General features: G+C 37.6%; 3 protein-coding genes across 10 annotated transcripts; 2 read left to right on the forward strand and 1 right to left on the reverse strand.

Moving 5' to 3' along the window:
- Positions 1 to 16,236: 16,236 nt before the first annotated feature.
- Positions 16,237 to 19,929, forward strand: LOC136208454 (uncharacterized protein At3g52155, chloroplastic). 2 transcript variants are annotated; one of them, XM_065999345.1, is made up of 6 exons: positions 16,237 to 16,619; positions 16,848 to 16,947; positions 17,085 to 17,264; positions 17,629 to 17,746; positions 19,591 to 19,685; positions 19,790 to 19,929. In XM_065999345.1, exons 1-5 carry the CDS (start codon positions 16,367 to 16,369, stop codon positions 19,657 to 19,659), a joined length of 720 nt encoding a protein of 239 aa, XP_065855417.1. In that variant the 5' UTR covers positions 16,237 to 16,366; the 3' UTR covers positions 19,660 to 19,685; positions 19,790 to 19,929. The 2 variants fall into 2 exon arrangements, with proteins under 2 accessions (XP_065855417.1, XP_065855416.1); XM_065999344.1 differs by having other exon boundaries at positions 16,238 to 16,619; positions 19,591 to 19,929.
- Positions 19,704 to 31,287, forward strand: LOC136208452 (uncharacterized). 5 transcript variants are annotated; one of them, XM_065999340.1, is made up of 16 exons: positions 19,704 to 20,090; positions 21,980 to 23,438; positions 23,642 to 23,699; positions 23,832 to 24,176; positions 24,268 to 24,349; positions 24,478 to 24,581; positions 24,800 to 24,926; positions 25,005 to 25,099; positions 25,349 to 25,472; positions 27,014 to 27,094; positions 27,879 to 27,977; positions 28,064 to 28,225; positions 28,924 to 29,046; positions 29,146 to 29,202; positions 30,573 to 30,710; positions 30,958 to 31,287. In XM_065999340.1, the coding sequence occupies exons 4-16, from the start codon at positions 24,136 to 24,138 to the stop codon at positions 31,168 to 31,170; spliced, it is 1,446 nt and encodes a 481-aa protein (XP_065855412.1). In that variant the 5' UTR covers positions 19,704 to 20,090; positions 21,980 to 23,438; positions 23,642 to 23,699; positions 23,832 to 24,135; the 3' UTR covers positions 31,171 to 31,287. The 5 variants fall into 5 exon arrangements, with proteins under 5 accessions (XP_065855412.1, XP_065855408.1, XP_065855409.1 ...); XM_065999336.1 differs by having other exon boundaries at positions 19,709 to 20,090; positions 21,980 to 23,474; positions 28,064 to 28,246; XM_065999337.1 differs by having other exon boundaries at positions 19,709 to 20,090; positions 23,642 to 23,703; positions 28,064 to 28,246.
- A 133-nt stretch (positions 31,288 to 31,420) lies between these two features.
- Positions 31,421 to 39,265, reverse strand: LOC136208453 (myb family transcription factor PHL7). Of its 3 annotated transcripts, none has more exons than XM_065999341.1 (7): positions 38,916 to 39,262; positions 36,845 to 37,075; positions 33,810 to 33,886; positions 33,623 to 33,665; positions 33,442 to 33,499; positions 33,145 to 33,214; positions 31,421 to 32,440 (listed from the first exon to the last, which is right to left on the reverse strand). In XM_065999341.1, exons 2-7 carry the CDS (start codon positions 37,062 to 37,064, stop codon positions 31,898 to 31,900), a joined length of 1,011 nt encoding a protein of 336 aa, XP_065855413.1. In that variant the 5' UTR covers positions 37,065 to 37,075; positions 38,916 to 39,262; the 3' UTR covers positions 31,421 to 31,897. The 3 variants fall into 3 exon arrangements, with proteins under 3 accessions (XP_065855413.1, XP_065855414.1, XP_065855415.1); XM_065999342.1 differs by having other exon boundaries at positions 33,442 to 33,490; positions 38,916 to 39,261; XM_065999343.1 differs by lacking the exon at positions 36,845 to 37,075 and having other exon boundaries at positions 38,916 to 39,265.
- Between the last annotated feature and the right edge of the window lie 22,176 nt (positions 39,266 to 61,441).

Genomic DNA, 61,441 nt, shown 5'->3' on the forward strand with positions numbered 1-61,441 from the left:
AACCTCTTTGCCACAAGTGGAATAGCACCCTTTCGGATGCACATGAGTTGCTCCTGATCGCTCAAGGTGACCTGACATGAAGCATACTTGAACCTCCGCCTTCTTGCGTAATCCATAAATGCTTCTTCGGGAAATTGCTTGATCCTTTCTAAATCTTCCAACAACCCCATCCACGGAATGTACATCTCATACCTTTGCACAAAGGCCTCCATGAGGGACCCCCAGTCCCCTTTTGTCTTTGCCGAGAGCATTCGGTGCCACATCAAAGCTTCTCCTATGAGTGTCTTTGGAAAATGCTGACCCAACTCACTTCGATAGAGTCCCGCGTCAAACATGTAGGCACGGAAACGGTTTATATGACCGATGGGGTTCTCATCTCCCTTATACTTAGCCATGGTTAATACTGCCTCAGGTGTCTCCTCATCGAGTGACTCAAGCATTTCCTCTGGATATCCCTATGCGGTGCATTTCTTGATGAATCTCTTAGTCATTTCAGCCCAGTTCACCTTAACATTCATCGGAAGAGACATATACCACACCAGCGATTCTCCTGCCAATGAGTTGCAAAACAAACTCGTGATTTCCTCCCCTTTGAAGCCCAACGGCCCCATCACTGACAAGTAGAAGTGCAAATGCTCCATAGGGTCTTTGTTGCCGTTATACTTACTAACTGCTGGCAACGGGCGCTCAATGGGCCCAACCTGCATTACGCTACTTTCTGCCGCTCTCTCTTTAGCCTTCTTATACTTTTCCAAGAATAAACTTGCCAATTATGACCAATCACCCTTGATGGAATCAGGCAAGGATCGGAACCACTCCAAAGGCTCGCCTATCCACGAAGGGTGGAACCACTGAGCGATCTCATTAATCCCAAACGGTTCAACAAACATAGCACACATATACTCATACAAGTGGACCTCAGGGTCCTCCACCCCACTGAATATCTTTAACTCAAGAATAATTCTCCGAGATGACCCCTGCCCGGTCTCTTCGGTGTCATCTTCGTCATATGGCGCTCCATCGCCCAATTCCTCATCTATCATCTCGCCCGTTGTTTCCTCTCCCAGAAAAGACACATACAATCCGCTTTCTATCGTCATTTTCTCATCGGAGTCCAACAGCTCCTCTTCATCCTCCTCAAAGGATTCTACCACCGTACTCTCCTCGAGCCCGGATTCGATCATACTTACCCTATGATTAGGAAATGGGTGCGCCTAGTGGAAGGGTTTGCTGATGATGGATCAGCTATCTTTTTCTCCTCAATCAAATTTTGAATCTCATGCTTCAACCTCTCACAGTTCTCAATAGTGTGCCCGTAGTTGCTATGGAACTCACAGTACCCCCTAGCTTGCATCTGAGGAGTAGACGGTGCTTTGCCATTAGGAGTGAGGGCTTTCAACAATCCCCTTTTCTACAATCGTTCGAAAACTTTTGCATAGCTTTGATCAAACTTGGCGAACTGCCTCTTCTCGATAGCGTTAAGTTCAAGCACTTTCACTGCGACTGATTCTGTACTCACACTTGGCCCTCCGACACTATATCCAGACTTCGTCCACTTAGTGTAAGCTTTCTTCGGCTCTCCATCCCCCTCAACTGTCAAGGCACAACTATACATCTGATTGAAATCGGTAAAAGGCATATACCGCAGCTCATTCTTAATATACGGCAACGTGTTACCAACTACCATTCGGATCTGATCCTGCTCAAGCGGCTTCTGCTTCATGATTGCCGCCTTGGCTCTCCACCTCCTCACAAAATCGGAAAAAGACTCACCAGTTTGTTGCTTAGTACTCTCCAGCTCCTTTAGAGTAACCTCAATCATAGTGTTGAAACTATATTGGGCGATGAATGACTTTGCCAACTCCTTCCAATCTCTCTTCGTCACCAGCGGCAACGCATGAAACCATACGGGGGTCGCTCCCTCTAGATAGGTATTGAATAGTCCCAGGACTTGATCCTCAGTTAGAATCGTGTGCTTCATTACTACGACATACTGATTCATGTGAGCCGTGGGATCCCCGGTTCCATCGAACTTCTTCATGTCCGGGAGCCAGAATTTCAAGGGCAAAGCCATTGCCGACAAGCAGTTCTTCAAATTATAAAAGTCTTGACTCCCGAAACTTCCCCCACGTAGATCCTGCACTTCCTGAGTGATGTGCTGCTTCCACTCCTCTTCCTTAGCCTTCTCTTTCTCAACCTGTTTCTGGATATAATCCTGATAGTCATCCTCGTTCCCGAAGCGGGGACCGGTGTTCACTTCATTCTCAGTGCGTTTGCTACCACTCTTGTTATGCTTCAATGCTAGCTCAGCGAGCTGGGCCAAAATTGCGGCCAACTGATCATTAATGTTGTTCACAGAGTTTTCCAATTCGGCCACCTTTTCGTCGGTCGTAGACATACCGGCAGAAGACAGAGTATACTCGGACGAAGATGATTCAGAAGCCACAACTGCCGATTCGGAATTGTCAATTTGTAGCTGATCAAACTGCCTGACTAGCCGGTTACTCTCGCGAAACCACAACCGCTTAATGATGAAGTCTGCACGAACGGTATCCATTAGTATGTATGCATGATTTTATATGTATGATTCGTGGTGTGTGCGTTTATTATTTACGGATATATAAGATAAGAAGAACAAACGTTAGTCTAATTACACGTATCACAACATCTCTCTTCCACCCTTATTCCTCCACACACTCGTTGGTCCAAGTCTCTTTCCTAGGACTTTGGTTTGGGGCCCACATTGCGATCCAGGGGACGCGTGATGCCGTCGATTATTGCGGAAAAGTAAATCATTCATCAGACAATACAGTTCGTTTTGACATATCAACGTTTAGTGAATAAGATATCGACCAAGTTGGATTGTCCTTTCAGAATAACTTGTCTTTTATCATTTTGCGAGACGCATTAGTTTGGGTTTTGACTCCCTTTGAGCGCATCTCGGATTTTAGACGTGGTACAAGTTATTCTTCTGGTTCAATCATTCGTTATTGACAATGACTCGTTCCCTTTTATTCGCGTGGGTTCGTGTCTCGATTTTTGGATTACGACGGGATCTTTTGGATCTATCGAGAGACGCAACCACGTGTTTGTTTAGTGATGAAATCACTTTTCGGATTTTTTCCTTAGGGAACGGACTCATCGCGTAACGCGTTTGTTTTTAGCGTCAAGGATCCGCTCGCTCGTTTTGGCTACGTGAAAAAGACGGCGAGTCTTATTCGAGCGCACGATAATCCTTCGGCTATTAACAACTCTTTATTTCTTCCAATTTACGGGATATACTATCCTAGCATGGTTATAGAAAATCAACGTTTCGTTGAATCGCATGCTTATTCGAAGCAGGGATATTACCGCTCTCCTCATTTAGACACGAATTGAGCAAACACACCAATCGGGCCATATTTCTTGTGGTTTTGGTAACGGTCGAAATGATCGAGCCATTAGTCAAACCCACAGTCTCGTCCATATGGTGCGATAATGCGGTTTTTTAGCTTAATTCGGCTTCGTGATTTTAAACGGCGTATATACCAGCTTGAGGCACGTATTTAACGACATTGGTTCATTTTCTTTAACTACTCTCAGGATTGATATACATCGTAGATACGGAATGATTTTGGTCGTTTGTTTATTTTGCTTTTATTTTCTTAGTCACCTTCGCGGATACACCCATTTCTCTTAAGAACAATACAAGGCGTAACGTAAGAGTTCATTTTTTATTCAGAAGGGACGGGCCACGTTTATGAAACTCTTTACGTTACAACGGGGTCATTCGAAACAAAAATGTTCTTTGTTTTTGTTTTGTCATAATTTCGTTTTATCCCAACGTATCTAAAGAATGTAAATAACGGCTATCGTTAATATAGTCTTTTGAATCGAGATATAACTATCCTTAATACCAAAACCGATTCGTATTAATACGTGCTTACGTCACAACGTATTTCCTGAACATGTGCCTTCTTCGGGACACGGAAAGGGACCAGGCGGGTCGCACAAGTTCATTCATACGAGATGACTAAGTCGTCTTTAATTCGACTCGTTTCGATGTTTTGGGGTAGTTTGTATATCGGTTTAAGAGTATATATTAACGTATCGTTTTATTTTCTTTATATATTTTAGGATTTAGACACGTATCATGGCAATTTGAAAACACAAACTGATTCATTCATCACACCAAAAATAGTAACGGGTAATCCTATGACAACTTCTAAGGCTACTATATGCTGACACGGCTGATCGCGGGACCTCACAGGACCGCACAAATTCGCCCCTAACGAATGGATGGGGACCCTTTGGCGCCTTACTGTAAGGGGGAACTTACATTAGCCTCTTTCGAACGACGAATGGACTCTCGCTAGAGGTTTCGCAGAAATTACCCAAAAGGTTTGCAATAATGCTTATGAATGCATACGAAAAGAAATAATACGATCTGTCCTCGTTAAGGGCTTAATACACGCCTTCCGGAATCAAATTTCTCACTTCCCCAGCAGAGTCGCCACTTGTTAGACAAGGTGCCGAACGGCCTCGCCCGGGCGGACACCTCATGGCGACGTAAGCGGTGATTGGCGCCGAAAGCAACCAATCGTGGAATCAAGCTGCTCGGCAGGACCGGAGCTCGGAGTATGGAAGAGTCGCCACCCACGAATGGGAAAAATGAACACCGATCCCTTGCGGGAGACCGGTGAGGGTTCAGGAAACTTAGGTACGAGCCGAGAAGGCTAGCTCCTTTCCGGAGAAAGGCTACTAGGCACCCCGACATCGCCCGGTTATGAACCACCGGCCTCCTACTCAGCGTGTTAGGCGATAACAGACTAATCGCATATTTCTTTAAGTTTAAAATTCATTTGAAACCTTTTCTTTCTCGCTTTGAAAACCGTTTTGAGCATGTCATTAAAAGCCATCTTAGTAAAGAATCACCCATTTTGCATAAATTTAAAGTACATAGGAGAGAGAGGGGGAGAAGAAAGAATTGATTTATTCACAGTGTGATTTATACTTCATATCATACACTAACTCTAAGATAAGCTCATTCCACAAAACGAGTTTATTTACATGGTTCGTACCTTAATCGCCGTTGGAACGATTTAGGTACGTTTCAAAACCCCGTTAATTTACATGATATCGACTCGAATCGCCGTTGGAACGATTAGAGTGTTTGAAAGTGTGAGATAAAAAGCTTTAACAAGAAAACGTGGTTAAGCGTACAAGTCCATTTATTTTTATACAAAACCATTTGGATAAGAAAACGATTCAAAACTCCATTATGTACAATTTAAGAAACGGTTTTAATTACAAGGTTCACTTAATCCGTCGTTGGAACGAATTAAGGTTTTAAAACGTGATGTTTTAGGAAATCGTTTGAAATGATGAAAAACCTTTTATTTACACTTTAAGAATATCTAGAAAAACTTTAGTTTGAATAACCAAATTGAAATCTCTTTTTGTGGTTTATTTTCCCCTTTTTTCACTCAATTGAATCTTTACCTATCATAATCACAACAAATTAAATCACAATTACCAAACAAAACCCATTTAAAATATACATATAAATGTCTAAAGAATAAAAAAGGAATATATACATATATATACCTTTTTAGTAAAAGATGGTGATTACACCTATAGATTAAAAATGAGGTAAAAACATAATATGTACTATAGTTATTGATATATGCTAATAAAAAGGAAAATAACACTAAGTATAGTATACTTTTTATCCTAATTCAAAATATGTAAAAATAATGAATAAAGTTCATGAATGAGAAAATAACATTTAACCCCAAATTAGTTTTTACACAATAGCTATATGGAAATTAACCCACCTAAAAGTACATCCCAATATCAATACCTAAAATAATATCTAATAACCCAAAAGCATTTATAAATCATCCCAAATGGGCCAAGCAAATGATCCACAAAAATAATAATTAGATATAGCTTAAATGGGCTTAAAGAAAACCTATATATACATATATATTTTTACAAAGTTAGATTAATATAAATAATACCCAAACACAAAATGAGTAAATATATAATAGATAATTATTAGTTATATACTCCAAAATGATTTTAATAAAATAATTACATAATTTTATATACATATATTAGGGACCGAATATCAACAAGTTAAGAAAAAAGGGTTAAAAAGGCATTTTTTCCGAATTTCAGCAGCTTTACCGACGGAAAATCCGTCGGTAAACCGCCTTTACCGACAGAAAAAGTGAAATTACAGAAACAACTCTTAACAGTTTCCAGATTTATTCAAAAGGTTTAGATCTAATTTATTCTATCATTTTTGGCCTCCGAACTACCCAAATCGGGTCATAGTCTATAACAGAAACTCCCAAAACGATGTTTTATTTTAAAACGTTAATTAAAACATTTTGTAAATCTAGATCTACAACGTTTTAGTCCCGAACTACCCCTAAATGGGGTCACGATTCGTATTGGGACATAAAACGAGGTTTTTATTTTAGATCCAAACTCAAGTGTTTGTAGAATGAAAGAAGAAAATTAATTTGACAAGTTTAAGCAATAAAAGTGCAAATAAAAGAGTAAAGGAGTAGATCTAAACAATAAAAACGTAATAAAGAATGAAATGAAAGAGTAAACGGGTCTAGTTCCTCGGATTATTACCTCTCAATCGGTAATGGAGATGCCAAATCAAGTCGATTGATAGTGTTTTGAGTCGGTTTTTTGGGTTTTTGGGCGAATTCGGATCTCGTCGAATTTCTCCAGGGGTTCGGGTTTTTTCTCCTTCTTTAATGCATTGGGACTCCATCCTATCTATAGGCATATGGATCCCTAAACATAATTTATTTTTGGCTCCAAGCCAAAGGTAAGCTAGATGGCTTTATTGTTATGATTATTATTATTATCATTATCATTATTATTTGTTATTTCATTTTTTTTTATTTTTTTATTATTATTATTATTAATTTTTTTTTTAAATAAAAGCTAACAAATGCACTTGGCATTCGGCCAAGTGCATTTGCTGCACTTGGCCGAATGCCAAGTGCAGGGAGGGCTGGGCCTGGGCGGCCCAGCCCTCGTCACGGGCCGTCCAACGGCCCGTGACGTAAATACCGGCCCCGACGGGGCCGCGTTTATATATACTAAAAAAAATAAATAAATTTAACTAAATAAAATACATCTAAAAACAACCAAAATCAATAACGATTAATTTTCGTCAAAACCGATTTTATTAGCTTTTATAAAATTGATCCTTTTACAAAACCATATATATATATATATTCTTTGGATTGCTCGAATACCAAAATAAAACCCTCTATCATCCCGAGATTTTATTAATAATAAAATTAGTAAGAAAAGGGTGTGAAATACCCCGAACTCGGCGAGATGATTTAAGATTTCACTCGCGGAACCGATTCGCCCGTCATCTCGATTCGATTTCCGAATTCGATCAAACCGGTCTCCACGGTTCCTTCGAACAACGTTTTTATTATTATTATTATTATTGACTCATCATTTATTTCAATCGACTGATTTGGATCCCTTTTTATAATTTTTCTTCATTGGTCCTCCGACCCCGGTGTCTACAACCGTGTTAGGTGAACCAACGGCTTTGACATTTCCTTAGATTTCAATGATAGCCTTGGAGTTTAGTATGTATTTAATTAGTTTGGGATAATTGGGATAATTATTTGAAACTTTATTAGTTAATTTTAACTTTAGAATTTAACGACCGAGCTATAAGTTTTGATTAGTTTAATGAGACCCATTTATGTGGTTTGATGAGTAATAAAGGCCTTGTAAGAACCGGGTGTTACACATTGCTTTCAATGCAACTTTAAAAGGGTTTTCTAAAGATACTAGATACAAAGAAAATAACTTGCTTGTTAGAGTCAAGGGGACAATTTTCCATATATAGGTATATATATAAAGAAGAGAATTTTCTTAAAAAGGAAACTAAAGATATGAAATGAAAAGAATGATTTGGTTACCGTATCCAAACTTTTAAAATTAAACAGACTTTGGTAATAAAAATTTATCAACCTTTATTCGTTTCTTTTCGGATTTGATATTCAAAATTGGTCAATAGATTTTGAAGTGATTCCTTAGGGATACAGAATCATATTGAGCTAAACTCTACAATGAAAACCTTGGAACTATATTTAAGTACGATCTTGAGATGGAAAAATAAGAGTTCCACATTCTGGAATAACTCAGATGAGAGGTAAGTATAATTGCTTGTATTTATCTATCAAAAATGTGTATGTATGTAGAGTTATTTATATGAATACCAATTGCTTGAATTGAGTGGTTTGAACTGTTGAGTATATATATGTGTCCATTGTGAAATATTTGGATAGCATGGATGAGATTATTATGCTGTTGAGATTATTGTCATGTGACAGACCGAACTAGTATGAAGTTGGTGTGATTTGATTTTATGATGAGATCAAGATGATTATAAATTATGAATTATGTCAGTAAAGTTCAATTTAATTGTCAAATCATGATTGTCGCAACCAGGATTTTTCCGGGCGCATGCGTCGAAAATTTTAAATTAATTAATAGTTTTTTTCATTTTTTTAAACTATTTTTAGAGTCACCACCAATCATAATTAAGACGTGATTGGACACCGAAATGGGGTAAAATCTTAATGGATAAGTGGTATGCGAAAAATAGAAATTTTAGGTTCGTTTGTCGATTACGTATAGGGAAGAAAATCTTGAATAATCACCCTACCCCGCCCAAAATTGGTACTAAAAGATGTGATTTCATATTTAGGCTTATTTGATTTATCTCCTTTTATATGTATTTTTTATAACAAAAGTGTATAATACTGGACCATTTAATTTGACTGATTTGATACCCCTATAACATAGGCGTATAAATTAGGTCATTTTATTTCGATTAGCTTTGTTTTGACCGTCTTTCATACCTCTATAGCATAGGCACATGACTTAAGTCGTTTGATTTTGATTAATTTTATTTTGACCGACTTTCACGCCCCTATAGCATAGGCACATGAATTAGGTCGTTTGATTTCGATTTATTTTATTTTTGACCGACTTTCACGCCCCTATAGCATAGGCACATGAATAAGTCGTTTGATTTCGATTTATTTTATTTTTGACCAACTTTCATATCCTATAATATATAAACGTACAAAATAAATTATTAATTTTATGAACTTAAGAGCCTAATCTATATTTTCCTGGGACATAAGCACCATAAATACCCTTAAAGTTCTAGTTATGAATTAATTTGTTTGCCTTCATTATTATCTTTATATATGCATATAATTATTAAACTTTATTTGGGAAGACAACATCTAAAGAAAACACAGACATCCATATTGAAATAAATATGAAAACTATGTATCTAGTTAGCACCTAAACTATACACAACTAAGTGTTTTAACCCTTCCCATAAAACAAAAATGTTTCAACTCTTATTAGGTGGGCTAGGGAAGAAAGAAAAGTAAAAGTAAAAAGGGAGAAACAAGATGGGTTGGGTTCCAACGAAATCAGAATGTTGATTTTTCCATAACCCATTAACCTTAAGGCTCCTCCCTTCATTTATATACTACCCAACAAACCCTAAGCATCTTACTTTCCCAAATTAAACAGACATTCTTTGGCACCTACATCTCACGCCTCTCTTTCTCCTAAAATGGCAGATTATGTCCTACCTAAAGCTTCTCCGACGTTGTCCTTTGGCTCCGACGACCATCCTGAACGCCGCTATTCTCAACTGTGGTGGAGATTCTAACGACCCTCTCTCTCTCCCTCTCTTTGCCGTGAGACTGGTTATCTTCCTAAGGAGCAAGGTTATCATCTATGGGTTTTCAGAGGTGTGGACTCTTGCATATTTAGGTTCTAGCATTTTTTCCATTTTTCACCTCTCATTTATTCTTTACTCTTACTTAGATTAATTTGAAGAAAAACAAAGACACCAGTTGAGGATAGCCAACGAGGAAAGAATTTCGTTTAATCGAAGCTCAAAGCACAGGGATGCCTTGATTCAACTACTTGTTGCAAAGCAACCCAAGAAAGCGTTTTTGTTCAGTTTGGAGGAGTTTCTTTATTTGGGTCTTTCATATAATTAGTCCTTAGTGAGTCCTACTTTATTTTACATATGATATTTCTTCTGAGAGTCTAATAAGGAAAACACTAGTTAAAGGTTCCATTCATATTGAGTAGAGATGAATCTGTAAAGTTATTACATGTGCTTTGAATGCACAGTTGGGAAGCCTTTAAATGATACGGAAATAATGTAGCACATCCTTCCCTCTCATTTAAAGGCCTCCAACAGATAAGAGTCAGATTGTCCCTATAGCATAGGCACCCCCCAACAATTCTCTGGAATGTGCTTCCATAAGCTTCAATGATAAATTTAGATCAGCTGTATATGGATTTCACCTGAGAAAAATGGTGTTTTCTTGTCTGCAATCTTTACGTCCTTGTCCTCTCCCCCTTCTGTTGGTTAGTGTCTTGCTATTTAAGGGTCTTCTTGTGGATGTAATTAGTCTGGGTTAAAAAGGGTTTGTTGAAACATCTTTCCACATGATTTTGATTTGACAAGATTATTTAAGTTAATCCCATGATTAAAACAATTTAAGTGCTTTGATTTAATTGTAGTAATATGTTTGTTCAATGTTGAGTAAGTAAACTGACCAGAACAGGAACTAAGTATTCATGAAAGAAAAACAGAACAAAGTCAGCATAAGCAAATCACATAGCCGCTGTCGCTGAGTAGAATGTAACTCAGCCTCGCTAAAAGAAAAGTCTTCTTCAGAATAACGCTTGAAGGCGAAGCTGACCGAAGAAGCTGAGTAAAATGTGACTCAGCCTGGATAAAGTAAAAGATTAAAGGCAAAGCCGATCAAATCAAGATGTGTAGTCGTCAGGACAACGCCAATGATCCATTGACTAGAAGAAAAAGTCCGACACAGGTCTGTAATGATTCAAAAGCCTCGAAAATCCGCCTAGAGATCTTTTCGAGACGCATGGATCATCTGGCATTTGGCAAGAAGACAAAACTGGCACTAGAAGACGAACCTGACGAAAGAAGACGAAACTGGCAAGCCTGACGCCTGCTAAAATCAGACGACAGGATTGGCCTACGATTCTGGAAGCTGACCAATGAATGATGATAGAAGACCGTTACTCCCAACAAATATGTCGGAATTCAAATGATTTGAAGCTTCAAAATTCACTATAAAAGGACAAGTTCATCACTTGGATCCTTACGACACATACAAGCAAATACAGACAAAAACAAATCTTCACAAAAGTGAAAATCCAAAATAGAAGCTGTCTGAAAAGAAAGCAAGTTCTTACACCCAATTTCCAATCATTGTGTAAAAGTCTAGAGTGAATCTGTATTCATCTAAAGTGTTCTTCGTTTAGTGAGAACAATCTTGTATCAATTGTAAAGGTTAGAAGAGTGAAGCTGAGTACTCGGTTTTAGTACTCAGTGGTAGAGAAAATCTGAGTGTTCGGTTATAGCGCTCAGTGGTTGATAGGATTGAGTAGACGAATAGAGGACGGTACTCTTGCATACTTAGTTGCTATTGTAAACGGGTTGAGCTCAGTAGTGGATTGAAAAAGCCCAGAGGGACTCTGGGGACTAGACGTAGGCGGTGAGGCCGAACTAGGATAAGACTGCTGAGTAATCTCTAACCCTTTCTCTTGATATATATGTATGTGTTGCTTGCTTAAACTACTCAGTATATAATTTGTATAAGCCGACGCTGAGTAATCAGAGTGCTGAGTTGGAAGCTGACCTAAAGTGTTATTTCCCAACTCATAATTGAAACAGCTCTAGTCAGTGTCTGATTAAAGCTGTCTCACACCTCACTCATCCTTGCTGACCTAAAGCTGAGTTAAATTATCAAACATTTAATTAAGTCAACATTATTAAGCGAAAAAGTTATATTAGTTCCTAACCCCCCCTTGGAACTAATCATATTAAGTTACACGGGACCAACAGGGTTTGTCACTGCTTTGTAATTATTCTGGCTGTAATTAAAGAGGTACTGTCACCTCTGTTTTTTTTACTTTTACAGTTCCTCCCCACTTTGTTGTTCCCTATATTTGGCTGAAGTTTATGGAATTGACTTTTGTCTATACAAATTGTTTTTTCCTTTCTATTTTTTCTATGATTTGGCTTGGTTTAAATTAATTAACCATTGTGTGTTTTTTGTTTAGTTAAAAACAGAATATCTGTACACCCAAACAATGAATGCTAGTTTTAGTTTGTGACAAAATGGATTTATATCAATTAATTCAACTAATTTGAAGTGTTGTTTTAATAATATTAGTCTGTATCAACTAAAATATAATTAATTCAAAATAATAATATCAGTATCCGTTAGCCTTTGTAAACTAAGTTTCGTCGATCAAGTCGTCAATCTTAAAATCGATTATCCTAACATTGAAAAAGGTAATAGATAAAAAGTAATAATGAAACGATTAAAATTGAAGACCTAAAAAGAGTTGATCAAATATTATAAGCGAGATGAAACAAAAATAAGTAAAAAAAGAAATTCTTGAAGCATTTAATATGTATTTGTGAAATGTTTGAGAAATGGGTAAATTACTCCGGATAAAATGAGTATCTACAATGATTAAAAAAATTGTTACATAAAACTAATGTGGCTAAATCAAACTATGTCTAGAAAGTGGGGACTTCGAAGCTGAATCAAACCATGTCTAGAAATAAACCCATCTCTCCCACCCTTGAAGGTGAAGGACGTCGTGCCCATCGACAGGCACAACAAGCTAAAAGTAGATATCGCAGTCCATCACCATCTCCACCTCCACGGGAAGAGATTTTCCTAAGATGAAAATGATGTTTACATACCACAATAGGACTATAGGAGGAGAAAATTTACTACCATTTCCTCACCATCAAAGACAAAGTAAGTAAATTTTTTGTTTTTTTATATAATACTTTAATTTTGTTTGTCTGGTCCTTATCTACCATTGTTTGTTTTGAAATAATGTAGGTTATTGTCATCACCATGCAGCTATTAATTGCCTGGAAATCCGATTAAGGCAAGTATATGGATCTCAAATTCGTATACCACGGTTGTCAGTGCAACATTGCATTGACTCTAAGGATGATCCCTATTCGGTTCTTTCCTGGCTCAAAATGCATGGGGTTACCACAGAAGCAAACATTTCGTACTCTGGACTAAAAAACAATGTCAATCAATTTGTAAGAATCTTATCATTGTATTTTCATTATATGAATATATGTATATTTCTTGAAAAATATTTTTTTCTTTTATTTACTTATTATAGGTTGATGGAACAGAAGTTTACAAGGTGGGTGAGTTTGAACAAAGTGAAAAGATGTACATGAATTCCAAAAACAGCTCAGGAATAATTAAGGACATAAAAGAGTATTTGCATAATCAAGGTCCAATGGTAGCTTCCATTATACTTACCAATGATTATTCATTTGATGGGGATTTCAATTATAGACATACAAACACTGCTAGTTATGAATTTGACCAACGTCATAATGTTGCGTTGCTTGGCTACGGAGTACCAGTAGGTGAATCTACATAACATTGGATTTACTTAAACAGTTATGACACCGGGTTTGGTTATGATGGACTTGGAATCGGCTTGATGGCCATGAACTGCATCCGTCAAACTCAGTGGCGGAACTAGGACCCCAGATGATCCGGGGCTCAAACATATCAGTAAAAAAAAAAATCAAAACGTCAAAAAAAAAATTCAAAATTAACCATGTGGTTGATGGTAAATTTTCAAAGTCCAGTCCGTTAGGGTTGGGTAAAATTTTTTTTAGCCTCCAACGCGTTAAAACTGTAAAAATGTTATTATTTTTTTTTTAGAAATTATCATTGAACTAATAGAAAATTAAATATGTTTACTTTTTTTTTAATGATAAAGACATAATAAAAATGAATATTAAATATGTTTACTTTTTTTAATGGTAAAAACATATTAAAAATGAATTCAAAAGTGCTATCAAAATAAAAATAAAGAGTCCATTTAAATTAATTAAGGTAAGTTAACCTCAAATTAATTAAGGTAACATGTTTTTATAATTATTGAAAAATATAATTAAAATAAATAAAAACTTTTTAAAAGAAAATGAGATTGGAGGGAGTTGAACATAGGACCTCTCCAATAGAAGCAAACATCTTTAACTATCTCATCTACCTTTAAATACTAAAATAATACTACAAATAGTCAATATAATTCTCTCCAAAATATTACTAGACATCATTACTATTTTTTTGTTTCAATTCTCTAGCGGCTTGCTGGGGGCTCGAGCCCACCCAACCCCCCCTTGGTTCCGCCCCTGGTCAAACTTTTAAGATTCAAGTTCCAAATATAATTTAAATGATAAACTTTTGTTTCATCCAATTTATATTTCTTAATTGATTTATGTAGTTTGTACCATTGGCTTATGACATTTGACAATGTACCAATTTAATGACATTTGAAAATGCTTTTTTAAAAAACATACTTTCATATGTTGTACCCAAAAGCAGTTTAGAGCAACTTTAGTGGTAGAAATTTAGGACTGATCTACATTTTGAATTCTTAATATACAGTATCCAACCATTAATTCTTGCAAATTTTAAGTATCCATATTTAGACAGTGTTGATATTTGGATACTGATAAAAAAAATTGACCTCAGTTTTCATTTTTAGATGCTGAAAGGAGGAATTGAGAAACGCGCAAATGTGTTGATCAATGATAAGTGCGTAGTATTCACTATGAGAAGTTGGCGCGTCCAACAAAACAAAGGCAGAAAACTGATACTCATTGTGGACCCAGCTACACACAATGTTAAAATGAAATTCATAAAATCAATTTTAAAATCAAATAATAACATGATATTGTACATAATGTTAAAATCAAACATACCATTATAAATATTTACTTTAGCAATTGGTAATTTTGTGAACTCGTACTTTATTTTTTTGGTAAATACTCGTAATTTAGTGTAGCAACTGGTTTTCAAATGGTAAAAAAAATTAATAAATATTTATTATTTTTTAGTATTGGTAGAAAATTAATATATAATAATAATAATAAATATTTTTTTTGGTAGGGATAAATATTTTTTTAAGTAATACTAACATTTAATTTTATTTAATAACAATATTATAAATATTAATAATAAAAAAATAAAATATTATAATATGTGAGACCTATTAAATTAAGATAAGAGTATTTAACTATTAGAGACGAATTTTTAAGAAGAGTGTTTTATTATGGAGAGTGTTTTGTAATAGTATAAAATGGTGAACCATTAGAGATGCTCTTACCATTTTTTTTAATGGGTGGAACATTAGAATATGCCCTTCAAAATAAGTTTTTATGATAAAAACTCTCAATGATTTAAGTCTCATTCGATTTTTCTTCAAAAAAAGTCTTTTAATTTCTTTAAAAAAAAAAAATCCTTAGGTGTTGTTTGATAACACATTTAATCATCTAAATTAAAATATTAATCACTTATTTAATTTAAGTAAGTGTGATAACGGTTGTTTCTCCATCCCTGAAATTAGTTAATTAAATTAAAAATCACTTATTTTGATATGTCAAAATATTTACCTTAATATTTTAAGTTAAACATTATCAATTAATATTTTTATAAAAGCTAGGGTTAAGATGCAAAAATACTCCTAACGTTTTGGGCCATGAGCAATTTTACACATAACGTCTAAAATTGTGCAATTTTACCCCGAACATCAGAAGCCAAGTGTAAACTTTACCCCCTAATGTTGATAAATTAGTTCAATTTGAGAAATAATTCATCAAACTGTCTTCTCGGTTATGAATTTTGTCATCTACACATCACACGTGTGTCATTTTATCGGTAACAAATCACAAACATATATCGGGATGTGAAAAAAATTAAAAAAGAATATACTGTCTTTTGTATGTATTAGACAAAAAAATTCAAAAAGTTCACTGAATTTATTAATCTATAATTTTATTATTAAATTATAAAAAAACATGAAAGCCTTTTTTTAGAACGAATTGTTATTTAATTGATGCAAAATAAGGAACAAAAATATCTGTATTTTATAATAGTATCTGAAATTGACTCAATTTATTAACGTAGTAAAAGTTGGTATTGACTTTCAACATTAAAAGTAAAATTACACAATTTTAAATGTTAAAAGGTAAAATTACTTATGAACCAAAATGTTACTAACATTTTTACACCTTAACTTTTAAATTTAGCCCTTATTAATTTTCAGTTTTATTTACTCAAATTCCAAAATTCATCCATCTCAAATTCAATTCTTCGTTCTTCAACCGATTGGTGTGGTGATGATCTTATAATACATTTATGAACTTTTTGAAAGAGAGTCTAGCGCTAATGCAACACTGGCAGTGAAGATGGCCAACATAAATACAAATTCTACCAATCTGATGATGTTCCTGTCAATTCCGTCTCCTTCTTCACTTGGTTGCAGTTCAAGGTGTAACCCTAGAGCTCCCCGTCGATTGTCCACTACCTGTGCTTCTTTGGTTACAGAGGTAATATCTGCTACCGCGGCAGAAGCTCAACAAGCTGCCTCCAAATTGGTCACCCGCCGCCTTGTTCTCCTCCGTCACGCTAAGAGTTCTTGGGATAACGCTTCATTGCGAGGTAAGAACTCGTTGTGTTCACTCAATTTTTTTTGTTGCTCTATACCGTCGTCTATTTTATTGTTATTGTTCTGCAAATTCTCTGACATTTTAGTTAATTTTTACTGAATTTGCTTCTTCGTCTTCTATATTTCCGTACAGATAGAATCCTCAATCCCGTCGCGTCCCTCTCTGTTATTTTCGTTTTTCCTGCAATGTCTTACTTTGTGCGTTTCGTGTCTCCTCATAGATCACGATCGACCTCTGAGCAAAGCAGGAAGGCTCGATGCTGCCAAGGTTTCTCTAAAACTCCAACAGCTTGGTTGGATTCCTCAGCTTATTCTTTCTAGGTTTGGATGTTCTCTGTTCTTCCATATAGCGCGTTTTGAACACTATCCAGTTAAAAATCAAATTCTGCTGCTAGATGACTTGTCCATCACTGGTTGATTTTCAAATTAACTCCTTAGTTAGTGTGTGATTGATACAGTGATGCTACACGAACTCGAGAAACACTTCAAATAATGCAGGAGCAAGTGCCAGGATTTCTGGATGCAGAGGTTTATTTCCTTTCTAGCTTCTATTCTATTGCAGCAATGGATGGACAGACTGCTGAGCATCTCCAGCAAGCTATCTGCAGATATTCACGGGATGAGATCCTTACTATCATGTGAGTTGAAGTTGATTATTTTTATGCAATAACAATTACATTTCTGACTTATTTCACTAAGCATCAGTTAGTTCATATGGACCTAGCCCAAACTGCAATAGTTAAATCGTTTTGTTTCTCAATTTTCTTATTCCTTCTATGCCTGTCCAAGTTCTTATCAATTTCAAGAAAAGGACACCAAAGGAATTTAAAAAAAAAAAAACAAAGAAGAAAGTAAAAAGGCCTATTTGATAAATATGGTTTTTTGGCTTTTGGATTTTATGCCTTTAAGATCTCTGGACTCATTCATATCATTTATGTAAGGAACAAGATGAGGCAATATGAAGTTAAAGAAAACTTAAATGAATTTCAGCTAATTATACAGGTGCATGGGTCATAATAGGGGGTGGGAGGAGGCCGCTTCAATGTTCACTGGTGCTTCTGTAGAGCTGAAGACGTGCAACGCTGCTTTGCTTGAAGCTGCTGGGAAGACCTGGGAGGAGGTTAGACTGTTATTCCTTCTTGAGTGACATCTGATTGATTTGCGCAGTTACTTATCATGCTTTATTCTTATAAATATGCTTATGCTTTTGTTCTTTATAAGTTTGTTTTAACTGATAAAATAGTTTTTAGTTTCTAGCATATGACACTTCACTTGCTCTTGCATCATGCATTGACAGAGCAATTGGATTTACTTTTCTTCAAATTTTCTCAGGAAAAATAAAACAGTTTCAGGGGGTAAAAGGTGACTAGAATATTTTTGCTCACTTCCTCTCCAATTTGGGAAGAAAATAGCTTGAAGGCTCAATGTTACTTTCACTCTCTCTTTTTTCCTTGCCTTTTATTCCCCCCCATGCCAACATTCTCCTCTATTTTTCCCTTCACTTTCCTTTCCAATTTTCTACTCGTTCAAATTTGGTCTCAGACCTAATTTTGAGGATACTTAAACTCCAGGACTCCAACTTGGTTATGAAGTATTGCTGTCCTTTGCTACAATACTTTTTTTGACATTATGAGGTCCTTCCATGAATAAATGTAGCTACGACTAGGCTGATATGGATTCTGGACAAGCTGAGCGAGTGAGAGATGTGCAGTGAAGGGGGAAACACACAAAAACAAAAAAAAATATCATATTTTCTTTTTCCTTTTTTGCTCTTCAAATATTGTCTTTGACCTGAATCTAAGTGGAATACGTGGTTATGAATTATGTTGTCCTTTTCTGGAATTACCGACAATATGAGTTTGTACATAAAAAAAGGGTAAATAATTTATTAGTCCCCACCTTTTTACATAACACATTGTTTAGTCCCCTTATTTTGAAAAACACATTATAAGGTCCCTATCTTTTGTCAATATTAACCCTTCGGTCCTTTTGTAAAAAAATTTAAAAAATTTAACCAAATAAGTTATTTACCCTAAAAAAATTGGAGTTATGGCCAGGCTGATATATATTCTGGAGAAGCTTATGTGGAAGGGTAGAGCAAAAGTAGAATAAAGATAAAACTGGTTCTGCAATAGCAAAGAATGTTTTGGTATTGTAGAATGGAAAAAAGTATAGCTATTAAAAATGTTTAGACAATGTGGATAAGGAGTTAAAACATTTAGATGTAATGTAACGAAGAGATATAAAAAGAAAAATTAATCTGAATCATGAAAAGAAACCAGTATAAAACTGCAGCAGAGATGATGAAAATCCGCATACTGGTTGGTTTATGATTTCATGGTAATCTAGCAATCAGGAAGTCGAGTGTTTTAATCGGCATAACTTGTTATAAGCAAATAGTTAGCCAAACCAAACTATTAAGATTGGGTCTTGTACTTGCTATAATCTATTTGTCTTTGAGATACAACTGCTGAAAAGGGGAAGCCTAGCACCCTAGTAAATTTCATCTCATAGAGTCTACTATGATGCCTATATAAGATACCACTAATGTGTTAATCAAAGTAGCATGGGCTCTGATCCTTGAACTAACGGTTTCAAATTTGAGTCCTGCTGGAATGATTTTTCTACGTGTAAGGCTTAATCGAGTTGTAGAAATTAGTTGTGACAGGTAATGGGTGCAATGCATTCAGTTATAAAATAAATAAATCAAAAGAAGCAACTAGGTGACATAGGCTTTAGTAAGTATACGCTTGAGACGGAAAGAAATATTTTGGGATGGAAAGAGATGGTGCTGAATCAGAAACATTTTGGGTGAAGAAGGTGTTTTGAATCAGACTTTTTAGATATTGTTGTATGATTCTGATGGAGGGTAGAACTTGAGAATAATTTGTTCTTATTGTTCTGGTTACATTTGATATATTTAATGATCTGATCTCTATCTTACCAAGTGCATTACACTCTCAGGCATTTGCGTTGGCTGGGCTCGGTGGGTGGAAACTTGAGGGCATTGTAAAACCAAGCAATAGCCTGTAGCAGTAGCACCTTGAATACCATTTAAAGTTAGCAGCCCTTCCCCCTAAAAAAAAGATAGAAAAGAGGTGTGATTCTACCTTGCACATGTTAGTGGCTGAATCAATTTGTCCTTTTTGTTTATATATATTAGGCATTTGATTTGGTCCGAGGAAACATCAAAACAAGATCATCCACCTGGTCAAAAAAAATGTTGGTTTTGGAGATCTATTCACTTTGCAACCAAATGCGTATGGATACGGATGTAAAAAGTTTTTGTTGGTTTTGGAGATCTATTCACTTTGCAACCAAATGCGTATGGATGCGGATGTGATAAACAATTTGACATTACAGCCTACAAAATTTCAGGAACATATCTTTTTGGCCCAATACGTATACAATTCCTTCAAGATGAGCATAAAAGCTGATTGTCTCCTGAACTTTGAGAATAATAGGTAACTTCTTAAACTGGTTTAAAGTGATTCCTCTAAACTGATCTATTGACTTGTACAAATCTCCTCTTGCTTTGCTACGAAAGATTTAGATGGTTATGTTACTTCAAGTAACTTAGAGGTTAATCCATCATTTTCAAAGTTGGAAGGGTCATTAAATTTCATTGGTAAGTTTGGGGCTGGGGGTAGGGGTGCCAACGAGCCTGTGTGGTTCGCAAACAGTTCGAGTTCGGCTCGGCCAAAGCTCGGTCAAAGCTCGGCCCTATTAGGCTCGGCTCGAGGATTAACGAGTCAAAACACGAGCTTTCTTAGGTTCGACTCGAAAGCTCGCGAGCAAGCTTGATTATTTTTTAATATATTATTTTACCAATTCTTGATTATATAGAAATATATATATATACATATTTCAAATGTTGTAATTTGACTGTGTTAAATTTGAATTGTTTTGACATTTTATTTTGTTTATCGAATGACTTTTTATTTTTATTTTATTCTGAAAATTATTTGTTAAGTTGGATAATAATACTATTAAATTTGAACTATAAACTCGAGCCGAATCACGAGCTTTTTTCGAACCGAGCCCATTACAAGCTCGAAAATGTAAAAACCAAACGAGCTCGAGCTGGCTCGAAAAGAATCGAGCTCGAGCCGAACTTGTGTCGAGCTCGAGCCGAGCTTAGAAAATCCAAGCCCGATGAGCTTCGAGCTCGAGCCGAACCTTTTTCATTCTCGAGCTGAGCCGAGCCGAGCCAAGTCATGTTCGGTATCGGTTCGGCTCGTTGGCACCCCTAGCTGGGGGTATATTATCATTGTAGTAGTTCTTAGTTCTAATTGTACTTACATTTTTCCATTTGCTCTAGTTTGACTGAACTACATGGGCAAAAACAAATTAGGATAAATAATTTATTAGTTTTATGTTTTTACATATTACTAGTTAATTTCTGCTTTTTTTTTTAATAATCATAGTCTTTACATTTTATTTCCATTAACTCTTTAATCTTGTTTTTAGACTCAATGGTCAAATTAAATAATGATAAAATTACTCTGCACTTTATTTATAATGATAAAACATTTGCTTTTCTTTTTCTCTTTCCTTCTTCTTTTTCATATAATTTTAATTTTTACAATATGTAGTATTTGATTTATTAATTTTTTATATAACTATAGAATTTTAGTTTAGTGGTGTAGATTTTGTTTTATAAAAAATGGATGAAAAATATCTTAAAAATTACAAAATTATGAGTAGAGCTATATAAAATTGTAAATGTGATTTTTTTTTTATTTCTAATAAAATTCACAAAAATATGATTTTGATTTTTTTATCTAGATTCATGATACTACTATTTAATATTGGTTTAAAGATGTTATATTAAATTATAAATAAAATTAGAATAAAATTTTAAGAAAATAAATAATATAATTTTTTTTATATATTAATATGTATTTAAGTGTAGAATCGTTAGTGTGTATATACTAAATTTTATTACAAATATATTGAATAATTTGAAAAGAAAAAGACTAAAAGCTTTTCATTTATAAAACTAAGAATTATTTTGTATTTTCATATAAAAAAAAATAAGAAGGATTAAATAGTTGATTAAGTACTGAATTTACAAGAATTAATTAATTTTTTTGGTTACTACAAGAATTAATTAATTGTTTACCAAACAAGTATCACTCACTTGGATCAAATTTTAGAGGCTCCAATTAATCATTGCGTATAATTTTGATAAATATTATAGTAAGTGGGATCAAATTTGAATATCTCCAATTAACCATTGCGTATAATTTTGATAAATATTATAGTAAGTGGGATCAAATTTGAATATAATGTTTGTTAACGATATTTTGTAAATATGCCAATTTTAATTTTGTTGCTTATGGTTTTGTAGGTGGGTATGTCAGAAAAATTTAATTCTGAAATGAGGTGGATGGTTAAGTTTATGGATTTGCGTGTCAGAAAAATTTAACTCTCAAAGATTGGAAAAGCCATTCTTAGATCTCTACGGCCGTTATAAAAAACTTTGTTAGATAATTAATTTATTTAAACTATTGCGGATAAGCAAAAGATGAGTAAATAAAAGTAAATAAGAATACGAGATTGACATAGAATTAGGAAAAAATGAGTATTTATTGATGTAATTAAAGGTCTGAATATATGTGCATAAGATAAAATAATTACAATTGAAATCTCTAATAATCATTTAGCTTAACAATTACAAATTAAAGCATAAACAATTCAATAACATGTACAGAAATCGAATTGTTAAAATTACAATAAAAGAAATGGAATGAAATATTAAAATGACAAACTTGGAGCCATAATTGGCAATCTCGGTTAGGTGTTGAATTGACGTCGGTTTTGGATTCTTGAACACTATGAGCGATTGGCAAAGAACAGAGCTGACTTTGTTTATGAATTTCTGATTCGAGTGGTATTTGAGTGGATTGAAAATGGAACGAGTAACTAAAGTGTGAGGCAGGTTTGGACTGAACTTTGGACAACTCATACGAGAGCTTTCAGATATGGATTTGAGCAAAACAAAGTGCTAAATTGAAATTCAGAATGTTAGGAGCGAATGCTTATGAGAAGTCGAGAGCAAAATTGGACTTTAAACAGTCTAAAAAGGAGTTGGAAAAATGTTGGACAAAAACTATAAACTAGACAGAAAATGATTTCAACAAGCTTTAATCTATGGAATTGATAACTTTTTGGACTCGGGACTTGACAATTGAACATAAATGAATTAAAAATGGGTTGCTAGAGGATTGGATTGAAGTTAAAATTACCTTAAAAAAGCTAAATTAAAGTTAGGAATTATGGAGAAAGAAACCTAAAGTTCTAAAAAGAATTCGACATTGTGTAGGTATGTTTATGGTTTTTTTGATTGAGGTTTGGAATGAAGGTTTTATGGTCTATTTATAATTTTTTGAAATGATTCGTTGGCTTGATGACTTGCTCACTTCCCTTAAATTTCTCTCATCTTCTTCGTATAATTTCAATTCATCCCTCACCTCCTATTTTTTGCTCCACTTTTTTACCATTTCATCCCACTCTTCCTAGATTTCGATAACAGAATGTAATACATAATTTATATTAATATGTTAAATTCTATTTTATATGTGGAGTCTAAATTTATACTTCTCCATAAACCATAAGTCTAATTTGGTACCTTATTCTTTTTATTTATTAGTAAAATAAATAAAAGCGAAAAAAAAAGAAATAATAATAATTATAATAATAATAGAAAAGAAAAGAAAAGAAAAGAAAGTAGTATCGCAGCTGTTGCCTCTCTGTCCGTGCTTGCTCCGCGTCTGTCTCTCTCTTCCCAGTTTCCGACGATTAGTCAAGTAAGTGAAGAAGTAGCTCTAAACTACTTTTTTCCGGTACTCTATCTCTCTCCCGTTGACTACTTTAATTCTTTTTAGCTATTGATTTTTTCTCCCCTTGTTGTTCTTCTAAATCTGCATTGCTGTTGCCAGTAAAGTTGTTAGCTTTTTAGGTCTTAAAGATACCCATCTTGTTAAACTTACTTTTCCCTTTTCTCATTCAGTTTATGCCTTTGGTTATGAGTCTTGAAGCTACGCATTGAGCTTTCCTTCATTATCTATGTAGGTATTTTAAGAATTTTGAGCTTTGAGATCTGAAATGTTGTTGCATTTCTTTTCATGCTTAGCTTTATTTAAAGCCCCCATAAATTGGGAACAGTAATTAGTAATGCTATTTTCTTTGGTGGTGATTAGATAGGAAAGGCGGAGCAGAAGAAGTAAGGCTGGCTGACACTGTTGAATTTAGCTTTTAGAAACCCTCATTCACTTTCTTGGAGGAAAACTGCTCTTTGCCTGACATTTTTTGGCCTACACTAGTGTGTATACAAGGAACATCCAGATTCATATTCATATCCTGTTGTCATTATGGAGAGGAAGAGTTACAAATGGTAGAGGAGACAAGTGAATGGTGGTTTAGTTTGCTCAGTGACTCCGTTTCTCCACATGTTTGGTTTCAATTAACACGGAGATCTTTCAGATGCCCTACCAGAACTAGGATATGATCGAGCAATTCATCAATTTTGTCATCCGTCCTCCCAGGTTTCATTTCTTATGCCTTTATGAATACATCTTTATAACCGATAAAACAGCGGCTGATGTTATGTAACTTGTTGTTGCTCTGTAAATACAGAGCGGATTATAACCCTGATCAGTATTTATGGGAGAAGGAATTCACTCTTGCTGGTAGATCATACAAGAGACGAGACTTGGAGGCAAGTATGGACATCAATTGATTGACACTATGCACTTTTGAATGCTGCCTTCCTCATTTGCAGTAACATATGCAGATCCTTGTGCTCATTTTGAAGCCTACTGTTTCATTTACTCCCATTATTTGCAGCTTACCAATACTAGGGGTCATGCTTTACGATGTAGCCACTATGTACCTTCACCTTTCCCTGAAGACTCTCCTCTTCCTTGTGTTATCTACTGCCATGGGAACAGGTAGGCAATTGTCACCAAGAAAATTCCACTAGTTGTGGCACTTCTTTTTAGTCTACTGCTATAGTGAACACATGTAGATAGACACTACTGAATTGGTAGAAAGACATGCAACTTGTGGAATGTTTTAAGCATTTTCGTAGAACTTTTTATTGTTATCAACTTTTCTTCTTCAAATAGAGGTTGAGCTCTACTCTATTTTCATCATGCACAATATGCAGTGGATGCAGAGCAGATGCAAATGAGGCTGCAGTAATTCTACTTCCATCAAATATTACCGTATTTACTCTTGATTTTTCTGGTTCGGGCTTATCTGATGGTGATTATGTCAGCCTTGGTTGGCATGAGGTATTCTCTCTCTTTTTTCAGTTTCTTATGACTCAAAATTCTTAAGTTTCTCAGTTCTTTTGCTTGGTCTTGTGACAGAGAGATGACCTCAAGGTTGTGGTTTCATATCTGAGAAGTGACAAACAAATTTCACGCATAGGCCTTTGGGGAAGATCAATGGGCGCAGTTACTTGGTATTTTGCCATTTCTCTTCTTGCTTATTTCCATGTCATCTTCTCTTGAAGTTCAGTGAGGTTTTTTTACTTAGTGTTCTGAAAGGCTTTGTTAAGTTTTTATGCACTTGTCAGCTTGGGATGTGGAATGGTTTTCATATTTTCGTTTCTTCGAAAGTATGACATACTAGATTATTTACTAGTTATTTATTTTATTCCCCTTTAACTCCTGATACAGCTCATATACAATTTTTCTATAAAATGATGCAGCCTTCTTTATGGAGCAGCAGACCCATCCATTGCTGGAATGGTCTTGGATAGTGCCTTTTCAAATTTGTTTGATCTAATGATGGAACTTGTAGATGTGTACAAAATTCGGCTTCCAAAATTTACTGTATTTCTCTCTCTCCTTTAAACTATTGAAAGCATTATAGGCATGTGTTCTTAAATGTTGGGAGTTGAAGAGCTATTTTTTCTTGTAGTCAGATATAATTTGGATGGTAAATAACAATACTTCTGACATACCGTTTCTTTATTTACTTCCACTCTTTGCATGGATTGATGGCTGACCTATGAGAAGCTTTTGCAATTCATTAATGCCTTCTCTTGTGATCTCTGTCTCCATCTCTGTTACATAATTACAAGAATTTTGAATAAACAATCTCTACTATGAAGTCATAAAACTGTCTCGATAAAATTGTAATTTCAATAACAGAATAACTATGTATCGCCTTAGTTTCTTGCTTTGAAAGTTTCCACTTCTTTTCCTCGATTGTCTGTTTTAAATTTCATACCAATGTACGCTAAAAACAAATCATGTGGGTGTCTTTTAACTATTTCTATATCATGCCTTTGTGCCCTTTTCAGCAAACAAATTAAGAATATGCAGCTAGTTACTTTTGCATGCCACTAGTTACATCAGGGTTAAGTATATGCAGCTAATTTGAAAATGAAATGTGGGTTAGTGTTAGGAACTGTATTTTTAACTTTACAAGAAAATAAGAATCTATCAACAAAAAAAGCAAAAAAATAAAAATAAACTCAAGATCTTGTGCTTAAACATTCACTACCAAAAACCCGAAAACATCTAAACCACCCTATTCTAGTTAGATTGACCCACGTCATTTACATTTCAGGTAAAAAGGAATCTGGAAGTGCCTAAAAAACAAAATTCTTAAATAACCAATTAAATTGTTAACCTGCAAAGAAATTGAAGAAACAAAAAGGAAAAATCTCCTGAACTGTATACATATGCAATGAAAGAATACCTTATTTTTCTCAATTTTCTTGATGGCAAAGCAATCTCCATTGACCTAGCATGGTGACATAGTTTATCCAAATTGATCATGCCCCAAAAAAATCCTAAGAAACTCTTTTTTTTTTCCCCGAGTTTCTTTTGTCACAAGATCCAAGTAAAAAAGGTAGTCTCTATTTCTTTTGTATTTTCAATTCAGCTATTTAACTTGGATGAAATTCACTGAAAATGACCTCAAATTATTGTAGATTTCTGATGATCTTACAATGAACAGAAATGAATCGAAAAGAAGAATTCATTATAGGGACCTTAACTAGTAGGGACTAAGGCTTGGTTGTTTTTAAGTGAGCTATTTAACTCGGGTAAAATAGGGGTGTGCATCGGTACAGAACCGAACCGAATACCGAAATGATCAAAATAATTCACACCGACACCGAACCGAATAATAGGTAAAACCGAATTAAAACCGAACCCAAATTGGAGAAAAAAGAAATTTACAAAAAGAAAGGGATGCTTTGAGAAATCATTAAGAACGCTGATAATAGGAAGAGGCTTTAAATCAAATCTGTGTCCACGCATCAATTATTAACTTGGAATTTTCCATGGCCAGTCTTGTATATATAGTACGTTTTGATGCCTTGTTTGCATAAGTGTAACTTTCCCCTTCAATATGTGATCAGGTTAAGATGGCAGTGCAGTATATGCGGCGGGTAATTCAGAAGAAGGCAAAATTTGACATTATGGATCTTAACTGCCAAAAGGTTTGTATTTGATCTTTTAGGCTGAAAACAGACTGCTCTTTCTTCAAGAACAACTATTTCGTTTTTGTTTTGGAGAGGCCATTTCCACAGCCCTGTTTCATGTTACAAATTTTATTTTGGTAAACTACCCTCAAAATGAATGATTTCCCCCTCCAAAGCTGGCCTCAGAATTAACATTTGATGTTTACATTTACCATTATCAGTTAAGATCACCCTACTGATCTATATTCTCATTTGATGACAAGGATTTACATAAATTTTTAGTATTCTCGCTCAATCTACCAACCAACTACCCATATTTCATCCAACCCATTGATTTTAATGCTGAATAACAAATTTCTGTGCTGCCTGCAAATATATGCATTTGGCCCAAAACTTTCCTTTGGTTTTGATGCTTGAATTTGAGTCTCTACATTTTAAGAGAAGGAGCTGGTGAGGATCAGTCTTATTTATTGCACATCGAAAGTTTAAAGGTGGAAAATCGAAAACCAACAGCCTCTGAGCTGGTCTACAGTTTTATATAATTAATGAATGTAGAATTAGAATTTTTATAATTAAGTAAAACAAAGGAGAGTGATTGATTTGGGTGAATGATGAATGTGAGAGTTGATTGGGTGGACAACTAGGCAGTGGCGACAGCATCACCCATTACTTTTGTGCTACAGAATTGAACATGACCACCTTCTTCCTCTTCTCTCTATCTTCCTCTCTCACTCTCTCTCTTTACCTTAATATATTAATTCACTAGCTTAATTAATTTTAGCATGCTCAATGATGCTTGCAGGTTGCACCCAAAACATTTATTCCTGTATTATTTGGACACGCTAGTGAAGACAGATTCATTCAGTCTCACCACTCTGACCTCATTTTTAAGTCCTATGCAGTAACGTATCATTCCAAGTGCCTTCAATTTCCTCTGAAGTATTGACTCATTACTGTAGCATTTACTAAGTACATGGCTCTGTGCAGGGGGACAAAAATATGATAAAGTTCGATGGTGATCACAACTCCTCTCGGCCACAGTTTTATTATGACTCAGTTTCCATTTTCTTCTTCAATGTTCTTCACCCTCCTCAAAGTTCTGGTTCTTCCAGTAATCTTGAGAAGTACTACAATCTAGGAGATTTGAAGGTTGGTTCTGGCATAGATGAGGTGATTTCCAATTTCACATAGAGCTTTTTGAGAATGATTAGAAGAGATCTGCTCTGTTTAATGCTGGCCTTAGGTAGACAACGAAATCCTGCGGATCCATATCAAATATGTGAGGCAATGCATTGTTGCATGATACCCAGAATAGGGTGACAATCAAATAATTTAAGAAGGGTTTTTTGACATCAGTCAATTGTGTATTACATAACTACATAAGTGCATATATGTATAAATGAATGCAACCAAAACTCTTTGACACTTGATTTATATCTTGCCTTTTTGGTAGTAGATAATGAAGGTCAAAGTGTTCAATCTGGTGCTGCTATTTCTCTATGTTTTCAGTTAATGCAATACTTTTGTACTTTCCCCTCCTCCATTGGGAGATTTCTTGCACTATAATGGGTATCAAGATCCAATGTCGGAACATATGTAGTGGCCATAAGGCATAAGCAAAAGTGCTTCATGTGGCCTACAGAATCAATTGAATATCAAACATCTTCGAAGCATTGGAGTGCTGATCTATACTTTCAACGCAAATATACTATTTTTAGATTTATCATTGCATTTAGCAACCAGAAGTGGTTCATCGCATATTCTCCTATGAACCAGCACAATGATAGCATTCCTTTTTTTATTTTCCAGTTATTTTTAGCACGACTTATATGGTTTTTTCTTGACAGAACCTGTTATGCGAGATAATTGCTGGCCTCCATTCTAGCTGTACGGATGTTGCAAGTTCATCTGCTCCTCCCAGCATTCCAACCACGAAACCTGTTAGTGAACTTCTCTCTGAAGTTGTCCCGGTAACCAGTTTGTAGCACTATCTATCATCTTTTCTGCTCTGATTATGTTTTCCACCTTTTTAAGGTTTCAATTAAAGTTTATTGCCTTTAATGATGCAGGAGTCCATGGTCAATGAGAGTGATTTGATTAGCTGTGATGACGCATCAAAACTACAGGTGATTTTAATTTTCTATCATAATCATTCCACATGGAAAGGTTCTTTGATATGTTGCATAGTAAAAAACCAAGAGAGACCCATGCTGATGGTTCATAAACCCACCCGCACCTTTGAGGCAACAAATTATAGCATCTCAGAGGTAATCGTTGCAAAAGAACTCCTTTATTTCCCCTCCAGATTCAACTTCTTTCCTTTTCTTCTTGGGAGGGAAAGCAAAGGGTTTAAAATAAACACTTGACTAGCTTCCTCCCTCCATCTTGAACTCTCTTCTCAAGGTACCAAACCCAATAATAATTTCGTAGTTTGATTCTACATATTGACATGGAAGTTACTGTGATCATTTATCAAGCTAGTGATGAGACAAATTACTCTGAGATCTAACATTGGCATTAAAATGAACAAATAAGAAAATAGTAGGATTAACATATTGCAAACCAGAGACCTTATTGGTAATAAGAAGATTGACATTAAATTTGCAAGATATACTGCTTTATAAACATTTATAATGATTTGCAGGAAAAGTAATTTGTGTAATACTTCACATATTCTCACTAGAGAGATTTTATTTTGGTGTTATTGCTATCAGATGTAAAAGGTTCGATTCGATAAGATTGGTTTTTGAGTTTTTGTTTGGTTTTGGTCGCATTTTATTCAATATAGAAAGTGAGAGTCTGTCCCTTAGGCGCGATGTGGAAGTTCTGTACAAACAAGCACAATAACTAAAATTCCATTATGAGCGGATATTATTAGTCTCGAAGGGGGGAAGTCTTAAATACTAGCTGCCGTAACTGCGGGAGGTGGAAAATTGAGTGGGGGTGGGATGGACGTTTCAGTCATGTTTGATCTGGTTGAGCTATAAGGAAGTAGAAAGATAGTGGTTAGGATTCTCTGTTCCTGGTGGTGCAGATTAGAGGAAGAGTGTCTTCAAAAATGGGATGTTGTGAAAGTGAAAAAGAGAGAAAGATGGGGAGAATTTTATTTTCTTTTATAGCAGGTTTTACTTATTGTTTTTTCTTAAAACAATTCAACTGATCAATACTGCTAAAGTTAGGTTTCATTAGGCAATGTTTTAAAGGTTGGATACAAGGTCAAACCAATCCTGAAAGTGAGGATCTTTATTCCGCAGAGAACTTCTGCGGTTGGATTTTTTTTTTTTTTAAAAAGGGTGTCATATGGATAAATAGATAAACAATAAACTCTTAGTATATTTGTTGCCTTCTATTTTGACAATCAGACAAGAATGCTGAATATTCTTTCTCAGGAACATGAACATGTAGAAAGTGGTCCATGGACTTGCAACATGGTCCACACTGAGTTTAATGGTGAATTGTAATTGTTAAAACTGACATCGGATTTCTGATTTTACAGGATAAGCCAAATGGCCACAGCGAGGAATGTTGTTCAAATACGAGCTCAAACAGAGAGAGTTGGGGACGATGCTCTTCCCTAGGAGGCAGTGATGAAGAATCTTCTGGTGAATGTAGAGCTGCTGACAACAGCAACGAGGTATTTCTCACTCTCTGTTATATATGTATCCACACATTCATTTGAGTTGAGGCATTAGAGTTAAGGGTTACCCTTGTTTGAGCAAGAGCATAACATGCAGAGCATTTTTCGGGAATTCTTCTTTAAACGGCCAGAAAGTTCTAGACATTTTGATCTCCACTCCAATCTTCTAATCAGCTTCATATAATTATTTATATGGTCATTTAGTTCTAGACTTAACTTTTTTGTTTTTTCTTTGATAATGCAGATGACTAGTCTAAAGGGCTTTGCAACTCCTCTAAGAAGCAAACAACAGAAATCCCCAAAACCACCAAAGGAAGAAAAGAAGAAAAAGAAAAAGTCTCCAACAGCACCAAAGAAGGTCAAGGGTGAGAGATTTGAAAAGCTTGAAGCTTTTAGTAAGAGGCTGCGCCACTGTATTCTCAAGCGAGTAAATCATAGGAGAAACAGGTCTTCATGACTGCTACTGTAGATTAGGAAAAGCTTCAGTAAATTGTAACTGTTTTAGTTCTGGTTAGCAGGTCAGTGCACTATGGCCAGATTCTTTTGAATGGAATGAAACTCTCACTCTCATACAGTCTTGTCTTTCTATGTGTAGGCACAAGGCAATGTATATTTATTTTTAATTAAATTGTCGTATCCTATCTTTAAAGTTAAAGAACAAAGAATTTACCTAAATATGAGAAAAAAGACCAGAGAATAAAAAGATATTAGAAACGAATCGAAAGTTCAAATTTAATAAACATTTTATATGTTACAGAAGTTATGGTATTTTTCAAGGAAAATTCATGTACTAGACAAAGGATGGATAGGCCAACACTGGAAATCACTAATCTAGCTCCTGCAATTGTCTCGGCAATATTTAACATACTTCCAAGTCCAAAATGAGCACTTTAACAGCCACCGGCAATGTCGAATCTGAAAGATGCAAGCATGGCAAGGTATAACTATCGTACATTAACCACACCCCAATCCGATTCACAATGCAAGTCAACTCAGATGAAAGACCTCAAGCACCTACCAGTCTAAAAGGAAATCAGGAAAAATGAACAACTTTCCTTGGACCTAATTATCTGTGGCATCTAACATTAATGGGTTTAACCTGATTTGATAACATATTCTTAGAAATTACATGGAAAGCAAATCGAAAAGAGTCATGTAGGACAGGTATAACGCAGCAAACAGAACTACAGATCACTGCCTGATACCTTCTCTACTTGATCATCATTTCCAATAGGTAATCCAGAGGAAGGATCAAACTGCTCTCTAGTCAGGATGCAAGAGAGTGCCTGAGGATACGAGTTTAAGCTCGACTCTAGTATCTGGTGTGTAAGAACCATATCTGATTTGGAATATGCCGTGCCCATTGATACTCGTTGCTTCTTTCCTGACCTCTCACCTTTAGGGCTCTCAGCTGGGGAACCAACATTACAACGTGAATCTGGAGTCAATGGCTCATGGTGAGATGAAAACGATTCATCCATGGACAGACTTTTGGCTGCAGCACGCTCCTTGGCAGCCCTGTCTTGTATTGGCGACTCAGAAGTTGGAGCAGGGGTTGCTGGGTCTGTCTTGTTGTCAGATTCTGGGCAATTGTCACCTGATGCTGGGCCAGAAACTGCTGCACCAGGCACCTCTCCAAGGACTCCACTAAGCCGTTGTTGTTCCTCAATTATCTTCTTCAAATACTTTCCTTGGGCTTCAATGCGTAACTGTAGCTGTCTCTGCACCTGTTGCAATCAAGGTACATAATGCTCAGCAAGGGTTATGATGGCATAATACAGCAGAAAAGATTAATTTATATTTGCCAGTAACTTCTCAATTCAACAGTTACCCATTCCAGAAAAGGAAATATTGCGTTGATTTTTTTTCGTGATTAATCAAGTTATCTATTGATCTTCAGAAAGCAAGTTCAATACAAGAAGCAGAAATGCATAAACAAGAACAACACTGACATTTAAGATTGGTAAAAATGTCTTGTAATAGAAGAATATCAATACTGTGAGAAAATGAGGAGTGATTTTTAAACATGAAAAGCAAATATGAAGTAGAATCAAGAAAACAAAAACAGAGAATCTGTAGTTTACCAGAACAGTATTAAGGTTTTATTGAATAGGGTTGACGCTCCATAATGATACAATCCCGTCCTCAGTTTCTAATTTCAACTTTTACTAATTCAAGTTTACAGACTTATAGAAAAGCTCATCTTGGCAAATAAAAAGGAATGAAGAGATGAAAAGGACAAGAATATATACATATACATATACATATACACAAGGCAACAGTGAATTATCAAAATCATATTTTTCATGTGCTAAAAAAGAGTCGCCAATTTTTTTTCTCTTCACTCATGCAATGTTCTATAAAAAAGAACAAAATATTTAAATTGAAAAAAAATATTAATTGAATCCTAAATTTCAAGGAAGAGACATGCCTCCAATTGCTCATGTAGACGTTTTTGAACTTCCATTTGCAGCTTCAATGCTTCTGTAATTTGCATCCCACTGTATACAGTAAAAAACAATTTCTCAAACAAATGTCCCTAATGATCAGAAGTCAGAATAACATGATAGAATAAATTCCAAATTGATTTTATGCCCAGGTGTCTCAATTTTTGAATTCTGATGAGAAATAATATATGATATGCTACAACTAAATACTTTCCGACATTCAAATTAACAAAAGCATTGACATTGGTAAGAACATAAAGGAGAAGTGCAGCACCACTTACGATGAACCATCCAAATTAGAAAGCGCATCTCCAGTTTCTTTCTTGTCAGCTTTTTTCCCTTGCATTAAAGTTTGAATTAGCATCAGCACAAGAAGGTTTACAGAACTAATATACTAGCAGACACCATGACAGTATATGCATATGCTCACTAAAAAGTGACAGTGAAATCAGATTCACTTACCATCAGACGAAGAGTCAGGTAGGTATTTGGCAAGTCGATATTTCTGGATGTACCATATTATCAGGTTCATAAGAAATAAGAAAAGAGAAGGGCAATATGAATATCAGACTCAGTCACCCAAATCTAATTCAAAATGTATACAACTAGAGTTAGTTATCCAATAAAATAACAGTCAACTCTAATATACCTGTAAGTGGCTTTTTACATGGTATATTGTTAAACCTTGTACACCCATTACCCTGAGGACGCCTTTTGGTGTAGCTCCTACAAAGAAAAACAAAGGAAAATGTCAGAGGTCCTTGAATCCAAAAGTCTGGAAGTAAAACTTCCTTTTGATCATAGTTTTGAAAGGTGAAAAGTGATCCAAGGCGAAAAGGCCTGGTATCACCTCCAGGCGAGGTACCCGCATCACATCACGCACATGAGGTGACACAAACAACAACAACAACAACAACAACAACAAAGTTCATAAACTATACTTAATATCATATATGTTTTACTAGTTCTAAAGCAAAATAAAACTAACAATAGAAAAAGAAAATAGAAAACTCTGCACTTGTTCATTAACATAAATTAATTATATGATCATGATTTAGATATTGACAGATTTAATTTGTAGTGACAGATTTAATTTGTAGTTTGCTATATTACTTTGATCTGGCCACCATGACAAAGTTTCTCTTGGCTTTAGTACTTAGCTGCACTGGTTTGCACTAATATATAACAAAATGCTTGACCAAATTTCATGCTCATCTTATTTTTAAGCACGGTTATCAAACTCGTTCGAGTCGCGAGTCGACTAGGTTTCGAGTCGTCCCTTTAGGGAGAATCGAACTCGACCAAGACTCGGTGCCGAATCGAGCGAGTCAGCCGAGTGTTGGATATGGCTCATGATAAGGAGCAGAGGCAGGGTGGTGCTCGGGAGGTGATCTCAGGCGACCCTCCGCCCAAAATAATCTGACCCCAAACTGCGGCGAGGCCACAAATCAGCAAGACCAGAGTTGATTTAGTCTTTCTAACAGTGTCATTATCGTTTGCTGTCTACAAATTCATCATTGGTGTTATGAGAAAGGAAAGGAGAAATTCATGTGTTACGAAAATGGACAGCAGAAATTAAGTGATAAATTAAGAAAAATGACTAAAAAGGAAACCAGATTTCTCGAATGGAAAGCAAAAATTAATGGAGAAATTGATGCAGTGGAATTAATTGGTTTTGCTAGCAGTCTGTTGATTCGGTTGAATGCCAGAAAGCTACGGTTCTATAAACCTGTTGATTCTATGAATACCACGGATATAGGAATAACAATAACACATTAAAGAACGTTGATTCGGCGCACGAATACCCGTTAATGAACCTTCAAATTCAACAGAACTTTGGAAAAACGAAATCAATTTCTTATTCAATCAAAACTCCCTAAAAAAACAGTAAATTACAATTAATATTAAATTAATTACAATTAATACTAGCCCCAAAAAACAGTAAATTGCAACTGATACTAAATTAATTGCAATTAATACTAAAATTAAACTAAAAGGAGAATGCAAGTAATTCGAAGAATTTAACTGAAATGCCATTAAAAATCATATTTTTCCATAAACATCACGGCTTGCTCTTCAACCGCATCAGGAATTAAGGGTTTGGATTTGAGGAGACAGAAAGTGAGTCAGCTAGGGTAGGGTGTAAAAGGAAAGAAAGTAAAAACTAAAATAAGAAGCTAGAGAGATTAAAAATTGACATAATTGATTCATTGCTTCCAAGTTTCTTAACACATTTTATTTTTCATACTATTATGAATTTGAACCGAATCATGAGTGACGATTCACAAAATGAGGATTTCGATTCTCGAGTCGAATCTCGATTTGACAAGTATGTTATTAAGATATTTTTGAAAAACTGATACAAATGCTTTTATTGGACAGAATTATGGAAAATGGAAGAAATCAGCCTGATTTACTTGTCAGCCTTCTATTTTAAGAATTTCTAATTGTTTCCTCTATAATATAAAAGAAACAATTAGAATTTCTTAAATAGGAAGGCTGGCAAAATAAAGGAACAATTATAAAGGAAACAATTAGAAATTTTGAAACAGGAAGGCTGGCAAGTAAAACAGGCTGATTTCTTCCTTCTTTAATAATTATGTTCTGTCAAATAAAAGCATCCGTATCAAAAACAAAGAGTTGAAAAAAATTGGGCAGCATAACATCATAGATGTGGATTTGGAGAAAGAATAGATAAAAAGATGAAGAGAAGAATCATACAGCTTACAAAAAAGATACTGCCGGAGGATTAACAAAAGGAGAACTGAAAAAAGAAGAGAACACGTGCTGTTGCCAGAGGTATTTTGACCCAAAAGGATTTTCATTCTTTTTTCATTTTTCTTTTCAAATTCTGGACTAAAATGCCTCGGGTGCTAGAGGCGATTACCTCGCGACGTGAAACGGTCGCCTCTAGCACCTTGCCTGCCTTCCAGTGCACAAGAGGATCCCCTCGGTCGCCTATCAATACTAAGCTTTTGATCCTTTGGTCCTTGCCTACCTAAGTTGATAAACTAGGTCATTAAAGAGAACTCTGGATCTTATATGGTTTCATTTTATTTATTTATTTCAAGTAATACCTGTGTTTTTCTTGATAAATAACATTCCTTTTGAAAGGACTATAGGAAGAATACTAGTCGCACAGCTTGGCCTCTTCTACGTGCTAAGCTAAAACGTTCTTATAGTTCCAATGGACACAAAGTCCTATCTAATGCACACTCTAGCTACAGATAAATAAGAAAGAGATAGCAATTAAATTAAATTCAACTTCCACCTATTATTGATTTCCTAACAGAAAATTGTTCACATCCCACACCTACACTAGATTAATGAGATAGCAATTAAATTAAATTCAACTTCCACTTATTATTGATTTCCTAACAGAAAATGGTTCACATCCCATCTACACTAGATTAATTTTCCCTTCGCTTGTTGAATTTCTCCACTATCCATGCAAAGAGAACAACCTTCAACAAGCTTCTCATGCTATTCACAAGTTACAGTTCCCCACTGAATGCTCCTCCATTAATATTGCGACTCAACTGCATATATGATTTTCTTGGACATCTAGCGAACATCATGTCCATTGAATTGATCATAAGGATATCGATCATCATTATAGAGATTCCTACTAAAAGATAAACATTGATACAGAGATTGTAATGAAAGGTAAAAAAGGAGACTTACGATCTGGCCCACCAAGTTGTGCCACAGCATCAACAAATCGCTCATGAAGCTCATGAGTCCAGCGTAATCGTTGCTTCGAAGAAAGACTAGGGTTGTTGTTGAGACTATTACCTCCATTGATGGGGTCCATTGTGCTAGCACCACAATCTAAATCCTGATCATCAACTACTAAGCTTTTATGGACCAGACTTGAACTAGGAACACTCTCCACTCGGTACATATGTCATTCATCTAAAACAGGAAATTGCAAGTCAGTCACAAGAACACCCCCCCGCCTTTTCCTTTTCCAACATCACCACAACATGCAATATTGCAAACAGGTTATCAAACTGAAATATCTACTGAATGGCAACTGAGATGTGTTTGTCCAAAAGAACAAGTATTATGTACAATATATCATATTTAACTATAGCATATGCATCAAATAAGACAGCTAAACCTTAATACAAATGGTCTCTCTGGTCACTCGAATCCTTTCCATTCCAACCCACTAAGAATAACTAACAAAAATACCATCTTAAAACCATTGTAAAATACAAATCAGGAGCAGAACGAATACTAAAAGCCATGTAGGCAATGCCAAGGGAAGAATGGACTATAATGACAAAGAAGACATAAAAGTTGCATTGCCATTATAAGTCAAGAAGAACTGGAAATATAGAGGTCATATGGCCCATATATCATGCGACTCTATTCCATATCAAATTATCAATTATCTGGTTATGACCAAGTGGTCTAGTAAATTATCTTTGATTCATAGGATGTGAATCCATGAAGTATAAACGCAAAGATGCCATTAGGTTCTCAGAAACAAATTGAATTCAAATGATGAGGATCAATATTCAATGACCAAATCCAGCACCTTGTAGGCAATATACTTTCTGCTCCAAAGAAGTTTTAACTTTGGGGGCTACTTTTTTTCTAAGCTGTATGCACTATTTAAAAGGTAAGACGCTCAGTGCTTAATATTGCATTCATTTTGAGCATGATATTCATAAAAGCAAATGCCTCTTTCAATCAAAGAATGCAAGTTAATTAACAAAGAGGTTTGAGGTCATATGAAGACAGATGAAGCTATTTCCATACAGCAACATCAGTATTTTTTGTATGAATTTTTATGCCTTAACATCAATTTCCACTTGTAAGAGTTCTATTTCATTAAACAGTTAAAGACCTGCAACTTGTGGCAATATTTTAAATGAGATTTCAGGGCTTGATATAGAACCTTGGTTTTTTCCTTTTGTGATGCATAAAGACAAGATGTTACAATTGGCAGCATATACTATTCCTGATGAGCGGTTAGACTCAGTGATGTGACAATCATCATTAAGACGACACTCCATACCCACAAGCCAAATGCCTTTTAGATAGAAAACCCAACCATGAAAAATTAGAACATGGAAAACATAATTAACCATAGACAATTCCATAATCATGTATATCCAAATTAGGAAAAACAAAATAGAATTTGAGAAGAAAAAAACACATCTATTTTGAGCTCAGAATCTAGAACTTGGCATCTTTATGCACTAAGATACACTTAGGAAGTATGTGTGACAACCAATTTGAAGCAGTGATGATTAGAGAGCATTTAAAAAACAAAGGACCGAATAAAGGGAGAAATTTAGCAGATAAAAAGAGCCAAGTTGTGAATGTTACAGGTCAAGCAAAGTTTATGCAAGGAACAAAAAAACAAAAAACAAATAGCTTCTGAAGTTCTAGGAGTAAAAACGTTTGGCCTTTCAATAGCAGCATAAAACAATTAAGCCTGATATATGTATAAAATCATCACATCCCTAACAATCTCAATATGATTAAAGGAAAGAAAAACAAAACAACAAGATAAAATCTTCAGAAACGCCTTTAAAGTAAAAACAGGAAGCAAAACTAGGGTTAACAGAGAATCAAATAAATAAAAGAGGAATTACAGCCGGCTACACATAGAAAAATTCGAGAAGTAAGAGCTGAGAAACCCAAGAAAAATGAAAATTAAAGCATAAAAAAATCAATCCACCAAAAACAATAATAAAAGAAGAAACAAAATGAAGTGAAAGGGGGAAAAAAGGCGTACCCAGATCTATATGAGATGAACAGCGTAAAGAAGAAATGATATTCTCCGACGAGGATTGGGTAAGGGAGAGGTTGGTTGACTTGAGTATGAAAAAAAGTGTTAATCTGAGGTGGTGAATTGAAAATTGAGGGGAAGAAATGGAGAGGGAGAGCTGAATTTAAAAAGTATAATTTGAAAAGAAAAGGAAGAAAGGAAAGGAGAGAGACTTGACCGAAAGATGAAGAATGAGCAGAAGCAAAACAAACAGCACCACGATTTCAACTTTTTGTTTCTTCTTTCTTCTGCTTCTGCTGTTCCTTTTTTTTTTTTTTTCTCCTTTCCTTCAACAATGAAGAAAAAACGTAAAAATTAAAAAATGAAAAAAAGGACGGACTTGTCTGAATGAATCTCATTTTTTTTTTTTAGTTTGACGTTCAATAGACCAGTCATAATTCATGCTGGATAATTATTAAATTGGTTTTCATATATGCATCTTAGGACTGCAAATAAACCTTAACCACACGAAATAGATTAAAATTTTAATGTTTTTGTTTAGCTTACTATATATATGTTATTTTTAAATTGACAAGAAATTGATACGGAAATTTGAGTTGGTTAGGGATGATATGCTAATTCGAAAATAATAGAATAACCTAAATAACTAAAATTGTTTATTGATAAAAGTAATAAAATTGTAATTATTACTTGCAAATACGGTTAGAATTTTCTGTATTGTTATAAACACACTATAAGATTCACCAACATGATATTATCAGTTTTTTTTGAATGATTACTATTTACGTATTAATCAAAAAATGACATAAAATACTCAAAAAATTGTATCATATCCTCCTAGTTTTTAAAAGTCATCATTAATATACATATACAATAAAATTACATGTGAATCGAAAACACGACATGAAATCAACACTAGTTCGATTAGGTTAACATGATGTTGACATACAAAAATTGGATTGGGTTAGGATTAGCCAATTTTGATACGAACCCAAAATCGACATAACACGAACACAACACAAATCCGATAATGGTTTCCTCTAACTTTTTGTATGTTTAGAAGAAAAAGGAAAAAATTTGTATAAAAAACGTACCAGAGTTTTAAGAGACAAGTATTTGTATTACAAATAAATTAGTTATTTTAATAATCTATCAGTATTAATGAACAACTTTAAAACACATATATTAAAGATCAAAAGAGAGTAAAATAAAAATAAAAATTTGTACTTCAACTTCTAATCATTTGAATAATGAGAAAGCATTAATGATTTTTCTTTTTTAACAGAGCGAAAGAAAAAAAAAAACTAAACCCAAAATTCTAACTAATTGATATTTAAAAAAACCACAGTTGTCAGAATTGGACTGACCAAAACAGATCAAAACTGGTTCATCCGGAATTGGATACTATTCTGATTTGATTGAGGTAAGAAACGCATGCTACTGAAAACGGTTAATTATAAATCAGTTGATCCAGTACCGATTAACCTATTTGGTCAGATTTACTTTCACTCACATTAAATTTAAAAAAAATTGCATTTGTCCATAGAGGTTGCTCTTACCTACACACTTAACCATTAACTTCCTTTCATTTGTTTACTATTAATGTTGTTTATGTTTAATGTATCTTCAATGGTTTTTTTTGCTTTTAATAGTCATTTTCTTGTTTTTAATAGTCATTTTCGTACCCTAGTAGACTCTGTATTAAACTTAACCTATATATATGTAAGGTTTTATTCCTTACTGATTTCATGTTGTATTTGCAATTTTATAATATAATGAAATATTAGCATTACTATATAAAAAAATCATATCCGTTAATATTAATTGCATTTCACCTAAACCTTTTTATTTATATATATATATATATATATATATATATATATATTGAATTAATATTAATAAAACCGATTAAAAAAAAGGAAAATCTGGTTTGATTCCAAACAGTTTGTACTTATAATTACTGTATAGCATGTATAGTATTTAATGAGGTATATGAATTACATATAGTAAATAAAGTACATTTTATTTATATGTCAATAATAATAGTAATTGTTTTGTTTCAAAAAAAAAAATAGTAATTGTTTAGTTAAAAGGTTATATTTTTATATATTTTAAATTTATATAATATTATTATATTTTGAGGAAAAGATCAATGCCATTAGTACAGAAATCAACAAATTCGGAATAACAAAAATGAAGTAAAAGGATTATTAAAGAAATAGTTACTAGCTATGAGCTGCGATTGTTTATTAATCTAGAAGAAAAAGACATCCTAAAATCTGGGTGATTAAATAAAAGACCTTTGCACTTTTCAATTAAAACTTCAAACTCTGGATATCATCATAAGTACCATTAATTAGATTAGGGGGTAAATTACATCCATGGCCACTGAACTTTACCCATTCACATTATGGCCACTGTACTTCATTTCTTCCTAGTATGGTCACTGAACTTTACACTTTTTAATAACGGTAGTCACTCAATTTTAACTAACTTCTCAAGATGACCGTTAACCATCGTTAATGATCTCAAAATGAAAATATTCAAGAATTAAAGTTGTTCAGAACGACATTTACCATGAAACCACATTTTTTATTTTTAAAAATCACATTTTTGGAGCTTTCTCTCTCTAAAAATTCACTTTCTCTCTCCTAAACAAACAACACCTAAATAACTCAAAATGAAAATTTTCAAGAATTAAAGTTCTTTAGAATATTATTAACGCTTTGGGTTTTTTATTTTTCACCGTAAACAGTCGTTTTGAGGCATTGAGTGGCCACCGGTGTTAAAAAAGTGTAAAGTTCAGTGATCATACCGGGAAGAAATGAAGTTCAGTGTCCATAATGTGAAAATGGGTAAAGTTCAGTGGCCATGGATGTAATTTACCCATTAGATTAGCTACAGTTTTGGAATCGGTTTGGAAGTCCATATCCTACGATTGCAGACCTACTGTCCACTTCAATCCATTCCAGAAAGCTTTAGATTTGATAAGTTTAACAGAATGACTGCCATCAGCATAGCCGCTATGGCAAGCAAAAAAGCTCCCCGTGGGTCCACTCATAAGACTTGGAGATAGAGAAAATCAAGGTATCTATATTGCAGCTTAGTCTACCACTGTCCAGTTTTATTATTTTTTATTTATTATATTGAACGCATTGGTACTAAAATAATATTATTATTAGTGACAATATTTATAATTTGGTATATAGTTGTAACAGTATAAATTGATATTAAAAAAATTATTATTAATATTGTTAGTACTTTTATGTTTAGAGATTAATGAGAATAAAGTTATTAGTTTCACATTATGTTTAAAGTCTCGGTTGAACTAAGATTGGACTGTGGTTAAATTTCTAACCTTTACCATTTGTCTTTTCAATTTTATGCCTGGTTGGATTTTGGCAACCATGAAAAAAAGTAATTGGTTTTTTTCTTAAAAATTAAGTCACCTTAATTAAAAATTTTCCTTTAATATTGAATGGCTTAGTAATTGTTATTACTCTATAATGTAAATGATTGCATTAATTATACGTAATTATGCCTATTAGAGCTAAGTATCTATTTTTTTATTAATGCTTATTTGCAACCTTAGAAGAATTTAAAAGAATAATATACCTATTAACGTTCAAATGAGAATTAACCAAATTTATAGATTATTTTTAATAGCAGTTAATAGAACAACCACCTATAATTGCATTGCTAGGAGATGATCAACAATTATTAAATAAGGTTTATATTTGATCGCTCATTCATAATCTTTCTGGTTTGGAAATTTGGCTATGTAGCGGTCATTATTGTAAATATCAATTAGAGCCCACATGTCATATTTAACCCAGAGGTTGTTAATCTAATCGTAAACCATTATTTTTTTTCTCCTAAAACCTTGATGATTAATGTGATGCACCATGGTTTCCATAACAAATTTTTTTTTTGCGCCACCATTAACACGCGGGGCGTGGATAGCAATCTCGAGCAGGAAGCTTCCCAGAAGGTCAAACACGTGGGGCGTACGCCTTGGGCGCCACACGTAGATTCCCGTCCACAGAGCCATCAAACTCAGGAGCCTAATGACGCGGGGCGTATTCCGCAGGACGCCACGCATAATGAGTACGAGCAAGCACCTCCAAGTTCAGGAGCGCATCTACGCGGGGCGTACTTGTCCAGGAGAATACTTCTCCTCCAAGTTCTCACCTTGAGGGGACCAATTCCTGTTACTCTTTATTTACTGTTTTGTCATCACCCTCTTATTACTAAACTGTCATGGACTCTCCTATTTTCCTATCATACCCTTGTGCACATGTTTTGGCCAAAACCCTATTCATGGGCTTTTGGTCTTTTCCCTTCTTATTTGGAAGAGTATTTAAGCTCCCCTCTTTGTAATGTTTAGGAACTTTTTGATGAATTTAAACAATAGCCTCCATTGAGAGCTTGGATTTTCATATCCTTTGGGTTAACTCAACCTTCAAGTCTAGCTTGAGAAGATCAGATTCTTTGTTGGTTTACGATTAAAACCTTCAGTCGATTTCAATCTACATCAATTGGTATCAGAGCCGAGTCGTTTTCCTTGACTGGAGACTTCTTCTCGGGAATGGTTCAACCTCGTATCACAAACGAAGCCACCGGATCCATGGAGCAACGAGTTGAGTCACTAGAAGGCAACATGAAACATATCACGGAGTCTCTAAGAACGATGGAGGAGAAACACAGGACGAGTACCCGAGATTTGCGCCGCCTCATTGAAGAACTCACAATAACAATCTTCTAGCCGGAGAACCTCATAAGAGACAAGAGGAACAAACCCGCCATCTACTTGAACGGCAACCGACACCACCACCAAGGATAGCTTATGCACCCCAAGCAATGGACCCTCGGGTTCAAGAGGTAAGGCGGACTAATCCCGTAATCATTAGAAATGTGGATAGTGATAGTGATGGGGAGTTATTTGATGATTACGATATGCCTAGGATTGCTAGGAATATGAGGATTAGGATGGATGATAATGCCATGAATGATAGACCTAGGCATGATGTGCATGTAAATGATGTTGTTGGTCCCGCGCATGTGCGTGCCAGAAATATGGATATTGTGCATAATGATGTTGTAGGTGGTTATGAAAGAGGAAATGTTGGTTTGAATGACCCGTATGGGGGCCGAGGTAATGAGAGGGGCGGATATAGGGGCGAACCGAATGTGAGAATGGGGTATGGAGGAAATTTTGATAGAGATGATGCCTTCAAATTGAAAGTGGACTTACCGTCATTCGGGGGAGAACTCGATATAGAGGGTTTCCTCGATTGGTTACTTGAGGTAGAGCGGTTCTTTGATTATGCGGGAATACCGGAAGATCGAAAAGTTCGGCTAGTAGCTTACCGGTTGAAAGGAGGAGCTTCAGTTTGGTGGGATAACATGAAGGAAGGGAGAAGAAGAGGAGGAAGGGAACCGATTAGATCTTGGCTAAGGATGAAATCGATGTTGCGGGAGAGGTTTCTACCACCCGACTATGAGCAGTACATTTACAGTTCCTATCGGAATTGTTCCCAAGGTGCTAGGAGTGTGCACGAGTACACCTCGGAGTTCTTGCGGCTTTCGGCAAGGGCTAACTTATCGGAAACCGAAAGCCAAAAGACTTCAAGGTATCTTGAAGGGCTGAGATACAACATCCAAGACCGGATTGGAACGCAAATGGTGATTCGGGTGCAAGATGCCCGTAATTTAGCATTGAAGGTCGAGGCACAGCTGAGCTTGAGGGGACGTGAAGGCTATAGGAGAGCCGGGGTTGAGAATACTTATGGAGGGAGAGGAGCTCCCAAGGGAATTGACAAGGGTAAGGGAATCGCAAGTTCAAGCGATCCCAAGGCGCCAAGTGCGGGAAAGACACCTAGTGGAGATGTGAGGCCTTTTAAGGCGACACCACCCCCTAGGGGCAACGACCCCTATGCTAGACCGGCTCCATTCAAATGTTTCCGATGCAATGAGCCGGGTCACCATTCCAATGAGTGTCCCAAGAGGAGAAGTGCCAACATGGTTGAGAGGTACGAAGATGATTATGAGTATGATGACGAAGGGGATGTTTGTTGTGACCCCGTTGATGATGAGTACGAAGGAGAGTATGATGGTGGGAAAGCCATACATGTTGTGAGGAGACTATTGGTTTCAAGTAAAGTGGAATCGGATCAACGACATCAATTGTTCCGAACCCGATGTCTAGTACAAGGGGTGAAGTGCAATGTGATCATTGATAGTGGGAGCCAAGAGAATATTATCAGCGATACTGCAGCCAAGAGGTTTGGGTTAGAGATTGAAGCACACCCTAGTCCGTATAGTGTGGGGTGGATCAAGAACGTCGGAGAACTGAAAGTCACTCAAAGGTGTAGGGTTCCTCTTGAGATAGGGGAGTATCGGGATGAAGTTTATTGTGACGTTGTGGAGATGGATGCTTGCCACCTACTGTTGGGACGCCCGTGGCAATTTGATAGGGATGCTACCCATGCCGGAAGGAAGAACACTTATCGATTTATGAAGGACGACATTCAATATGTGCTAACACCTCTATTGGGAGAGACCAAAGACAAAGGGAAGTCTACCTTGATCGTTTGCCCAACTCACAAGGCGTTTATTAACGAGTGTGAGGAAAGCCAAACGGTCTATGTAGTGATGGTGAAGTTGAGCACACCGATGGAGGGGGTAGGAAGCGAAGCTGAAGAAGTTCCAAAAGATGTGGGAAAATTGCTCAATGAGTTCCGTGACGTCTTTCCAGAAGAGTTACCATATGGGTTGCCACCTATACGGGACATCCAGCACCACATTGACCTAGTGTCGGGAGCTAGCTTGCCTAGTCTTCCTCACTACCGGATGAGTCCCAAGGAGAGTGAAGTGATGAAAGATAAGTTGGACGAATTGATAAGAATGGGCTATGTTAGGGAGAGCATGAGTCCATGTGCGGTGCCTGCTTTGTTGACGCCCAAGAAGGATGGGTCGTGGAGGATGTGTGTGGATAGCCGAGCCATCAACAAGATTACCATTCGGTACAAATTCCCGATTCCCCGACTTGATGATATGCTTGATCAATTGGGTGGTTCCAAGGTCTTTTCGAAGATCGATTTGAGGAGTGGGTACCACCAAATCCGGATTAAGGCGGGAGATGAGTGGAAGACGGCGTTTAAAACGCGTGATGGGTTGTATGAGTGGCTAGTGATGCCATTCGGGATGATCAATGCACCGAGTACTTTCATGAGGCTAATGAACCAAGTCTTACGCCCAGTGATTGGGAAGTTTGTGGTGGTCTACTTTGACGATATTCTCATCCATAGTAAGACGTTGGAAGAGCATGTGGGGCATTTGAGAGCCGTGCTAGCCTTGCTCCGGGAGAACCAACTCTTTGCCAACACTAAGAAATGTGACTTTGTTATGGAAAGTTTGGTATTTCTTGGGTATGTGGTCAGTGGGCGTGGTATCAAGGTGGATGAAGAGAAAGTTAGAGTTGTTCGGGAGTGGCCGACTCCGAAGACCGTTGGGGACATTAGGAGCTTTCATAGGTTAGCAACCTTCTATAGACGGTTCATCCGGAATTTTAGCACCATTGTGGCCCCCATGATCGAGTGTTTGAAGAAGGGTAGAGGTTTCCATTGGGGAGATGAGCAAGAGAGCAGTTTTGCATTGATAAAGGAAAAACTAAGCATCGCTCCGATTTTAGCATTTCCAGATTTTGACAAGCTCTTCGAAGTTGAGTGTGATGCGAGTGGCGTAGGAGTTGGGGGAGTATTAATGCAAGAGAGGAGGCCCATAGCTTACTTCAGTGAAAAGTTGTGTGATTTGAGACATAAATGGGCCACCTATGACAAAGAGTTTTATGCGGTAGTGCGGGCTCTCAAGACGTGGGAGCACTATCTCATTGGAAAAGAATTTATGTTGTACACCGACCACCAAGCCCTCAAGTACTTAGGGAGCCAAAAGCAACTCCGGAGCTCCATGCACGCTCGATGGTCCGCTTTTGTGGACAAGTTCCCTTATAAACTTCTCCACAAAGCGGGGCAACAGAACAAAGTGGCAGATGCTTTGAGTCGAAGGGTAGCCCTCTTGAAAACAGTGGCCTTGGAGTTAGTGGATTTTGAGCACATTAAGGGAGAATACGAGGAGGATCCGGACTTTGGGCTTGAATGGGAGAAATGTAGAAGAGGCACCGAAGAGGGAGGATATCAACTTGTGGATGGGTTCCTCATGAGGGGTAGCCAATTGTGCCTTCCGAACACTTCCATACGGGAAAGAGTGATCCGAGAACTACACGGAGGGGTGTTGGGGGGACACTTTGGAAGAGACAAAACCTTTGCAGCGGTTGGCTCTCGCTACTATTGGCCTAGAGTAAGGAGGGACATGGCCTACATCGTGGAGCGATGTGAGGCGTGCCAAACATCCAAGGGGCACACTAATAATGCCGGACTACGTATGCACCTACCGGTTCCGGAGCCTATTTGGGAAGACCTCTCTATGGATTTTGTATTGGGGCTGCCAAGGACTCAACGGGGTATGGACTCCATATTTGTGGTGGTGGATAGATTCTCGAAGATGGCACACTTTATTCCGTGTAGGAAAACTAATGACGCCACCGCCATCGCCAAGTTATTCTTTCGTGAAGTGGTGAGGTTGCATGGGGTCCCAAAGAGTATAGTGTCAGATCGGGACACCAAGTTTATTAGCCACTTTTAGCGAACTCTTTGGGCTATTCTCGGGACCACATTGGAGTTTAGTACCACAGCTCACCCTCAAACGGATGGGCAAACTGAAGCGGTCAACCGGACCTTGGGTAACTTATTAAGGAGCAAGTGTCGGGACAAACCCAAGATGTGGGATTATGTGCTTGCCCAAGCCGAGTTCACCTACAACTCCACCGTGAGTTCAACCACCGGGAAGTCACCCTTCGAAGTTGTGTACACCAAAGCTCCGAACCATTCGCTTGATTTGGGGGAAGTTCCGAAGGGAGAGAAGAAGAGTGTTGCGGCTCAGAACTTGGCCAATGACTACCACTAAATGCACCAAGAAGTTCGGCATAGCATTGAGGAGAAAAATAGTAAGAACAAGGCCAAAGTCGACGAACACCGAAGAGATGTTCAGTTTGAGGTTGGGGATGAGGTGATGGTGTACTTGGGGAAGGAACGACTTAGTCATGCCCCGAGTAGCAAATTGAGGCCGAGGAAGTATGGCCCCTACCGGATCACAAAGAAAATCAATGCCAACGCTTACCAACTAACCCTTCTCAATTGGCTTGGGAAAATGTCTTCTTCTTTTAACGTGCAGGATTTGAGCTTGTGGAAGCCGGAGGGATCGTTGCCAACTAAGGTAACCGAGACGGAGCCTGACTTTTTCAAAGAAGGGGAGAATGATGAGGGCATCTTATCCCTAGACCCGAGCCCGAAGCAATGCATCTTATCCCTAGACCCGAGCCCGGAGCAACTAGGAGCTACTCGAGAGAACCCACCTAAGGAGAGTGAAGACCAAGCCAAAACAGAGGGCACGCGGGGCGTGCCTAGTGATGCGCCTCCCGTTGAGAAGACTCACTAAGGGATAAGTGTACCCCGTCGTTATCAAGTAATAAATCTGGAAAGTCCAGGTATCGAATCCACAGGACTTATTTACCATAAGTATCGAACTACTTGGTCTCAAGTGTTATCTAGGCTTTGGGGGTTTTGAGTTTGGTTTTGTTTAAGTTAATCTACTCCTAGTTGAATTATACTACTCCTAACTAAGTTATTCTAATTCTAGCTAAGTTATTCTACGCCTAATTAAATTACTCTACCCCTAATTAAGTTAAACTACTCCTAGGTGATCTTTCACTAGTGCAATTACCCGAAGGAGCATGGTATGAACAATAATAATGAAGATAGATTATTAGGTCCATTGATTAAAAACCTAATCTAAGTCACTTGTATTCAAGGCGATTGACCCTACTTACCCTCCTGAAGTTCCTAGTGCGTGATTCCCTTGTAAGGCCGAAACTAGGTCTAAGGCTCAGCAATTTGGGCTTAATCAACTAAGAGGTCGTCAATCTCCTAGGCTCTGACTAGGCCAGATTCAGCTCGCAATATGTGCCTACTAGATTTTGGGACTTTTGAATGAGTTAAACCAATTGAATAAAGCGTAAGACAAAGATTAAACAAGTAATCATAGAACAAAATAAGAGCTAAAATATTATTAAAGGCGAAGAAAAATGTCACAGGATACAATTAGCCTAGGATTCATAGACTGTATCAAAGAGTACAAACAAGGAAAGATAAAAGGAGATACGAAAATCCCTTTCAGGGAACCTGTCTACTCTGCAGCCGGCTTCCTAGGTCTTAAGGACGGACCTTGAATATTCCTCGGTGAGCGGAGCTTCGAAGGTGCTTCAATGGAGGTTGAAGGAGATGGAGGAGGTGGAGAGGAATCTTCAAAGGTGAAGGCTAAGGTAAATTTACAATAATGAAAGGTGACAATAATTCCTAACAAATGGAACTATTTATAATGAAAAACTAAAACCTATTGTTAGAGGAGGTGCCGCGGCCTAATCTCCCGGGCGGACCGGGGGGTGGACAACCTCATGGCGACGTAAGCAGTGATTGGCGCCGAAAGCAACCAATCGTGGAATCAAGCTGCTCGGCAGGACCGGAGCTCGGAGATATGGAAGAGTCGCCACCCACGAATGGGAAAATGAACACCGATCCCTTGCGGGAGACCGGTGTGGGTTCGGGAAACTTAGGTACGAGCCGAGAAGGCTAGCTCCTTTCCGGGGAAAGGCTACTAGGCACCCCGACATCGCCCGGTTATGAACCACCGGCCTCTTACTCAGCATGTTAGGCGATAACGGACTAATCGTATACTTCTTTAAGTTTAAAATTCATTTGAAACCCTTTTCTTTCTCTTTTTAGAAATCATTTTGAGCATATATTATTGAAAAGCCACATCAGTAAAGAATCACCCATTTATGTTTATACATACACAGATAGGGGGGAAAAAGAAGTGATTTATTTACAACCGTATTTAAATGTTATGTTGTGTGTTTATTCTACGCTGACTTATTTCCCCAAAACGAGTTTATTTACATGGTTCGCACCTTAATCGCCGTTGGAACGATTTAAGTGCGTTATAAAACCCCGTTTGATGAAGCTTATCCGAATCGCCGTTGGAACGACTCGAGTAATTGAAACGTTAAAGTAAAAGCCTTTTAATAAGAAAACGTGGTTAAACATACAAGTCAGTTTTATTTTGTACAAATTCATTAAGAAAGCGATTCAAAATCTCCATTATTAACAAAGAAAACGACTTTGATCACAATGTTCGCTTAATCCGTCGTTGGAACGGACTGAGGTTTTAAAACGTGGTGTTTTGAAGACGATTTGAAATATCAACGAAAACGACTCTATTTATCTACATTAGAAATCTAAGAAAAGCTCATTAGCTTAAATAATTTAATTGAAAAACTCTCTTTTTGTGATTTATTTTCCCCACTTATTTAATGGACTCTCTAACTATTATAATTACAATAAGACACTTATTTAAAGCAAGACTTATAATCAAACAAGGCCTATTTGAGACATGGACCCATGAATGGGCCAAAAGAATAAAGAAAATAGTTTAGACATATATATATATACATGTAAATAAAAAAGGAAGATATGAAAACCCAAAAATTAATATACGAGGACTAATAGATACTATATACTTATACTTTAAAAATGCTAAAACAATAAGTAAATCTTATGAATAAGAAAATAATATTTATCCCAAAAATAATTTCCTTCAATAACCAACAAAATAACCCAAATGTCCCCAAAACTATACATATATTTACATAATTAATATAGTTTAAATACCAAAAAAAAAATACCATATGCTAATATCTATCCATTATTTCTCAAAATATCAAGTAACTAATATTTAAACATAGCCTAAATTAATAAAAAGGAAATACATATATATATATATATATTTATACTTATATTGTAAAATAGAATAAAAATGATATATAAACATTCTAAAATAAACATATATACTAAAGTTCTAAAATAATTTGAAAAACATGTATTACATAACTATATATATATATATACCAAGGATTAAAAGCTTAAAAGTTAAGAAAAAGGGACCGGAATGGCATTTTTTACGTTTTGGCAGATTTACCGACGGAAAATCCGTCGGTAAACAGCCTTTACTGACGGAATTGGCAAATTACAACAGCACTCCTGTATTTTCCAGATTTGTTCAAAAGCTTTAAATTAAATCTAATTCAATCGTTTTGGACTTCCGAACTACCAAAGATGGATCATAGTCGAAAACGGAAGTTCCTAAAACGATGTTTTTATTTTAAAACGTTATTTGGAAACCTCTTTTAAATTAAAAAAAAAACTTATAATTACAACATTTTCGATACCCGAACTACCTTTTTATCGGATCACGGTTCGTATTGGGATATCCAAAACGAGGTTTTTATTTTAAAACAAAACCGAATTTTATTTAACACGAAACGAAAATTAAATAAATACGCTAACTAAATAAAACGTGATAAAATAAATAAATGACTAAAGGAATAAAAACTATAGCATAAAAAAATAAATAGTAGGAGAGAAATAAATTAAATAAAATAAAGAGTCTAGTCCTCGGATAATACCTTTGATTCGGTATCTGACAGTCGAAGCCGATTGATTCCACGAACCGCGAGCTCTCGATTTTAATAAAACTTTAGTAAAAATTGAACTTAGGAAATTTGGAATTTTTGAGAAAAAAAATATTTTTCTCAAAAAAAATCCACTCTCTCTCTCTAAAAATGTTTAGAGTGAGAAAGTTTTCCCTTTCACAAAAAGGCCTCCCCAAAGCCCTCCCATCTTCACCTTGGGATCCGTGCCCTTATATAGGGAAGCGGATCCCGGAACAATGGGCGACGCCCAAAAAAATTTGGGCGTCGCCCATTGTGGTTGGGCGGCCGCCCAACGCGAGGTTGGGCAGCCGCACCCAATCCTCGTCGGGTGTCCGCCCGACGCGTTGGGCGTTCGCCCGACGTGGTTGGGCGCCTGCCCGGCGACCCTCGGGGCATGCCCCGCGCCGTCGGACGTGTGCACTCCGTGGCCGCCGAGCGCGCGTTCCGCGCAGCCAGACGCTCGCACGTTGCGGCCGCCGAACGCGCGCCTCACGCTGCCAGGCACGTGCGCTCAACGGCCCACGAGGGCGCGCACCGCCAGCGGTCCCAGGCATTGCTCGGACGTCGAGAGCGTGCCACTCGCGGTGCGTCCGACGGACGCCGCGCGCACGTCTCGAGCCGCCGAGCGGGCGTTCGACCATCGTCTTCCGCGTGCGGGATGCCGTTGCGCGCCCGCGCCGTGCCGTTAATTTTCCTCCGCTTATTATTCTTTATATATTTTTCAAAACTTCCAGAATCAATCGCTTCGACCGTCTTGTTTTCAGGTTTTCGTCACAGGTCCTCCGACTCGGTGTCTACAGTTGCCCCTACTTTTCTATTTTGACAGTGATGTGTGTGTTTCGAAAACGTTTTTTGCTAACGTACACATGCAATGTAAAACATATAAAAGTAAAAGACACGTAACGAGTAGGAGGGAACATACCTGACCTTTGCGCTGCGCGCTCCGGCGTTGTTCTCTGACCTCTTCAGACTCTGCTTCGGGCTGCACCCTAATTCACGACTGCGGGGATAATGGCTAAACAGCTACCCTATTTGTGACTGCGGGGATAATGGCTAAACAGCTACCCTATTTCAAGATTGCGGGGATAATGGCTAAACAGCTACCCTATTTCAAGATTGCAGGGATAATGGCTAAATAGCTACCCCATTTCAAGATTGCGGGGATAATGGCTAAACAGCTACCCTATTTCAAGATTGCGGGGATAATGGCTAAACAGCTACGCTATTTCAAGATTGCGGGGATAATGGCTAAACAGCTACCCTATTTCAAGATTGCGGGGATAATGGCTAAACAGCTACCCTATTTCAAGATTGCGGGGATAATTGCTAAACCGCTACCCCATTTCAAGATTGCGGGGATAATGGCTAAACAGCTACCCTATTTCAAGATTGCGGGGATAATGGCTAAACAGCTACCCTATTTCAAGATCACGGGGATAATGGCTAAATAGCTACCCTGATTTACGATCTTAGGTAAATATGGCTCAAAAGCAACTCCGGCCTGCGACCATGAGTCAGATGGCTCAAAAGCAACTCCGATCTATGACCATGAGTCAAATGGCTCAAAAGAAACTCCGGTCTGCGACCGTGAGTCAGATGGCTCAAAAGCGACTCCGGTCTGCGACCGTGAGTCAAATGGCTCAAAAGCAACTCCGGTCTGCGACCGCGAGTCAGATGGCTCAAAAGCAACTCCGGTCTGCGACCGTGAGTCAAATGGCTCAAAAGTAACTCCGATCTGCGACCGCGAGTCAGATGGCTCAAAAGCAACTCCGGTCTGCGACCGTGAGTCAAATGGCGCAAAAGCAACTCCGATCTGCGACCGCGAGTCAGATGGCTCAAAAGCAACTCCGGTCTGCGACCGTGAGTCAAAATGGCTCAAAAGCAACCCTGGTCTCTAAATCGACCTCAGGTGTGTAGTGATGCATATAGATGGATGAATGTAGCCTAGTCTATGGATGCATGTAAACACCTATGTGTGTGTGTAGGTGACTGTGCGTGTGTTTGAATGTGCATAAGTGTGGCTTATGTGTTTTGCTTTATGCGGATGTATGGACATGCGTGTATGCAAACTATGTATGTGTGGATGAGATGGTCGAATGGATTCCCTTTTCATAGGCTGGAGGATTTCGGTAGCTTTAGATCGATAAATGATGCTTCGGGCCATCCCCCAGGTGTGCAAGGACGAGGGTGAGGATAAGTTTGAAACCAAAGGTTATAAGGACAGGAATTTGGTTTTGATGAGCTTGTGTCAAGGAAAGGTATGTGGCGATGCATAGAGATGGGTGGATGTAGCCTAATCTATGGATGCATGTAAACACTTATATGTGCGTATGCAGGTGACCGTGCGTGTGTTTGAATGTGCGCACGTGTGGCCTATGTGCTTTGCTTTATATGGATGTATGGACATGTGGGAATGCAAACTATGTACATGTGGATGAGATACTCGGATGGATTCCCTTTTCATAGGCTTGGAGGATTTTCGTAGCTTCAGATCGAGAAATGATGGTTCGGGCCGTCCCCAAGGAGTGCGAGGATGAGGGCGAGGTTAAGTTTGAAACCAAGGGTTGTAAGGATGAGGATTTGGTCTTGATGAGCTCGTGTCAAAGAGGCTCTCGCTTTTAACCAGAGTTTGACGTATTCATTTTCTCCCTAATTTTTGCTTGAGCTGCCCTTTTCGGGTTTTCAACTCAACGGGATCTCTCCGATATTCTCTATCTCTCCTTTTGCATGAACTGCCCCTAGGGGTTTTCAATTCATCTTTTCTATATCTCACTGATTTTCTCTATCTCTCCTTTTGCTTGGATCGCCTCTTTTGAGGTTTTCAATCCAACCTTTTTGTTCAATTTTTCTTCTCCTTTTCTTTCTTTCTTGATTGTGAATGATACCGGATAGCACAGGGGGCTTATATCCACGAGCCATTTCTATGCTAATCATTTGATGATGAGTTCATACCCGATGCCTTCGTTAATGGAGAAGCTTCCGAAGTGAGATGGACGTTGATCTGATTGTAGGGTCGTGCCCCCGATTAAAGTTACCGTCTTGACGTAGGTTAGAAGTTGATGCTAGCGTATGCCCCTGCCAACTCGAGGTGAGATTTCCTGTGCGCCAAACTAGGGATACTGCCGTTGGGAGTAGCTATGGAGGAGAGACGCTTCGGTCGAAGTTTGACCCTTGAGAGGACCACATAGGAGCAGAGGAACCAGACTTTATGGAGCATGAGAGAGAGGAATAGTCTTCTTTTTTTTAGTTTTTCTTTTTTATAGATTTTGGATTGGTTTATGGGTGTTGGGGTGATTTCAGTTGAGATGGGGTATCTATTGATGCGGGTGTTTTCATTACAAATGCAACCGTCTAGCTTAAATAAAGCACCTGGCAAAGATACATTAAAATGTTTACTGCTCAGTTTATTAACCACTGTCACCAAAGCATGCCCTTTCGGGTTTTCTCACTTCAGTTATTTTAACTCTCTCCTTTTACCCCGGAATTTTCAAATAAGCGCCTCGTGGGGTTTTCACTTATTGGGGTGTCCCTTATTGTTGCTTAGGCCGTCCTTTGCGGATTTTCAACCTATCGGGATTTTCTTTCTTTCTTTCTCTTTTTTTTTTTATTTTCATGAGAAGGATTCCTCGGTTCCCTCGAGATTGATTAAAGTTCTGAACTTTGTTGCCGCCTTCGGCTTCCCTTGACTACGCATTTGATCTTTCTTCATTACAGTGAGCTTTTCTCGTACATTTGATTACACATTTGTTGGACAATGTCAACCGCTCTTGCCACCTTGACGCCTCTTGGCTGATCACGTCAGCTTTTGATTTATTTTCTTTTACTTCCGATTGACTTGACTTTGCCCCAGGGGCTTTTTAGCATCATTTTTTTTCTTTTTTCTTCTTCCTTTGTTTAACTTTGAGTCATCATAGGTCTAAACCCTTTTGTTGATCCTGGAACAAAATACTTTATCGCTGATAGGTTAGTTGCCCCCGCCTCGTTCTAAATGGCGCACTCCTGTACTTGTGTCCCCCTTTGGGGGGAGAAATCTTTGTCGGTGCCTCAGTGTAAGTATGGCTCTAAGGGCTTGTTGCTTGCTCCATATTTTCTTTTTCTCTCTTTTGGACTTTGTTGATTGTTGCTCAATCTTCTTCTTAGCAAAAGCCGGTGAGAACCCTTCGTTTGATGGGTCAGGGAATCGCTTCTCATGATTTATTTTGCTTTTTTTTTACCCTCTTAATTTTCTCTCTTCAGTGGTTAAGTACTGAGCAATAAGTATATTCTAGATCTTACGTCCGTGCCATGATAGGAGCGGGAATATCTCAATTGAGTAGATATCAAATGTAAGTATGTATGTTTAGGATAAATTTGCGGAAACGAAATTTCATTGAATTCAAAAGAAGGTTAATAACATCTTGTGGAATAGAAGATAAAATAAAAGACAAGGATAAAGACTACAAGTGCACTCCTCTCTCTCATGCTACTTCAAGAAGCTTCAGATTCTCCCACTTCTTAAGTGTCCTCAATCTCGAGAACTTCTTCTTTAGGTTATCCGGATCCGTTGTAGACTTCGCCATTCAAGGAACAAGTCGAAGGCTTCATTTGTTGAGAAGGACCTGGATCACTTATCTTTCCCGCTTCGATGAGATCTTGGATTTCATGCTTCAACTTCATGCAAGTGCTTGTTTCGTGACCATATTTCTGGTGGAAGTGACAGTAGCCCCTGCGTTTGACTAATTCAGTGGTTGGACCTCCCGTGGCTGGTAGGGGATGAAGTATATCATGCATTTGTAGGCCCTCCAATACTTCTAATAAGGGTTGAGTGAAAGTGGAGAATTCCCTTCTCTCCCTTCTATACTGAGTGGGCGACGGAGGGCGAACAACCCTGGTAATCCCATGTCCCCGATGGTGTGGATCTTGTTGTGTTCGTGAAATATGGTGTGAGACTACCCTTGATGGGGTGAATGTTTGTGGATTAACTTGTGACGTGAGCTGGAATATAGGTTTCTCCATAGCAGCTTTCGGGATCTCCGCAACTAGTGACTCGCTCAGGACCTCCCTGACCAACCTTTTCAACTCTATCTTGAATTCATCTGAGGCAAGGATATCGGGAAGAACTCGCTCGATTTCTGCTCTGAGATTGAAATCTCCTATCATCTCTTGGGAATTTCCAACCCCCTCATGCTTAGTATTCTCCGGATCATTAAGAGCACGTTTGAACTCATCAGAAAAGATGTATTTGGCTAGAGCCCCTTGCACACGGCTCTCAAGATTATGGTTTGAATTGTTGGACTGGGCCATGAGTTGGGTTTCTAACAAGGAAAGAGAAAGGATCGATGAGTGGAGCTTTTCAGGCATTATGAATTTTGATGATGCAATGCACGTGCGATGCGAATGCTAAAGCTATCTACTTGTGCCTCCTATAGATGGATGTATGCATGATTCGTGGTCTGCGCTTTATTTCTCACAACATAAACACGACTTGACCGGAGCTAAACCCTTTTTTTCTTTTTTCTTTTTTTTTTACCAGAGCCGTTGGCAGTACTTCTATCGTTTGTGCTAACTTACCTGTTTGGAAGAGCCGATGCTTGAAACCATTTCAACTGTTATACACACATTAGTACGAACCCTACAAGTTTACCTTGCAATGCTTTACAAGATGTACAATGTTGAATGACGCTTGACACGACTGACACTTATGAGATTGAGACGACCCTCATGATAAGTAGAATTCCCTAGGACGCTAGGTAAACGAGAGTGTACCCCGCTGATATCCGTGACGTGTAGATACATTCGAGGGGTAGCGACATGAGTGGGGGGAATGACATACTTGGTACATCGACATGACTCACGATCTAAAAAAAACAACATAAGCGACTATGTATGAGGTGTATGTTAGGGATTGTCATCATCGGTTGTAATGACGTACTTTGAAGATACGGGGCGTTACACGGGCTGATGTGACGCTCATGGTATGTCCGAGACCTAAACAGACCATGATGGAGACGTGTGGGGCATGTGTCCATAGTTTACCTGGTAACAATACTGATAGCAGGGAACCGGCTTTCTAGGAAACACAAGTTTCCTGAAACAAATCGACATGGAGGGTGTGTCCTAAACTAGAAGCAAGCGGGACGAGACCACCACATATGGGGCGTGGGTCAATGGTTAGTTTAAACCCAAGATACAAATACATAGACGTACCAACGGAACCTTGGCGTGCTATGCAGAAAATGGTAACACACGGGGTGTGCCTCAAACAGGTTAAGGCATAAGGAAGACACGGGTGACATATGTGATGTGCGCCAGTTGCCAGCTCGGAAAGCAACTATTACAATGATGGGTATCATTTGATGGGACAATGAACACGGAATACCTGATACTCGAGGTCCGAATAGGATGCATATGTCAACATACGAGGTATGTGCCAATTATTAACTCCTACGGTATGTCTTAGAGGTAGCCAAAAGGCATGATGGGAGTCACGTTTGATGTGCCCCCACGATTGAATCATACACAACTCACGAATGACATGATGGCTCGATTTTGGGATTTCGACCGTTGTGGGGGAAGTCCGACATGCTGGGTACGAGACACGGATAGGGTACACATACGACACACGTGTTAACTGACCAACTTGGGCATAGATGACGCGCAGAGATGACTCAAAAGGTATCTCCTACAACATTGGAGGTGTCAGCTAGACACAATACCGACACGCAGGGTGCAGTCTAAGGATTAACTCAAGCTAGAGACACAAATACCTCGATGAATTTGTGGACATCGGTGCATCGGGTAGAATGAGAGGGCCTTAACCCGATCGAGGTACCAACGAGACGGAAACAATGACTTACATGGTATATGTCAAAGGTTAATTTGTTTCATAGTGCAAACCTGACGATGATATGTTTTATGAGAACTCCTAACGATCTTATGTGGATATTTATGACGTATTTGGTCCATCACCGATATTTGAGATGACTGGAACCTATTACTATGAACAACTCGAAGAGCAACGAGGACGCAAACCAAGACCTTCGAGGTAAGTGCCAAATGTTGGACTTAGCCGCGGTATAAACAACTTGATACTACTGATATGAGCGAGACCCAAATAAGGACACATAGGGCATATGTCTCAGACTCGTAAATAAGGCAATTCGGAGTTTGGGGCGTATAGACAATAATACCAAGGGTGTAAGGGGAGCGTGTCGAGGATTTGACAACATAAACAAACCGCTGTTTGAGGCGTACTCAAGATATGAGTGACAATTTACAGGGCGTACGTCAAGAGTTTGACAGGAACCTCATGACATGAACGACTCAGTGTGTCAAGGTATGAGCGGGATGCTCGAGACGGCCCATAGGGTACGTGCCTAAGGGTGTGACTTGGACTTGATGACATGAATCACTCTATATGACAGGTACGGGCCAAAAGTTCAACTTGAACTTGTCGATACAAATGACTCGACATTGGGGGTGTAAGCAAGATGCACGTGATGACATATATGAACTTGCCCCAGATTCGACTTGAACTTAAATGACATGAGTGACTCGACATTTGACATGCGAACCAGACGTACCGAACCGCGTATGTGGGTAGCTTAACCCTGACTGGACGGTATAAATGACTCAGTCTTCGACATGTGAGTAAGGTGCGAGGGATGACATACGGAACGTGTGTCAAAGGCGGATCCAAAATTGGATAGCCTAATGACATATTCGTGGACTGCAAATATTTCTGATGACAAGGCGACATGTGGGGCGCATTTTGACAAGGCCCGTCCAGCGACCAAAGCGTAAGCGGTGACATACGGGATATGCACTGAAAGCCGATATGTGTTTGAAGCACTAGTGTCACATGTTTTGGAATACTGACGTGTTACGATATATGGTGACACACCTATTACGTCTCATATTGATTTGGCTGTTTTGAAAATGTGACGGGGCGTCTCAAGAAGACCAAGGATGCGTGGGTTACCTTAGTACAATGACGTGTTGATATACAAGGTACGACTGAGAGTACCAATGGGGTGTGGTGATGACCTACTAGCCAAGCGGTTAGTACAATAACGCACAGATTCATTAGATGTGACGAGGCGACATATAAGGCGCCACTTAAAGCGCGAATGTGACGCCGCGACTTCGTGTGAAGCGTGCATCAGAGGGTCAATGTGAACCTGGGGTCCGGACAGTGGGATGACGTAAATACGAGGGGACACTATGACGACCCACATGCCGCACCTAAAGGTACAAATGGGAAGCATGGACAACACACCAGCCAAGGGTTCATTTCGAAGTTCAGGGTATTGCTCATAGTTCTGAAATACGGAGGTGCTACGTATGGGTTACCTCCCTAGATGCGAATGGCGATGGGTAAACGAGATTCGTACGAAACAGTTCACTCGACCCTAAGGTTTCGATCCTACAACCACGTAATTTTGGAGTATAGGTTCATGACGCACCGACACACGTGGCATGTCTTAGCGTACAAAGGTCATGATGGCAACCTACGAGGTGAGGGGCATGGATAATACAACAACGTAATTTGGAATCACCTGGGCATTATGTATAGCGCGGCGACATCCGTGGGTATGTCTTGAGATACGAAAGGGAGGTGACGACGACCCGTGAGATTATGGTTCCATTTGAGATCAAGGTACCAGTCATAATCTTGATATGTGTTGGCTAAGGCGTAGCGACATACATGGTATGTCTTGTGGCGTAAGTAGGACGTGTGTGAGACATGTGACGAATGGTTAATTCGAGTCTCGGGGGGAACCGATGCCATGACAATGTTTCTTTTTTTTTTTGAACTATCGATAAGTTATAAGTGACGTGGCGACACACATAGTATGTCTCGAGTCGACCATGCGGAAAGTGAACGGAATTTTCCCCACGATGTGAATGTTAGGACAACAAGGTAGGACCACCAAGCAGTTTGGTATTGTTAACCATGACAGAGGGAGGCGGAGTACGTCACGACATATGGGATATGTCTCCGGATGACTTAAACACGATGGCGAAGGTGCGTGTGGCAGGTCACGATGCAGGCGGTATACCCCCTAATGGTATGAACGGGACGATAAAGATATGTCCGACCCATCCCACGCAAAGTATAACCTGGCGAAGACGTAGAGAACACCTCGAGGTCTAGAGGTAGACCACTTGACGGGTATGCAAGACCTGGTAAAGACGTGCGAGATTCATCATGACCTACGGGGTATGTCTTTCATTAGGCACCTAACAAGGTGAGAACTCAAGTCGTGACATGTGGGGTATGGCTCTGGACTAGTGTATCTGATATGGACAACGCATTTGTGACCTATCACGATGTGCGACCTTGACAATGCCTGAATGTACGCGGTGCACGGTGGCACATCGAGTACACGTCTTGACTAGCGTATAGCTGACGTGATGGAGACGCATAGGACATTCCACGATATGGAAGATGGGACGGGGTAAGGACGTATGGGATACGTCACGGCCCAAATAGTATGCCTTTTGTCTAACGTATATAACATGGTGAACCAGCACCTGATATGCCCTGACATATGGGGCATGCAACTTATGCCCCTTGCTTGGCGCAAGGAATGAGGCTAAGATGTACATGATGCGTTATGACACACATGGTACCCCTTCTGACCGATGTGTAATGATGTGGTAGAGGCACAAGGAATGGATCATAATATACGAGGCACAACAGGGAAAATACATGTGGTATACGTCATAGCATAACAGGTACGCCCCTTGATCGGTGTCTGAATGATTAATGGAAAATGCATGGGGGTGCATTACGTCCCCAGGGGTACGACAAAGTAAAGATGTAAGGAATACGTCACCACATGACAGGTGGGACTTCTGACGGGTGGACGCGTGATGACACGAT

Source organism: Euphorbia lathyris, chromosome 10 (assembly GCF_963576675.1).
Source record: "Euphorbia lathyris chromosome 10, ddEupLath1.1, whole genome shotgun sequence".
Taxonomy (NCBI): Eukaryota; Viridiplantae; Streptophyta; class Magnoliopsida; order Malpighiales; family Euphorbiaceae; genus Euphorbia; species Euphorbia lathyris.

Coding starts and splice junctions, on each gene's coding strand:
- LOC136208454 (XM_065999345.1), top strand. CDS start 16,367: ATGGCCAACATAAATACAAATTCTACCAATCTGATGATGTTCCTGTCA. Junction 16,620..16,847: donor GGATAACGCTTCATTGCGAG/GTAAGAACTCGT, acceptor GTCTCCTCATAG/ATCACGATCGACCTCTGAGC. Junction 17,747..19,590: donor CTGGGAAGACCTGGGAGGAG/GTTAGACTGTTA, acceptor TTACACTCTCAG/GCATTTGCGTTGGCTGGGCT.
- LOC136208452 (XM_065999336.1), top strand. CDS start 24,136: ATGATCGAGCAATTCATCAATTTTGTCATCCGTCCTCCCAG. Junction 24,350..24,477: donor ACAAGAGACGAGACTTGGAG/GCAAGTATGGAC, acceptor CATTATTTGCAG/CTTACCAATACTAGGGGTCA. Junction 25,100..25,348: donor TCAATGGGCGCAGTTACTTG/GTATTTTGCCAT, acceptor AAAATGATGCAG/CCTTCTTTATGGAGCAGCAG.
- LOC136208453 (XM_065999341.1), bottom strand. CDS start 37,064: ATGTACCGAGTGGAGAGTGTTCCTAGTTCAAGTCTGGTCCATAAAAGC. Junction 33,887..36,844: donor ACAACTTGGTGGGCCAGATC/GTAAGTCTCCTT, acceptor TTTTCTTTGTAG/GAGCTACACCAAAAGGCGTC. Junction 33,215..33,441: donor TCTAATTTGGATGGTTCATC/GTAAGTGGTGCT, acceptor TACTGTATACAG/TGGGATGCAAATTACAGAAG.